We start from the raw sequence: 72,089 nt of genomic DNA, 5'->3' as shown, positions 1-72,089 counted from the left end.
GATGTCTCTGGCTGTGCTGATGGACGGATTAGATAGATTCATTCATGCCGGCCGAACAGCTGCAGATTCAGATTCATTCATGACATCGCCTCGATTCTCATGAACGCGCGCCATGAAGCTCTATGACTTAAATGAAAGGCCAATTGGGGCAAGCCTGGGGCAGATAATAATGGACTAAAGAAAACTGGAGGTAAAAAATAAGGATCGGAGCCTAAATTATAAATTTTCTCCAGGTATCTCTGTCTCTCTCTCTCATTCAAATGGGCAGTTTGGGCGGCCATACCGGGCGAGTCGGTCGCAAATATGGCGGCGTTCTATTTGTAGTGACGTAGGTGGCATCTATGAATTGTTGTTTTGCAACATTATTTCATTTGCCTTTTTGTTTATTTCATTTATTAGCATTATTGTCGTTTTGCAATGTTATTTTATTGCCCTTTTGTTTGTTTATTTCATTGATTAGCATTACTGTTGCTTTGTAACATTATTTCATTTTCTTTGTTGTTTGTTTACTTACTTTATCAGTACTGCTGTTGTTGGTAAAGTTATTTTGTATTTGTCATTGTGGTGTTAGTCTGATTTCTGGTGTGAAATTAGGACCTGTAGTTAATTTTGTTTATTCTGTCCTTGTTATATGTTGAGGAGCTTAGTGCTGACGGTGGGGACGGCGTGCTCGAGGTGGTGGGCCCTCTTTGGTGTGTAGTGTGGGTACCTTCACAGTGTGATCGTTGCTGTGCTGGTTGTGTGGTTGCGCACGTGCGTTGGGGTGGATTATTTGGATACTCATCCCCGAGTCGCTGGACGCCCACCAGTAAGCCTCAAGCTCAGTCTCGTGAGTGTGCGTGTGTGAGAGACTCCATGTCAGTACACTGATTCACACATCCTTGTGTGCTATTTATTATTGTGTTTTATTGATGATGATGAATTGTTCAATCTCCATTGGATTGCTGTGAATTTAGATAGATTGTGATATGGTATTGACTCTACCCAGAGTGCAGTGTTTTAGGAATATGCTGACGTCAGCTTTCAGAGTGTTTACTATTTTTGCTGTGAATTTAATCAATAAAATTGTATTTTTTTTTGTATGGAACCACTTCTCTGTTTGTTCAGTGCCCGAACCTGATTGCCTAATTCTATAGAAGCCTTGGTGGTTACTTACAGTTCCCCGGGTTAGATCTCGGGGTGGCGTAGTCGAACTACATTACTGCCGCTGCTACACAAGGTCACTCACTGTCCAGGACCGCGATTGTTATTTGCAAAAGTTAATTTTAACGGACATCCCAGATTGGCTGACCCGTACACGCTCAGTCAATAGATGGACGATCTGACAGGATTAACGTTAACGCTACCTCCGGTTGAATGGCATGACTTCTACACCTACCCAATAGAGAAACTGAGTGTAAAGAGAAACTGAGGGCATATAACTCTTTAGATGCCTATAACTGTACTAAATGGTCACGCTATGTACAAGACTTGTGTGGTAGCCTACGATCCGCAGTTCTGCCTAGCCAGCGCCATAGCCAGACAAAAGACAACAATAAAGAGTGACATTACGGTGCAATTTTAACGGTGTGAAATTCCAGATACAGCATATTCATTTAACTATGTATTTGATTACCCTTTCTTACCAGGTTCTTCAAAAAGTATAGACACAATCAATCAAAACAATGTATAAAATCATAGATGAAACAAAAATAATCACAATCATTTAGAAAACATTATGCGATAATTTCAAATTGGAGCCTGTACTCCGTCGATTCTTGCACCCAACAACACAACAAGATGACATTTAATAACAATAATAATAATTTAAGCTCCTTATTATGTAGCCGAATATGTGCTGGTCTGTATTGGCCGCCTTTTCCCTTTGTTTGCCACCAGCTAACGCCGTGATGTAACTGTGACGTCGGCTCGAAATTGGTCTATTACATTCTGTGTAAGTTCTACATTCTTCTTAGGAGGCTGTTGAAAAGACTATTTGTTTATAGTGAGAGAGACTGTTTGAGTGGAGGCAGGGATGGTACTCCGTCTGTCTTTCTGTTATCGGCCTGCTAAAGCAAGCAGCAACAAAATAATGATAATGAACCAAAACAACCCAGCTGACTTTTCTAAAATCAAATGAATAATAATAAACAGAGCAATTCCAAGAGGGTCCTCACACCATCGGTGCTCGGGCCCTAATGAACAGACATGTTTTGAAACTGGTTAAGAGACTATATAAAATTAGGTAAAACCTGAAGAAAAATGTGAAGTAAATATTTTTAGAGCTAACTGCTATAAAGAACACCTTGACTACTGTATGAGCGGGTTATATTGATGTTCGTCTAGTATGAGTGTGTGTGATGTTGACAGCACTTTATGTCTTGTATGTGTTAGTTTGTGGTACTATTATTTCCTGGTCTTGTGAATATTGTGTCATTAGCCTCTGGAATTAGTGTTTTATAATTTTAAAAAATTATACAGAACATGGGACGAGCTTTAATTGGATTGGTTTTCCAGCTCTTGGTAATGGTAATTATGACTACTTTTGTCATGTATTATGTTGATTTGAATTACTCTCTGGATCAGAGTATTTATGTAAATTGGAATTGTGAAGTTGAAGATTGCCGTCCATAAAACAAGGTAACAACTCTTGTCTAAATTCAACTGAGGGTCTAAATTTAAATAGACAACTAGGTGGGATCATAACGGTAAACGTAAAAATTATAGACTTGACGGCAGAGAGACAAAGTGACACATTGGCTAAGTCTCTATCCAAATTATCCAGAGAATTCCCTCATTTTTATGAAAGGCTGGTGTGCGAACAAAGAAGGAGTGAATATAACTTCTAAAAAAGTTTTATTTCTCAATCCATTAAATGGATGTATGACATTAGATGTCTAAGAAAACTACAATTTAGGTAATAAAGGTTAAAGGAGAAAGCTATCTTAGGGGTTGAAATCTGAGTAACATAATATTTTGGTTTGTGAAAAAAAAAAAGTGGGACTGAGACAATACTGATAATATTTTTTTGGATCTTCAGACCAAAAAAACATTTGATAGAGGAATACTATGAGAAGAACTATAGTAGAAAAATATGAAAATAGAATTTCTGATAGAATTTATGGAAATATTTATGAACGCCTGTTAAGTCAAATTAAGTTGAAATGGTTTAAAAGTGAGTTTCAGATAAAAATAAAGCATTGAGTATGATTAACAGGGATTAACGTGATATAAATATAAGGAATAAACAAAAGTTTTATTAAGCAGAATGGGGAACAATTATATATTTTAGTGGTAAAATAATGATTGAAATGATGATGTGAATTTGTTTGATTTTATTTCTTTTTTTGAAAAAAAAAAAAAAAAGTATAAGATGTTATACAATTAAAATGGTAAATGCTATTTGACTGTAAACTGAAGGATGAATTCAGTAGAGACTTAAAGTACTTAGATGGCTTATTATGGGTCTTAATTATATTTTTGTTTTTGTTTAGTTTTAGTTTGACAACCATTGAACCTAAAGGGTCTATAATGGGGGTAGTGAAAAGAATGGATTAACCATCCATCTTTGTTTATTATAAAAGGAATTGTAAATCATAGTTTTATAAATACTAGTGTATATATCCTGGTATTTATGGTTATAGACAATGTCTATATTTAGTATCTGCGTAGTGACTGCCAGTCTAGCCCATGCAACAGTGCTTGCTTATTTAACACGGCTTCCAGAGAACAAATATGTACTTGTTTAGTAATCATGATGTCGATGATAATACCAGATTAGCCAAGACAAATAACAGCTGTGTAAGACATGGCAAGACAGCTATGTCCAAAGGTTCTGGAAATAAATAATGTACTATGTGCTATGTGGGAAATTTTGTTGATATTAACCCTCTGATGGTCCGTGGGGTCTTTTTGACCCGCAAATGACTTTTACTCAAATTAAAAAAAATGTTCCCTTTGTCCAAATGGTATGAAACCTTCTACGGCTCTTAACACTTTCTAGATCTACAAAAAAAAAAAATAAAGTGGAATGATATCTGTTTTTATGTTAGCGTGACAAAATTTGTGACACTCGTGGTCTTCGGGGTCTCTGGAGACCCCGCAATCAAAATAGACAAAATTCATCATCAAAATCAGAAACAACGCAGAACACATCGACAGAAATGACAGAAATAAAGTGGCACACTTCCACCAATTCAAAAAGCATCCACAATGCTGAATTATTTTGCTCACAACAAGCGCACACACACACACACACACACACACACACACATATAGAGGAATACATTTTTGAGACTATAAAAACTGTTCTCTTATCATTTGTAAAATAAAATCATCCAAAATGCAGTACCACCACAAAAATAAATTGGTGACACTGACAGATTGAAAAATGTACACACACACACACACACACACACACGCACACACACGCACACACACACACACACACACACACACACACACACACACACACACAGGAACATTTGTAAGGCTATAATTTGTCAAATAAAATCATCCAAAATGCAGTACCACCACAAAAATAAATTGGTGATACTGACACATTGAAAATGTAAACACACACACACACACACACACACACACACACACACACACACACACACACACACACACACACACACACACACACACACACACACACACACACACACACACACAGGAACATTTGTAAGGCTATAATGTGTCAAATAAAATCATCCAAAATGCAGTACCACCACAAAAATAAATTGGTGACACTGACACATTGAAAAATGTACACACACACACACACACACACACACACACACACACACACACACACATACACGCACACACACGCATACACACACAGGAACATTTGTAAGGCTATAGTGTGTCAAATAAAATCATCCAAAATGCAGTACCACCACAAAAATAAATTGGTGACACTGACACATTGAAAAATGTGCACACACACACACATGCATACACACACACACACGCATACACACACACACACACACACGCATACACACACAGGAACATTTGTAAGGCTATAGTGTGTCAAATAAAATCATCCAAAATGCAGTACCACCACAAAAATAAATTGGTGACACTGACACATTGAAAAATGTGCACACACACACACACACACACGCATACACACACACACACACACACACACACACACACACACACACACACACAGGAACATTTGTAAGGCTATAATGTGTCAAATAAAATCATCCAAAATGCGGACCCACTACAAATATAAAGTGGTGACACTGACACATTGAAAAATGTGCACACACACACACACACACACGCATACACACACACACACACACACACACACACACACACACAGGAACATTTGTAAGGCTATAATGTGTCAAATAAAATCATCCAAAATGCGGACCCACTACAAATATAAAGTGGTGTGGTGACACTGGCTCATCGACAATGTGTACTCACACACTCTCTCTTTATCTCTCAGACACACACACATACACCCACAATTGTGTGTGTCTACAATCTAGAATTAGATTAAAAATAAATGATTGAAATAAATGATAAAATCTTAAGACTCCAACATTTCTCTTTATAACATTTTGTTCAGGTTTGGTTCTAATCATAATGTAACATTATTGAAAAACTGGGGGGGGTTTTGGTACAAAAAATGCTAAACTTTGACAAAAATATTTTATTTTTGTTATAATTGTGATTTTATAATATTTAGATATGAATCCAACTGAATCCAACTTGTGAAAATATATCTTTCAGGTAGTCTAATAGCAAATAGCATATACTGGAGCTCTATAGCCATCTAGTGGTTAAAATTATTATTTTTTATTTTAAAACTGCATTTTCCAAAAAATGGGCATAAATGTTACATTAAACCATTTAAAATCATCCATGTTATCCCCATGAATGAAAGTTAGAAATCTGGGTCTTTTATAAAGTGAATTTTACATCAAATGCTGTTTTTTTGTAAAAAGGCTATTTAAATATTTATTTATTTATTTATTTATAGAAATTTAAAAAATATCATAAATTCTCCAAAAACTGCACAAATGTTGAGTAAAAACATTAACAAACAGAATAAAATTACATTTGTAAAAAAAAAAACTATTATCTTGTTACAAAATTAAATGTTATTGTCTGGGGTCTCTAGAGACCCCAAAGGACTCGAGTGTAGACATAAAAAAAGACCATCAGAGGGTTAAGTCATTGAAGGAAAAAGATATTGTCTGTTTTATCAAAATTATAACCTGACAGGGGAGCATGGGTCATTAATCTAATATTTGAAGCAGCCTCTATGGAAAGACCAGATGTGGCGTTTAGGACCCCACATAGAGACAGAGCGCATTTAGGCCACGCCCACACCCAGGGGGAAAAACAAACCAACCGTCCCCATTGACTTTGCATTGCGAGAGGCTGCCTCCTTGTCATTTCTTGCTTCTAACAAAAGACAGAAAAATGCCTAAAAGCTGCTGTGTGACAAGGTGTACAGAAAACAAGCTAAAAAACCCAGAGATAAGTTTTTATAGCTCTCGACCCCAGAAAACGGGTGTTTAGGACATAAAAGTGGATACAGGCAGTTGAGACAGAGCGTCACGTGTCTCATTACTCTGAGAACGCCTCGGTTACGACTGTAATCGTTCCCTCTTCAGGGAACCGAGGTTACAGTCGTAACCGAGGCGTTCCCTTTCAAGGGAACTCGCGTTGCGTCGAGTTTGACGCTATGGGAACGTCTATACCAACGCCTCCATAGCTACAAATGTCTGTCCTGTGTGAAATCTGGTGAGCAGCACTAGGAAGACAAAACGTGAGACCCTGGAGCAGAGTCTAGATCCAGAGAGTAGAACCTGACGAAAGTGTGCGGTGAGGACCAGCCTGCCGCATCACAAACGTCCTGTAACGGTACTCCTGAAATAAGGGCCTTAGAGGCCGCCATACTCCTCGTGGAATGCGACCGGACAGCCAAAGGAGAAGGCTGCCCAGCCGCCTCATAAGCAAGTGAGATATCCTCGACCACCCACTTGCTCATCCTTTGCTTAGACACCGGACCTCCCTTGTTAGGAGACCCAAAGCATACAAATAACTGATCACTTTTACGCCACAGGGCAGCTCTGTGGACATAAGCATCTAACGCCCGAACTGGGCAAAGCAAATTATTAGCCTCCTGGTCCGCATTCTGAAAGGGAGGAGGACAAAAGGCCTGCAGAACAATAGGTCTGACCACATTAGTGGGGACCTTGGGGATATAACCCGGTCTTGGATGAAGAAAGGCTTTAACCATACCCGGAGCAAACTCTAAGCATGACGGAGCGACCGACAATGCTTGCAGATCCCCTATTCTCTTAAGAGAAGAAATAGCCAGAAGGAAAAGAGCTTTCAGAGTTAGAAACTTCTCAGGAACCTCCTCAATGGGCTCAAAGGGGGCCAGGGACAGGCCTTGTAGAGCAATGGACAAGTCCCATGGTCAAGTCAAGTCAAGTCATCTTCATTTATATAGCGCTTTTAACAATGTAGATTGTCTCAAAGCAGCTTTACAGAGACAAACGTATAATTTAAGGTAACAGAGATTGTTTCGGCTTTACAGCAGAGTTAAGTTATTTCCATCTAAAGTTAGTTTTAATTGATTTGGTTCCGTCGCAACGATCATTTGTCACCAAATTAGGGGCCGCTAAGACGACACCATTCTCTCTACACAGACTTTAAACGCGAACCTGTGAGAAACACTGATGGCGTTCACATGCGCATTTAGAATGGGTTCTATAGTTATGTGCGTTAGAATATACGCAGGTTTGGAATTCCCTACAAGCCAAGCCTAAACAAAATACTTGTCTTTCCTTATAAATTTTGATAAGGAATTTTATTTTATTTGTTGCTTTGGGGTAGGACCGCGAGACGAATTTTCCCGACAACGCCTTATCTGTAGAGTGGTAGTGGGATCCTCCATAGGGAGAGACTAGTTGGCACTTCAGCACTGCGTTGTCATCGGTCCAGGGGAAGGTCCTTCGTCAGATCTGGATACGGCCTGGATCCGGCAGGCTGCAGGAAAAACCTTGGGATAAACACAGACACTAAAATTAGCGTAGATGCCATTCTTCTCATGATGTAACGAGTACATCAGGATTTTTGGGAAGTGTTCCCGGTTCCGGCTGACCTAATCTATGCAGCATAACATTAAATTATAGAAGTCTATAATGTATTATGTGTATGCTAGGTCAAAGAGATGTGTCTTTAATCTGGCTTTGAACTGACAGAGTGTGTCTGCTTCCCGGACAATGGTAGGAAGACTGTTCCAGAGTTTTGGTGCTAAATAGGAAAAGGATCTACCGCCAGCAGTCGACTTTGATATTCTAGGTATAATCAACTGGCCGGAATTTTGAGATCGTAATAGACGTGACGGACTATAATGCGTTAAGAGCTCGCTCAAGTACTGCGGAGCTAAACCATTCAGTGCTTTGTAAGTAATCAGCAATATTTTAAAATTTATGCGATGTTTAATAGGGAGCCAATGCAGTTTTGACAGAACCGGGCTAATATGGTCAAACTTCCTGGTTCTGGTAAGAACTCGAGCTGCTGCGTTTTGAACCAGCTGTAGTTTGTTTATTAAGCGTGCAGGGCAACCACCTAGTAGAGCATTACAATAATCTAGCCTTGATGTCATGAACGCATGAACTAATTGTTCCGCATTTGTCAATGAGAGCATATGACGTAATTTAGATATATTTTTAAGATGGAAAAATGCAGTTTTACAGATACTAGACACGTGACTTTCAAATGAAAGATTGATATCAAAGAGCACACCCAGGTTCCTAACCGACGACGAAGACTTAACAGAGCGGCCATCAAGTGTTAGACAGTATTCTAGGTTATTACGTGAGGAAGTTTTTTGTCCAATAATTAGAAACTCTGTTTTTTCAGAATTTATAAGTAGGAAATTACAAGTCATCCAATATTTTATATCCGCTATGCATTCCGTTAATTTTGTGAATTGATAAGTTTCGTTAGGTTTTGAAGAAATATAGAGCTGAGTATCATCGGCATAACAGTGAAAGCTAATGCCATGTTTCCTAATGATATCTCCTAAGGGTAGCATGTACAGAGTGAACAGCAGCGGTCCTAGTACTGAGCCTTGTGGTACGCCATACTGAACTTGTGATCGATGAGACATCTCATCATTTAATGCTACAAACTGATAACGGTCAGATAAGTATGATTTAAACCATGCTAGTGCATTTCCCGTAATGCCAACATAATGTTCTAATCTATTTAAAAGAACGTTGTGGTCGATGGTGTCAAATGCAGCGCTAAGATCGAGTAACACTAATAGAGAGATACAACCACGATCGGATGATAAGAGCAAATCATTTGTGACTCTAACGAGAGCTGTTTCGGTACTATGGTACGGTCTAAATCCGGACTGGAAATCCTCGCAGATATCATTTCTTTCAAGAAAGGAACACAGTTGTGAGGATACTGCCTTTTCTAATATCTTTGACAGAAAAGGTAGATTCGAGATCGGCCTGTAATTGACTAATTCTGAAGGATCAAGTTGCGTTTTTTTAACAAGCGGTTTAATCATAGCCAGCTTAAAGTTTTTTGGTACGTATCCCAGAGACAAAGATGAATTAATGATATTAAGAAGAGGATCTATGACCTCTGGAAGTATTTCTTTCAGTAGCCTAGTCGGTATAGGGTCTAACATACATGTTGTCGATTTAGATGATTTAATGAGTTTAGTAAATTCTTCCTCTCCTATAGCAACGAATGAATCAAATTTTTCCTCAGGGAGACTACAATACACTGCCTGATGCGATACTGTAGTAGACGGTTGCATAGTTATAATTTTGTCCCTGATATTATCAATCTTATAAGTGAAGAAGTTCATAAAGTCATTACTGCTGTGTTGCTTGGAAACTTCGGTGCTTGAAGCTTTATTTTTCGTTAGTTTAGCCACCGTTTCAAATAAATACCTAGGATTATGTTTATTTTCTTCTAATAGGGTTGAAAAATAAGCAGATCGAGCAGCTTTTAAAGCCTCTCTGTAAGTAATAGAGCTCTCCTTCCATGAAATGCGAAATACCTCTAGTTTTGTTTTCTTCCAGTTGCGCTCCATTTTTCTGGCTGCTCTCTTAAGGGCCCGAGTGTGCTCGTTGTACCACGGCGTTGGACTATTTTCTTTAATCTTCTTTAAGCGCAACGGAGCAACTGTGTCTAAAGTGCTGGAAAAGAGAGAGTTAAACGTTTCTGTTGTAATATCTAGTTCTTCTAAGCTATCTGAGATGCTGAGATGATGAAACTGATTAGGAAGATTATTAATAAAGCAATCTTTAGTAGCAGAAGTGATCGGTCTCACATATTTGAAACACGGAGTCGGCTTTGCAGCCTTGGCTAAATGCAAATTACACGAGACTAGATAATGATCTGAGATGTCATCGCTCTGCTGCAGAATTTCAACGGCATCCACATCTATTCCGTGTGATAATATTAGATCTAGAGTATGATTACGACGATGAGTAGGTCCTGACACGTGTTGTCTAACTCCAATTGAATTTACAATGTCTTTAAATGCCAATCCCGATGCATCTTTTTCATTATCGATGTGTATATTAAAATCACCAACAATTAGTACTTTATCTGCAGTCAATATTAATTCTGATAGAAAGTCCGCAAATTCTTTGATAAAGTCTGTATGGTGCCCTGGTGGCCTGTATACAGTAGCCAGCACAAATCTCAAACGTGATTTATCATTTATATTATATATTTTTACATTAAGCACCAATGCTTCAAAAGAATTATATTTAAAACTTGATTTCTTAGTGGTTTTGAAACTATTACTATAAATTACAGCAACACCACCCCCTTTGCGTTTCAGACGAGGCTCATGTTTATAACAGTAATCTTGCGGGGTTGATTCATTTAAAGTAATGTAATCGTTTGGTTTTAGCCAGGTTTCTGTCAAACACAGCACATCTAGGTTATTATCTGAAATCATATCGTTAACAACGAGTGCTTTTGAAGTAAGCGATCGAATATTCAGCAACCCAAGCTTTAGCATTTGCTCATCTGTATTATAGCTGTTTTTTATTTGTTGAACATCAATTAAATTTTTAACCTTAGTTGGGTTTAAACGTTTTTTGGATTTCCAAATTCGGGGAACAGACACAGTCTCTATATGATGATAGCTAGGTGAAAGAGGCTCTATGTGATGGGATTTATCTGACCTTGGTGACGCGAGGCCGCTAGCAGACAGTCGGTTAAGCCAGTCTGTCTGCTTCCTGACCTGAGCCCCAGATTGTCATGTTTGAGCTCTAAGACTATGAGCCATATTACTAGAGAGAAGAGCAGCACCATCCCAGGAGGGATGAATACCATCTCTTTTCAACAGGTCAGGTTTGCCCCAAAAACTTTTCCAATTGTCTATGAATTCTATATTATTAAGCGGACACCACTTCGACAGCCAACCGTTAAGCGAACACAATCTACTAACTATCTCATCACTCCTGCGAACAGGAAGGGGGCCAGAGCAAATTACAGTCCTTGACATCGTACTTGCAAGTTCACACACCTCTTTAATATTAATTTTGGTGATCTCCGACTGGCGGAGTCGAACATCATTAGTGCCGACATGAATAATGATCTTAGAGAATTTACGATTAGCATTAGCCAGCACTTTTAAATTTGCTTTGATGTCAGGCGCTCTGGCTCCCGGCAAACATGTGACTATGGTGGTTGGTGTCTCTATTTTCACGTTCCGTGTAATAGAATCGCCAATAACTAGGGCACAATCATTCTCAGTGGGTGTTTCACTGAGCGGGGCAAATCGATTTGTTATGGTAATCGGAACGGAAGAGTGGTTTTTAGATCCGCGACTAGAGCGATCCCTCACTGTCACCCATTTGCCCGGCTGCACGGGCTCTACTTCAGCCAGAACCGACTCATGTAAAGTGTGCACTATTCTATGCGCATCCAAAACATCTAAAGCACTAACACTCTTACTATCCTCAATTAAAGTTTGGATGCGTGTTTCTAATTCTGAAATCTTCTCTGTCAACCTAACTGTCTCCTTACATTTATCACATATAAATCCTATATTGTCGACAGAGAAGCCTATACTAAACATGTGACATGAAGTGCAAGTGACAATAACAGGACAAGACATTACTCACCGTGTTTGTTGAGTGATTCTTACTCACCTGAGCTTTTTATGAACTCAAAGGCGCGGACGCGCGAGAGAAAAATAAATAAATAAAATAGCTGAGCGCACGGGTGGCGCGTTAACAGGCTAGCGAATTACTAGCGTTTTGTGCTAGTAGTACTAATAACAAAAGCTAGCGATGTCAGGTTAATCTGAGATGTTGGGTAAAATGTAGTAGTATAAACAACTAGAAATGGTAGTAAAATGATGGTTCAAAACAAAGAAATATATGGCTAAGACGGAGCTTATCGCACCGAATCAAACAAACACACTCACAGCAGGCAGCGAGGCAGACAGGAGCAATCGATCAGACAGCAGAGCAATCAATGTGGTCAATGCAAAATGATGGTGGCACCCTAGAGCGAACTGCAGGCCTCAGCCTCCAAGTGCCACGAAGGAAACGAGATATTAAAGGGTCTTTCCCCACAGACATTCCACCCAAAGGAATGTGGTAAGCACCTATGGCCGCCACATAAACCTTTAAAGTGGACGGGGTCAGACCTGCCGTGAACCGGTCCTGCAGGAACTCCAGCACTGTACCAACTTGGCAGTTAACTGGGTCCAACCGACGGTCACTACACCAAGAAGTGAAGACTCTCCACTTCAGGGCATAAATTTTCCTCGATGAGGGAGCTCTGGACTGTAGAATGGTCTCAACAACCTCAGTTGAGAGACCTGACTCTATGAGCTGGGCCCCCTCAGAGGCCAAGCCCACAGGTTCCACAGTTCTGGGCGGGGGTGAAATATTGAACCCCCTGCTTGGGACAGAAGGTCCCTCCTGACAGGAAGCTCCAGAGGATGCCCGTCGAGGAGGGACACAAGATCGGGAAACCAAACTCTGCCCGGCCAGCGCGGGGCTATAAGAAGCAGGCAAACCCGGTCCCTGCGAACTCTCTCCAGAACTCCCGGGAGCAGAGCAACTGGGGGAAAGGCGTACAGACGTAGCCTCGGCCACGCCTGTACCATAGCATCCAGTCCCAGATGAGCTGGATGCGTGAGGGAGAACCAAAGTGGACAGTGGGACGTCTCTCGAGATGCAAACAGATCCACTTGTGCCTGGCCAAACTCCCTCCATAGCAGCTCCACCACCTCGAGGTGGAGCCTCCATTCCCCGGGCCTCGGCCCCTGTCTCGACAGAGTGTCTGCTCCTATATTCTGGACCCCGGGGATGTAAGCTGCCCTGAGTGACAGCAACTTCCCCTGGGACCACAAGAGGATATGGCGTGCCAAGTTGGATAATGGGCGCGAGCGCAAACCCCCTTGGTGGTTGATATAGGCGACTACCGACGTGTTGTCCGTATGCACTAACACATGGTGTCCCCTGAGATCTGTGATAAAGCTCCTCAGAGCCCGGAAGACAGCTAACATCTCTAGGCGATTGATATGCCAGGAACGATGATGGTCTTCCCACAGACCTTGAGACGAGCGACCCTCCAGGATCGCTCCCCAACCCGTGAGGTAAGCATCCGTCGTTAGCAGTTTGCGACGACAAGGAGCTCCCAACACTGGGCCCTGGGACAGGAACCAAGGTTTCTTCCACATAACCAGGGCACGTAAGCATCGCCGCGTGACCTTGATTGTGCGAAATGGGTTGCCCCTCGGGGAAAACCCCCTGGTCCTGAGCCACCACTGCAGGGGCCTCATGTGCAGCAGTCCAAAAGGTATCACGTCGGAAGCTGCTGCCATGAGACCCAACAGTCTCTGGAACTGTTTGACAGTGAGTAGCTGGCCTAGCTTTACACTTTTCACAGCTGCAAGGATGGACTCTATACGTGGCGGTGACAGGCGCGCCTGCATCGACACTGAGTCCCAAACCACGCCTAAAAAAGTGGTCCTCTGGAGTGGAGAAAGCACACTCTTCTTGGCGTTCAGCCGTAACCCCAACTCTTTCATGTGGGCGAGAACAACATCTCGATGTTGAACCGCCAACTGATGCGACTGAGCTAGAATCAACCAATCGTCGATGTAGTTCATGATGCGAATACCCTGGAGGCGCAGCGGCGCCAGAGCTGCATCCATGCATTTGGTGAAAGTGCGGGGTGATAAAGCTAGGCCAAATGGAAGAACTCGATATTGGTATGCTTTGCCCCCGAAAGCAAACCTCAGGAACTTCCAGTGACACGGACGGATGGAAATATGGAAATATGCGTCCTTGAGGTCTATCGTGACAAACCAGTCCTCGGATCTGATCTGTGGCACGATTTGTCTAAATTTTAACATTTTGAACTTGAGCTGCATGACTGACTCGTTCAGAACTCGAAGATCTAAAATGGGACGCAATCCTCCGTCCTTTTTTGGAACAATGTGATGTTTGTGCAGTATATACTCTATATGATACTGGTTTCCCCCACGATCTCAACACCTCGGTGTGGAGATCGGGGAAAAACGGAAGGCTTCTGCGCTGGGGCTGCGCACGAGATGGCAGGAAACGTTCGTCGAGCTTACTTTTCGAACGAGCGCCCTGCCTATCTTCTGGCCTCTCAACAGATAATCGCTCGACAGCTCTTGTAACAACATCAAGCAATTCCTCAAACGCATGAGACTGAGGTGGCGAATCCTCAGACTCAGCGTCAATACTAACAACGTCCAACTCCTCGGAGCTGGACAATTGCAGTATTGGTGCCTCCATCGGGGGGGAAGAAACCGCAGCGCGTGCTTCCACACCCTGATGAGAGGCACTGGATCTGTCAGAAAGAGGCTGAGATAAGGCAGAGCCCGTCTCAACATCCACTGACAGATCCATTTGCGAACCCCAGGTCTGAGATCGACGCCGTGCCTCGGCAGCGGCGGGACCAGAGCCCTGGGGAACGTGATCCTGGTTAAATCGAGCCAGGCGGGATCGGAGCGTACGCAATGGAAGCGCGTCGCAATGCACACAGTCACCACCCTCGAGTGCTGACTGGGCATGCTCCTCACCCAAACAAACAACACAAAGAGTGTGAGTATCACCTCCCGTTAAATAACGCGGGCAGGGATGGACACACACTCTAAACTGCTGCTTGCTCGCCATACTGAATATATATATATATATATATAATATAGACAGACAACACCAAATAACAGATTCAACACAGAGCGCAACTGAAGACTCAGAAAGCTTTCGTTTTCTGTTTCGGGCCAGCTTTTATAGCTTCCTGGTACGTGACGTCACCCACCTCTGATGTTCCGCCACACCATTGGACTGATTTTACATGTGCTTCAAGACGTCATCACGCAAAGCGTTCCCATAGCGTCAAACTCGACGCAACGCGAGTTCCCTTGAAAGGGAACTAACGTACGTCCGCTGGAGGAGAACGTAATCGGCGACACAGGATAGTTTATCTTACAGAAATATAATATATAAAACTGACATTTGGATATTTGACTCACCAGTGACCAAATGTTTAACTTACTGCACACGTAGTGTATTTTTAGTGCATACTGAGTGTCAGGATCCCACAATTTACCCATTCGTTCCAGCCTGTATCCACTTTTATGTCCTCAAACGCTCGTTTTTTGGGGTCGACAGCTTATGAAAACTTATTTCTGGGTTTCTTAGCTTGTTTTCTGTACAGATTATGAAGTTCGCGTTGCACTCTGTCTCTATTGGTCTAAAACGGGGGACTGAAGGGTGTGGATTTTGGAATAAACTGCTGCTTCAGTGTATATGTAATAAGTGATTATAATCAAGGTATTCATCAATATATTTTGATAAGTTGAATGACTTATCTAGGCTTGTGAGATTTTACTTTATTATAGAAGTTACCAGTATGATCACTGAAATGTTATTTTCGTGTATTCTCTAATGCAGTAACAGTGCTTGCTCATTTAGCCCAGCTTTCAAAAATGAAATATGGAAAAATGTTTTGTTTTGTTTCAAGTGTCCAAGTGTCAGCTGCATAATCAATGGAGACATGCTTCAATCTATCTGTATATCTGTGGAAAATTACTGTTTATCTATTTCTTGGCCAATCAGAAACTGCAACCTGAAGCAAGGACGTAGCTTAGACCTTAATGTAGGGTATAATTGCTCACACAAACTCCTGTGTGAGTCTTGAAGCTGACTTCTGCAGATGAAACTGCAAACTATCTTCACTAAATATTTTCTTTAATTTATTATAATTCTGACTCCGGGTCTTCTTTCAAACATATGGTCCTTGGGTCCTAAACTGTTACCCCCTAACAATTTAATTTGCATGCTGCTCTGAGCACGTGAAGCGTTTGTACAATAAAAGCCTGCAGCGCTTGAGTACTGAACTAAGTTATCTTTCGCGTCTTATTGGGTTTAAACTGGCAAATACACATGAAGTTGACATAGCCAATTAGCCACAGTCAGTTAAGTCTAAAGTTAAAGTAGACAATTGAGAGAAAATCGGATGCGTGTCTGTATCCATGCTGCATGAGCTCTTAAAGTGACAGCAACATAATAATAAACATGCTGCCGCTAGTCCTTAATGTTAATAAAACAACAAAAGAGCAAATCACTCACTGCTCTTCACTGAAGAATTACAGTTGCCTAAATAAGAATCAATGTATAATTTATACAGTGAAGTCTATGTAGTGTTTTATTTATTTTTTACATTTGTTTATTCAATTTCTTATTTGAATGGTGCTGTTTACTATGGGGCGCCGTTTGTAAAGCGGCTCACGCTGAAAATAACAGCAACATTTTGTCACATTTAGCTTCAAACAATGTTAAAAAAACTGGTATGAATTTTTGATGGTCACTTTTTACCACATTTACAACAATATTTGTCAACTTAGAGATATTTTAAATAGTTAAATCTAAATATTAAATGTTACACCTAAATGTTAAATATTAAATCTAAATGCTAAATCTAAATCTAAATGTTAAATCTAAATCTAAATGTTAAATCTAAATCTAAATGTTAAATCTAAATCTAAATGTTAAATCTAAATGTTAAATCTAAATCTAAATGTTAAATCTAAATATTAAATCTAAATCTAAATGTTAAATCTAAATGTTAAATCTAAATCTAAATGTTAAATATAAATATTAAATCTAAATCTAAATGTTAAATCTAAATCTAAATGTTAAATATAAATATTAAATCTAAATCTAAATGTTAAATATAAATGTTAAATCTAAATCTAAATGTTAAATATAAATGTTAAATCTAAATGTTGAATCTAAATCTAAATGTTGAATCTAAATGTTTTGGGTGAAACTAAATATTTAACTAATATGCAAATTCAAAATGCCGGAAGTGGCAAAATAAAAGCTCGAGGTGGTCAGTGTGTGTTTATAGCATGGTTTATAGTGTCAAATAATGAATAAAAACCATCTCATAATAATAACTATAATATAACGATAATAACTTCCTAAAATAATAAACACGTTTGGAGAAACTGTAGAGTATCGTGATGAGAGTAATGACATGACATTCAGTCAAAGTGAGCCCCCTAGTGGCTGGCTATTATGGCTACAGGTCATAAGTCCCGCACTTTTCATAAAAGTGACACTAGCCAACTCTTCAAATACAGTTTCTCCAAACGTGTTTATTATTTTAGGTAGTTATTATCACGATAATCTATGTCCAAGAGTCCATTTCCTCGGATGAGATGGTTTTTATTCGTTATTTGACACTAAACCATGCTATAAACACACACTGACCACCTCGAGCTTTTATTTTGGCACTTCCTGTTACCGGCATTTTGAATTTGCATATTAGTTAAATATTTAGTTTCAACCCAAACATTTAGATTCAACATTTAGATTTAGATTTAACATTTAGATTTAGATTCAACATTTAGATTTAGATTTAACATTTAGATTTAACATTTATATTTAGATTCAACATTTAGATTTAGATTTAGATTTAACATTTAGATTTAACATTTAGATTTAACATTTAGATTTAGATTTAACATTTAGATTTAACATTTAGATTTAGATTTAATATTTAGATTTAACATTTAGATTTAGATTTAACATTTAACATTTAGATTTAACATTTAGATTTATATTTATATTTAACATTTAGATTTAGATTTAACATTTAGATTTAGATTTAGCATTTAGATTTAACATTTAACATTTAGGTGTAACATTTAATATTTAGATTTAACTATTTAAAATATCTCTAAGTTGACAAATATTATTGTAAATGTGGTAAAAAGTGACCGTCAAAAATTCATACCAGTTTTTTAAACATTGTTTGAAGCTAAATGTGACAAAATGTTGCTGTTATTTTCAGCGTGAGCCTCTTTACAAACGGCGCCCCATAGTTTACACCTACTGTGGCTGAAAAAATAAAGCAAAATTTATTTAATTTGTAAATTATGTTGTGTACTTGTAATGTGCATCTTATTTTTAATAACAAAGATAAAATAATGAAATACAGATTTCTATTTTTGCCCACTATTGCCTACATAGTCTGTCTTTCTTTTTTATATTATTTCTGTTATATTTTGTTACCTCGTAAAGCTACGTTTTGTAAAATAGAGAAATTAGTTTGGCTGTATTGCTCAGTCACTTGCAAAATAATAACATAAACATGAAAAAAATTGTGCTAACATTTTCCTGAAAAAAATGGTGATATGATATTTTTGCCATATCGCTCAATCCTAAAAGAGGCTATAACAGAACAGCACTACACTACTAGTTAAAAAAATGATAAAATACTATGACAGAAGTACATGAGCACCCGTGACAAAATGCGTTGAAGTGGGGAGTCCACTGAAATTATGTATTCCTGTCCCTTCTACAACAACCTGGATGAAATTTTGGATGCAACTGTAGCCCCTCCAATTCGAACCGCCCGCTCTAAGCGAGACTCGAACCTGGGCCCGTCCACATGGGAGGCGGGCACTCTAACAAGGAGGCTAAAGACTGTAGCAGAAGAGCCTCTTCTCAATATTATTAACTTGTCTTTATCTCTAGGTCATGCCCCAAGACCGTTCAAGTTGGCAGTTATTAAGCCTCTCATTAAGAAACCACAGTTAGATCTAAATGAATTAGCAAATTGCAGACCCATTTCAAATCTTCCATTTATGTCTAAAATACTAGAAAATAATTGTGTCAGCTCAATTGTGCTCCTTCTTGCAAAAAAAAGGAAAATATATATCAATGCAAAATCTCAGTCTGGATTCAGACCCCATAAGCACAGAAACTGCGCTCGTTAAAATTACTAATGACTCACTTTTAGCTTCTGACCAAGGCTGCATCTCAATACTAGTTTTACTTCATCTTAGTGCTGCATTTGACACTATAGATAATAAAATACTCTTAGATCGACTTCAAAATTAAACTGGCATTCAGGGACAGGCATTAAAGTGGTTTAGATTGTTCCTATCAGGCCGTTACCATTTTGTCTTTTTAAATGGGGAAACATCTAAGATAATGTCAGTAAATTATGAAATGCCACAAGGATCTGTGTTAGGCCCTCAGCTATTTTCAATATATATGCTGCTGCTGCCACTTGGTAATATTATAAGAAAACATAGAATTAGTTTCCACAGTTATGCAGATGATCCTCAGTTAAATATTTCATCACAACCAGATGAATTCTCTAAATTATCCAAGTTTCTTCTATTAAATTCAGATAAGACTGAGGTATTACTTATTGGAACAAAAACCTGTACACAGAATCTCTTAGAATACAATTTGCATGTTGAAGGATGTAATGTAACTTCATCCTCTGCAGTTAAAGACCTAGGTGTCATTAGACAGCAATTTGTCTTTCAAAAATCAGATTTCATATGTTACAAAAATAGCTTTCTTCCACATCAGAAACATCGCTAAGCAATGGAACATGCTATCTGTTTCTGATGCAGAAAAGTTAGTTCATGCATTCATGACCTCTAGACTAGATTAATGTAATGCATTACTAGCTGGTTGTCCAGCATCATCAATAAACAAGCTACAATTAGCCCAAAATCCAGCTGCTAGACCAAGCAAATGTGATCATATAACAACAATTTTATCATCTCTTTAAGTTCCATATCAACCACAAATTATCGCTACTGACCTAAAAGGCCCTAAATGGAGTAGCTCCTGTGTATTTAACTTAACTTCTATCACCCTACAATCCGGAATAGAGAGAGAAATAATGCAAATTATTGTGTTGCCCCACTGAAATGCTGCAGTCAGACCTTTGTGTTTTGCCAGCTATATGTCTACTTTTAAATGATCAAAACAAATCAATTTCCATTTTGAATGAATTTTCTCTGTTGACTCCACAGTAATCTCTCAGTGACTGAATTGTTTGTATCCCCTGCAGTCTTCTTCAGCTTCTTTTATTCAACATGTTGGCAATAAAGAAAAAGAAAAGTTTGGATTATTATTATTATTTCAACATTTTTATTTATCATTTTTTGCAGTTACATTTAGTGTCACAAATGGTATAAGAAAAATGTGTTGATTATAGACTGATATAACTGGATTTTTAAACAATAATTAAAATGAATAATCTCAATTGACTTTTATTCCTGCTTTTTATTTTACACACATATCTATCTATCTATATATATATATATATATATATATATATATATATATATATATATATATATATATATATATATATATATATATATATAATGCGTATATTTGCATTATACATATACACAGGTTTAGACCTGTGTTTGGGCTATAAATGAATAAGATTTTTATTATTATTATTATTATTATTTATGTTGCCAGTATTAATATGTAAAACACAGAATTTGAGTTTCATTGCAGTGTTTAATGAATCCTGGTTTGGGTGTCTAGAGGAGCTTCAGAAGCTTTGGAGGTGGAGCTGTCGCTGTTACCCGATCCTATATATGTATCTGATGCAGCAGAGCCGCGTTCTTCATGGAGATCTTCAAACATCCTCCTCCAGCGCGAATAAACGGCTCTGGACTGAAATAAACAGACAGTCTTTGAAATTCTGAGTGGTGATAAGATTCAGCACAGACAACTCCTTCTCCAAACAAGTGAGTCAATTGCTGAACTTCAGCTTTGTCATTTCTATCTAGCCTAAATGTGTCTAAGGTGCGCTACGTCCCAACAAAACTTATGCAACATTATTCTGACAAATATCTTTTTTGTTCTTTCGTTGCACTGCGCTAAATATATTTACTCGCTCATTCGTTGTTTCTACAATGCCAAAAGCCTAAAGACGTCACCATCTCGTTTGGATAGAGCACCGGTAGATGCTGAATAGCCTATGTGTTTAGTTAGCTTGTAAATCTTGTGAATTGAGCATGGCGGGTTTACTACATCAAACTGTAGCCTATTTCATCCATCCATTCATTTACTGAATAAGTGACAATGATCAGATCGATCATTAATTCGGCGCTGTCCACCGACTAGTGCTGAAATCGAATTCATGTTCATTCATCAGGATTCACCCTATGCGCGTATAGTTTACTGTCATTTAATGACATAAAATACTATTTGTAACTTTTCAAACGTGGAAAACCCTGAAAGCACAACATTATGTCCTATACATGTATCATAAGAAGGAACCCTGCTATCATGTTGTTGTAAATGTTGAATGTAGTAGTTTACTGTTGTAAATGATAACTGTCCAACATGTAGCTTACATAAAATATTCTGTAATTGAACTAAACCGGCATTTTCTGCTGTTTGTTTAGTGATGTTGTGTAAAGCTTATGAACCGGATTGTTTTCATCTTGTTTTTTGGATTTAAGTGGGAATAGTGTTGCTAAAATTGAGGGTGTTGCTTCAGTTAGTCACGGCGTGGCTGTGGATTACAGCTATCTCAAATAGCGAGCAAGCTTCTTAAAGCAACATGTTCCGAGGCGCAACTTACTCAATTGGATCTTTTTGTAGTGAATCGCTGGATCTATTGCAGTGGCTAAATTCGAAATAGGATACTCTTAGGCTACTATGTCTTCCATTTGAAGATATGCCTGAAGTAGTACAGTAGGATTGGTATATGCAACTCTCGTCTGGTTCTCCTCACTTTTCTACATTGTCCGCACTGAATGACCAATGACGTTCACAGAGTTCACGCTTAAACCTGCTTATTCGTTAATTGGACTACTATAGGCTTACGATATTGATAAATACACAAATAAAACACGTAAATTGCCGAAAGACCTTATCAGTAGCCTAAAGACTAAAACAGAAAACGAATCGCGATTTAGGCCTATCAATAGGCTAATTGTATGCACATTATGTACAAACTGTAGCATTGTTCATGGCGTTTAGAATAATTTAAATATTTAAATTTAATTATACACTTGCTGATCTCGCTTCTCACCTCAGTCTTAGCGGCTTTGGGAGAGTTGACGATTAAAGCATGAGTTAAACAAAACAATTGTTTTAAATGAAAGAGTTGAATCGATTATCGCTAAAATCTCTGTTTGCGAGTAAATCAGTGATGTGACATTAAGTTTAAAATCGTTCAGTATTAAACTAGGCCTATATAGGCTTAGGTATACACACTTTCTTTTGTACAAGGTGTCCTTGTTAAATCGTTATTATACAATAAGTAGTATTAATTGACATCTAAAGGGTTAGGAGTAGTGTTTAGGGTTAGTTGCTAGATTATGTATATTACTGTTTTGACTGTAGTAAGTACTGAAGTAAGAGATGTGTAAAATAATGCATTACCTAATTGTTTAAAAAAAAAAAATAAAAAAAATAAAAAAAAAATGTACGGCCAGATGCTACGAATGAACATTGTACTATGTAACTTAGCCATAACAGCCATATAGTTCCTTAAATTATGAAAAAATAGCAATGAAAGTACTCTACTGTAAAAACTTTGAATGTAAAAGACTTGTTGGAACCATAATTTTGCTAAATATTTCAGTACAAAAATTACATGCAAAATGCTGCACATGGAATTCTGGGCTGATATGAACTGCTGAATTTACTTTTTTTATTTTTATATTTCAATTGATATTGACACAACAATGATCTCTCACTTGTCTTTTTTTTCTGCTAAAAGACAGCATTTTGCGCTATAGGTGCGATTTGAGTCAATTCAGCTATGTGTGTGTTTCTGTGTATAGTATATCTATTCTATTTATGGTGTTTTTTTGTTTTTTGTTGTTGTTGTTGTTGTTGTACTGTATTGTCTTTATACGTAGTGCATAATAGATTTTTAGAATGTGAGATTTACTGACTTGGAAAGCACCTCTGATGCCTAAAATGCAAGTAGGCAGATCAATAGGTTTTGGGACACATCCAGCGCTCGGCATTGCAGAGCGTGTTTGTGATTGAGTCAGAGCTGCGTGGGTGTGTGTGTGTGCATGGATCATGCCACGTCTCTCTCTGCGTGTGTGTGTGTGTGCCCACTGCAGTGGTGCATGGACACAAAACCAGAGCAGGAACATAAGTCTTGACTGAAGGTCAAAAGGATCCTCTGAGATTATTTAATAGAAAAAGCAATAAACACACACATAGCCGAAGTTGTTTATTTGGCGTGGGGTTTAAATCCACAGGCCTGGCTCAGACACTCCCTGCTTTAATGAGCCATGGGGAATGAACACAGATCCCACAAAAGTCTACAGATGACTGCATCAGAACGCTGATAAATGCCACACTACATTTAAAGACTCTGTGTTCCCTTAGTGTTGTGTAAGACAAATGGCCAGAATTAGTCTCCTTGACATTTTTAGGAGGATTGTGAGATGCTCAATTTGTTACCAAATAGCAAATATTTAGCACATTGCTGCAAATGTAGCTTGTGATATTCCATCTATTATTTTTCTACAAAAAAAACATTACAATTTTGTTTAAACTGTCTTTATATACCAATACATAATTAAAATGTAAGTACTCTGAAAAAGAGAGTATAAAAATCGAGTGTCTGTAGACCTCTCACGACAGTTGTAAACACAGCTCATTATTTCCATTCACTCCACCCCCTCCCTTCTGGGCTCCTTCCAAAGCCACGCCCCCAAAACACATGAACGCGCAAAGCCAAACGCTCAGGCTCAGCTGGAAGACGCATTTATTACCTGAGACGAGTGGAGAGGAAGGAGCAAGCAGTGACATCATGTCAAAATCACATGTAATAAAATACCTAACTTTATCATTATGAATATAAACAAATAAGATGCCTTTTATTATTCACTATCAAGCTAGCATATCGATACTGGTAAAGTTTAAAATATATTTTGTTTGATTCGGTAACGAGCTATATTTAGGCTATAGGTAATGAGCTATATTTATAAGGCAAAGCTAAAAACAGGTTGCATTTATACACGTTTTTCCATTACCATCAGTTAAACTGTGATGAAGGTGGATTTCGTGTAAGACTCATAACATATACAGTGTTTTGCATGTAAGAGTTTCCATGATGAAAACATTGTTGACTCTGATGAGGACTAACGTTACACTCCGGTGACAAGTACCGCATCGTCGGTTCGAGGACAGGTCCGGGGTCGAGGGCGAAGCAGAGGAGGTCGTTCAAGAGTGCGGGCAACCAGGGTCCGAGGAAGTAGTTTTTGCCTTGTTTGCCTTCGCTGACTGCATATGCAGGTGCTTTGAATTTTGAATGCTCTTTCTCTGCCATAATTTTACTCTTCGTAGGTTCCGCGCCTCCCTTGCACTCCTCAAACCAAACGGGTGTGCTCGCATATGGGCAGATCTTGTGTACCACATCAACAGTGGTGGTAGCCATGGTTGCGAGAGTGAGTGACAGTCGCCCAAACCAATCAATTGTTTCATCCCGAATGGAAATAATGAGCTGTGTTTATTGCAGATTAAAAGGTCTACAGTCACTCGATTTTTATACTCTCTTTTTCAGAGCACTTACATTTTAATTATCTATTGGTATATAAAGACCGTTTAAACAAATTTGAAAAAACGTTTTTTACAATAATCCTACCTACCCTACCTTTAAACAACCTTTTCTGTCTGTTTTGGCTTTCTGTCCACACTGAGATTTATGGAATTCCAAAGTTGACAAAATAAATGAATAAATAAATACATTAATAAATATACAAAGAAATGTAAAAAGAAAACCTAAAACAAAAAACAAATAAATATTTAAATAAATATACAAAGAAATGTAAAATAGATAAATAAATGAGCATTTATACATTTATTTCCTTATGTATTATTGCATTTTTTTCACATTTATTTATTTATATATTTATTAATGTATATACTTATTTATGTCTACATTTATTTACATAAAATTTCCATTTATTTATTTCTACATTTATTTATTTTAACATTTATTTATTTCTACATTTATTTATTTCCACATTTATACATTCATTTGTCTGTATGGTAATGAGGGGGCGTGTTTTACCTCAGACATAGGAATCGAGCTCAGAGTGGCAGTGCTGAAGCTTTGAGGCGTGACGAAACGCAAGAGGTTTGTGATTTGTGGACATGCCATTGCAAGTCACACAGGGAATGAATGACTTAGAGATGGGCAATATGGCCAAAATCTTATATCACAGTTTAAGTAATTTAATATCACCCAAAATGTATGTATATTGGCTGACCATATAAACTCTTTATTCTGTACATGGCCGTAAAACAGTAAATGCGCTGGGTGTGGTTGCTAAGAGCTTGCATTTATTGTCGATGAGACTCGCAGACCAGCTCAGAATGCGGAGAGAAGTCAACGCAAGCATATTGATCAATTCGTTTGAAACATGACTGCAAATAGTGTTCACGTTTGCGTTTCCTAATTTCGAATGCACAACATTTGACAGTTCAAATGCTTAAAATACAACGCATATTTCAAAGATGCTGCTCTTAGATACTGATTAATCACACGTCTAATTCTAGGCTAAATCCTCAATTGTAATTATTCTGTTTTCAATCAAACAAAAGGTGCTCATGTAAACGCATTTGGTGAAAAACACATCTTGCGCCATGCTATGTCTGAGGTAAAATGTCCCCTCATTACCATACAGACAAAGAAATCTATAAATAAATAAATGTGAAAATAAATAAATTGTCACCTTCCTAAAATAATTGCCCAAGTCATTTTTTCAGGTTTCTCAGAAAACACAAAAAACGGAACCTAACTTCAGAGGTTGAGTAGATGTTCGTTCTTCTTGATGCAGCTGCCATCTTGAAAAGCTTGTAAAATTGCCTAAGTCTCATTGTCTTTTGACTTAGGCAAAATAAAACGGCCTAAGTCACACTCTTGACATTGGCCATTATACTACAGGGGTACAATTGCATGATCTGTTCAACTGAGGACGTGGGCGATTTTACCAGAGGTGGCCGAGATGACTCCTCTTTAAAAATCATCTTTGTCAAAAAATGACTTAGGCAATTATTTTAGGAAGGTGACGAAAAGTAGACATAAATGCATACATAAATAAAAGTGGAAATACATACATTTATAAATAAATAAATAAAATTATAAATGTGAAAAAATGCCATTTTACATAAATAAGGACGTACAAGTATAAATACTCTTTTTTTCTTTTCTTATGCTTTTTTTCTTTTCTTTTTTACATCGCATATTTATTTATCTGTTTATTTATCTATTTATTATTTTGGCAGCTTTGGAATTCCATACTACATTCCTGCAAAGATGACAGAAAATTTACTAGCAATTGCTGTCCTGCAGCAAAACATGATGACAATTGCATTTTAGACCATACGATTTTGAGTGCAACCTGGATGCTACAGTGAGTGGTGGGATATTTTGCTAATAAAATGTTTGTGCCAGAAGAATAGCACAATAACTTTATTATGCCTGTTCTCTTGGTATCATCTTGTGAGCTTTTATTACGTTTTACGCACGCACATTAAGACGATTTAAGCGTTTTCAGATGTTTCAGTGTGGATGCAGTGTGGATGAGCAACTTTGAGAAAACACTAGTATGGAAAGAGAGTGTTTTGAAATGAAATCGCCATTTTCAAATGAATGAATCAGATTAATGTAGACGTAGACGTGCCTTAAGTATACTTTTAAAAAGTGCACTTTGTAATAACATAACATTTTTTTTTTCATTATGACATTTCAAATCATTATGTTTTAATAATATTTTCTTGCTGAATTGTAGCGTTATTCAGTTTAATTTAAGGTTAATATATTTTAAATGTACTAAATTGCAACTTCATCATTACAAATATGTAATTACAAATACATTTAATTAAATTACACTCAAGTTTCCATAAAAAAGACATTCAGCAGTACACTTTAACCATATTACAGTGATTAATTAATTATGAAATTACACAAAGATGTACTAAATAATTATATTCTACATGAGACAGAAAAGTACTCTGAAATTCAGCTAATTGCAAACTTAATGTTTATAAGTGCAAACTCAATGTTATGTTTTTTGGTATACTTTTATAGCAATATTTTTTAAACAGAGCACTTATTAAAAACAGGCGGAACAAATTCAAATATAACACTGTCATTTTAGTTTGGAAAATACAGTCCAGATTTTTTATTCTTTATTTTATATAGTTAAATTGTAAAATATATGAATTTATACACACATGGACTATAATGACTAAACAAGACACACCTGAAAGCAATCAAAACAATGAACCAAAGGAACCACATGACAAGATCACATGAGGGGAAGATGAAATCACAAATCACAAAACATGAACATTAACCATAACCTAGAACAGACATGACATCAGTCATGCTGTGGCCCAACTCTGAAATCAAGTTTTCAGAAAACAGTTTAGTGAAAATAGTCTCTTGAATGTTTCTGTGTTTTACTTGCATTTCTTAGAAATAGCAGCATAACAGCAGCTATTTGTCTATTTCTGTTGCATGTTATTTGAAATTCAAGTGCGACTTGAAGGTGTATGTATTGCAGTTTCCATCAAAAACTCATGAGCACACCTCAAAGTGTTTTGGATAGAAATGTACCTTGATTACCATTTTTTTCATGCTTGTTCTAAAGACTTTCTTTTGATCATCTGTGTGATCCATCCATTCTATATGTCTGGCTTTTCCCTTTCTGTATTCAAAAGCAAAACCAGAGGGGTTAAGGATTGTGAAAAGAAACAAGACAACGGTTCATTATCCAACCACTCTGAAACGTGGTCTCAGCGTTATTAGATTGGAGGAGCACTAGGTGTTCCCTTCATCTTTTAATCATGAAGTGTCACACCAGGACATTTTGAAGCTCTCTTTAGAAAGCAAGCTGCTCTTATGGTTATCAACAACAAAAGACAACAGAAAGTAAATGAATTCATTATGAAATATTCTAAGGTTTCATCTAACAAACAAACAAACAAACATTGATCTTAAACAAGCTCAGAGTTTATGGCACCAGCACACCACAAGAATGAGGCATTAAATGTGAGGAGATCTCTGTGCTTTCATAACATGATGATCTGAAACCGATGACGCACAGAACGGTTATTATAGCTTCTCATATGACACATTCATGTACGTTGAGGTTAATTCAAGGTGAAACTGATAATGTTATCAAGCTAAAATAATTTAGTGGGGGCGGGAAAGTCTAAAACGCATCCTGAGGTCATGTTGTTTCTGTCCCATATGTGAGTGACATTAGTTTTGCTATATTTCATAAGATATGCTGTAGCTTGTAACAGGACAGTCATTGTTTGTCTGGAGCTGTGCTGGTGACTAACAACAAACTCATGTATACTCTTGTTGTGTACTGTATGTTCATTATGTTGCTTTGCTTCAGCTATAAATGCATCAGCTATGCATTTTGGGGGTCGGAGCAATGAAGGGAAGGGTGTGTTTGTTAGGGTTGATTTCATATATCAACTGTTTCTCAAAAATCACATTCTGCACCTTTAAGATCTGAAGTACACTTAAGTGCATAACCAATACAATTATTAAGCCCACTTCTTAATATAAAAATGTCAGGAAAAGTTTTATAAATGCTTTATTTCAATCCTTTTAGGCTCCATTTGAACTTTTAATTAGCATGTAAGTGTGTGAGCTTAAAGAGTTAGTTCACCCAAAAATGAAAATTATGTCATTAATGACTCACCCTCATGTCGTTCCAAGCCCGTAAGACCTCCGTTCATCTTCGGAACACAGTTTAAGATATTTTACAAAAATAACGACTTTATTCCACTATTCATTTCCTTCTCTCTAGGCCTTGAGTGAGTTCACGTAGTGTTTTTGCGTAGCGCGTCTGTGTTGTGCGTCACACGCATCACACATGACCAGCGTCGGCCAATAGTGAGCCTACGTGTGACGTACAACATAGACGCGCTGCGCAAAAACACTACGTGAAATAGCTCGAGGCCCAGAGTGAAGGAAATGAATAGTGGAATAAAGTCGTTATTTTTGTTTACTTTTTGCGCACAAAAAGGATTCTTGTCGCTTTATAAACTTAAGATTGAGCCACTGATGTCACATGGACTACTTTGATGATGTCTTTATTGCCTTTCTGGACATGGACAGTATGCCGTCCATTGACTTTCAATGGAGGAACAGTTACAGAAAGCTCTCGGACTAAATCTAAAATATTTTAAACTGTGTTCCGAAGATGAACGGAGGTCTTACGGGCTTGGAACGACATGAGGGTGAGTCATTAATGACATAATTTTCATTTTTTGGTGAACTAACTCTTTAAAAAGACTCTAACTAAAAGAAAGTGGCCCAGAGGATGCTTCTTTAACCACACATCATAAAAAAAATTACATAAATAAAACTAAAGAAAAACATAAGTGTTTGTCTACTTTGGAGGTCGTATGTCTCCAGCTAGTGACTCATCCTCCAGCACACTGCAGACAGCACGATCTCTGCCGTTGTCAGAATAAATGTGTGTTACAAGCTTTCTTAGAAGAAGGTTAATGTTTCATCCTTGAGAACAGGCCATGAGATCATAAAAGGAATCTATCTCTGAATTTCATTCATTGCATTGAGAAATTGTACAACACTGGCTGATCAATTGTAGTCTTTCTGTGGCGTCCCAGAGGCCCAACGCCTCCATGAATTAGATGTGCTTCATACGTTTTTATGGATTTTAACTTTTAGTTTTATTTAGTCATTTATGTTTAAAACAGTGGTTCTCAAACAATATGCAGAAAAATACTAAAACTATTTTAAAGTTATTTAATATTTGAACATTTAAGTTGTCTTTACATTTTTCTATTTTCATGTTTTATTTACAGTTTTAATATTGTGTGTCTAATAATGAAAGTCTAATGCTTAACCTACATGTAGTGCAATGAACAATTAACTGGGTACACCTGTGTTCGAACTAATGTTGTCTTAACAACATAAAAGCAACAGAAACCGCTTCTGAAGTGGTAGTTAGTATAAAAATATAGGACCTTTCTACTTTTTGATGCAGCACAGTGGTGCCATTATTTATATACAATCAGAGTTTCAGCAAGAAATGTATCATACCAATAATATTTGTCCGTCTTGATTATTATTTATTATTATATATAAATATAATAGTTGTTATTATATATTAATTGATTTCCATTAAGTGAGTAATCCAGAGGACTCATCATTAGAAGACCTTGTTGCACTAATTGTTAGAATTTTTTTAAACATTTGATCTAATAAATACATAGATAAAAAAATTAAGCTGCACAATTCTCTTTATGAAAGTGGAATTTATTTATTTATTTATTTAGCCTAATGTTTTAATAGTAAATAGATTTCTATAGGTTATACTTTTATAGCAGTCTAGGTTATACTTTTTAAGAGCATATTACACACTTTTCCACTCTGTATTTAGTAGTGCTTCAGATAAATCTAAGCAAACTATTTTTTTGAAAAAACATAAATCATTTTGATAATCAGCAAATTGATCTACACATAGCCAACATAGGTTTAGAGTTTGTTTTTCCATAATAGAGGGAGTAGGGTTGTCCAATGGGTTAAAAAAATAAAAGAAGGGAAGTCCATTTATCTTAATTGTGAAAAAGATTTATTTGACAACTAAATGTACACTATAAATGTGGCCTGAGGAATAGATGCTATCTATGCTTATCTCCATTCAGTGAATCTCTAATTTTACTGGTTTCTTCTACCATTCTAAAAAACCTTTCTAGTGTTATCTAGCCAAGATAATGATTTCCCTAAATTAAAGCGTGTCTTTGAGAACTAGAGGATGTCATCGCATGTCATGCTTTGAAATGAGAAATGAGATATTTACAGTGGATTTTCAAAGTTGTGCATCTGTGCATTTTTGTGCTAATATACACAACTATTAATTTCCAAATGTATGAATTTTAACGTAATGAATTTTGCTAGAATATAACATAGATATGTTAAAGCTGGATGCAATTTAATAGCATGCTCCAGTGCTTCTTTTTAAGGGGTCAAGATTTTGCTGGTCAGCATGGCCCTGTTATTCCCAGCTCGAAGATACTGTATCTACACCATCTGGCAGCATTGGCAGGCATAATTAATCATGTATTTTGACAGTATCTTTTGGAGAACTCATGAAAAAACATGAAATGGACTAGACATTTGACACTCTACACTCAAAAATAGTTGAAGTTTAATTCACTTAATAATTAAATTAAGGAAAACAAAAAAATCTCCACGCGGTTAGTTTAGGACCAGTGTTGGGGAAAGTGACCTTTTTTTAAAGTAATGCGTTACAATATTGTGTTACTCCCTAAAAAAAAATTAACTAATTGCATTACTTCATTTTTTTTTGTAAAGTATTTTGACAGATTAAATACTTAATATGTCTTTGTGCAAGTAAGAAGAGTAAATGCATGCTCACATTTAGTCTAGGACCACAATAACCATCATGTTTACACAGATTTCTCTCAACATTGGGACATATAGGAAAGTGTCAACACAGCAACTGCGTTACTTACTAAAAAATGTAACATAATCTGTTACTTTACTTGTTTGAAAACAGTAATCTGATTATGCCAGATGCATTACTTACCCCAACACTGTTTAGGAACATACAAAAAGAATAAAACAAGTTAATTTAAATACTCATGCTTTGTTGAACAAACTTAATAGATCCTATTAAGTTCATGTGTTAGAAAATAACTAAAAACATCATGTTATAGACAATTAAGCTCCACTCTTCAGCAAAATGGTATCCAGAACAACTTAGGAACTCTTCTATTGTTTTTACCAATTTAAGTGGATTAAACATAATGAAATGAAGTTGCAACCAAATGTTTAAAGCACTAAATGTTCAAAATAAAGCACTACACACTATAACACAACAATAACACTAGAGAAGGGACTAAAGAAAATAGCCCACTGCTATGGCTGTGTTCTGAAGCTGAAGCTCTGGAATACGGAAAAGACAGTAAGGAAGCCACTGCATCATGACTGAATCATGGTTGAAACTAAAATTAATACCCAAGCTTTGGATCTACAGTATGTATATAGGTCCTTGCATAAATGGGAGTTGGTGGGCTTTGCTTTTATCAATTCAAAGAAAAATCAAAGAAAAAAAATGCATTAAATCCTTTGAAATGTCAGATCTCGATATTACAGTGTTTTCACCAGGCTAGAATCTATCCCAGATTTTCTTTTGATTTGCCACCTGGGACCTGCGGGGATTTCTATTTCATTATTATTATTTTTTATGTGACATTGTTAAAGTTTGCAATGGAAGAATTCAAACAGAAACATTTCATTTTATTTGACATTATTTTACAGTTGTGAAATGGCGGCAAGTTATCATTTTAATTACCTCTGCCTCAACTTCAAAAATGTGTCAGATGTCCATCAGATTAGAATAAATTAAAATTACATTATGCCATATGCATTATAACTAGCTTTCAACAACTAAACCTGTTGAAAGACTTACTGTCAGCAAGACAGACATGGATCAACATCCTCTCCCTCTGATTGCAAGGGTACTTAATGAATGAACCTCCAGGAACAAGTCTTGTCAAAATCACATTCATTATGAACATGCATTTAATTCGATGTTTAGCAGTCACCTATTAAAATGAAATGAGCTACTTTGCACAATGAAGATGTTACAAGATGTACCGGGGGAAATTTTTGGTGGACTGAAACACTGTTGCTGTCTCACACTCAATCAAGTTCACCCAAGTTTATGAGCGCGAGTCACCATTGCAGTGCATTTTGCAGATGGCCTTAGGATATAGCCTTTAAAATATAACACTGTTATACACCATATTCTTTAATTGAATGCATTGTTCTAAGCCTTTTTAGGTTGCATTAGTATGCTGTTAGCTGTGGTTGCTTTTCACCTCCTCATAGATGTGTGTCCCATATCTGTCAACGTAAATCTATGGGATTTGCACCTATTTTCACCTCACCTCAACAAGCCACATAATTTGAGGCATTATTCATGCCTGCATACACACACACACACACACACACACACACACACACACACACACACACACACACACACACACACACACACACACACACACACACACACACACACACACACACACACACACACACACACGCGCACACACACACACACACACACACACACACACACACACCTACACACACACACACACACACACACACACACACACACACACACACACGTGACATTCGTGACATTGTAATAATATCAAATTAAACATTTTACTTTAAAGTAAATCATAAGTCATTAATAGGAAGCAAAGACCTGTAAAACGATTTTATCATTTCAGTATTTCTGTGTCCAACCCTGAACACTCATTATTTTCTGCTCTCCCACCATCAGCCCATCATTACATTCATTTGAGTAAGTTGTAAAACTGTGTAGTTCTTACTTTCTTGTTTTCATAAGCTCTTTAGTCTGTCCAGGCAATGACTCATTTGCGGTACAGTTATCAGCAGATAGTAGATGACTTCTGGCGCACACATTCAGATAGAAGACCCTTCATCCAGACACCTGACCGATGATCACCAGTAGGCACAATAAATCTTCTCTTTTACAGGAAGAGTAATTCACTGATACATTACTTGCAGGGCTGTTTTTATGAACAATGGGCTTGTTTCAAAAGCCTACTGGCCATCCGTCACGAAACAGATGATCATATGCTTTTGAGGATGTGTTTAGTGCTTAGATTTCATGTCGCGCAGTAGCTTGAAGACCTTGGAGCATGATCATGTTTTTTTCTACCTTTTAAAGTGTTATCTCAGAGAATAAAGCGAGAGATGACGAATTAGTGCAAGGCAAGAATTTATAACCGTAATTAGGCATCCTCAGGGTCTGGTTTTGAAAGGTCTGGTTATTTAAAAGGCCATATTTAGTCAATAGTTTCTGTTACTAGACACATGCATGCTTTTTGTTTTTCACCCTGAATGGATCCCTATTCTTTGTCATCTATATTCTCTTTAGTGAGGTTTGTTAAGGTAAGCTTCACTACTTTTATAAATTATATTTCAATAAGGATATAAACAAACCTCTCTAAGCGCTCCATTAACTAACACTCCATTTTGAAAGTCGTGCCGCATTCAAGACTTGAAAGTAAATGCCCACTGCTATGATTGGGTAACAGTTTTGCATATCAAAATAAGAAAGCACTTTGTTATTATTTGAAAAAGGATGACTTACAGTATAAACAGAATTATGAATGAATGTACCATTGTTTGTTACATTGTCGTTTTTATAGGCTATTCATCCTTTTCGATAAAGTGAAAAACGTATATATTGTCATTTGCAGTGTCATGTTTTAAATAAAATGAAACGTGTTTTAATATCTTACTTAGGTTGGTAACACTTTATAATTACGTTCAGTTGTAAGTAATTTATAAGTGATTAGTTAATGATGAACTAATCATTTACAAAACATTCATAAATGAGTAGCAAGTGACATACTAACATTTTATGTATGTTTTGTAAATTGTGTTACAAGTCATTTACAATTGATTAGTTAATGATTAACTAATCATTTAAAAAACATGACTAATCATTCATAAATGATTAATTAGTGATATGTTCATTATGTTTTGTAGATTCAGTTATAAGTCATTTACAATTGATTAGTTAATGATTAACTAATCATTTACTAAACATGACTGTGTTTCATAAATGTTTAATAAATGATGTTAAATTTTTTTTGTATGTTTTGCTCACATCAGGTGCACAGTGGTTAAAGACTCCATGTGTTTCAGAGAAGCTGTCTATACCCTCACCAGTCAGCACTTACACTGCAGTACACACTACAGTGTTCAACACCTGTTATAGATGTGTAAACGCATGAATAAATCATTTACAACACTTTCTGCATCGCCTTATCTAAAGTGTAAACTATTCATCACTTGTAAATGTCTTACACTTCATTTGTAGATTACCATTTCAAGAATCAAAAAGGCATAAGGTCTGCGAATGTTATCTACGAATGTATATGTAACACATTTACAAGTGATGAATAGTTTACACTTTAGATTAGGGGATGCAGAAAGTGTTGTAAATGATTTACAACACTTTCTGCATCCCCTAATCTAAAGTGTAAACTATTCATCACTTGTAAATGTGTTACATATACCTACAAATGATCTGTATGTGTATTCAAGACATTTACAACACTTTTTGCACCCTCTAATTGCTACAAATGTACAAAAAAACAAACATTTATTAAACATTTTTGAAACGCATATTCATGTTTTGTATATGACTAGTTAATCATTAACTAATCAATTGTAAATTACTTATAACTGAATCTACAAAACATATACAATAATTAACATATCACTTATTAATCATTTATGAACGCTTAGTCATGTTTCGTAAATAATTAGTTAATCATTAACTAATCACATGTAAATGACTTGTAACGGAATTTACAAAACATACATAAAATGTTAGTATATCACTTGCTACTCATTTATGAATGTTCTGTAAATGACTAGTTCATCATTAACTAACCACTTATAAATGACTTACAACTGAACGTTATTATAAAGTGTTACCAATTCTCTTAAGTTTGATATACATGTCAGTTATGTGGTCAATCAAAATCTAGTTTCTTTCATATAAGAGCACTTGCAAAGGTGAAGACTTTTTTTGTCCCTTAAACTTACAGTATGGAATCTTTTTAGCCGCTAGGGGTCGCTAACCTCTTACAATAACAAAGGCGTAGTTTGATGACGCAACATTTGCTAAGAATTATGGATCTTGTCGTCAACGTCAAGCCGACCGATCTAATAATGTTTATGGAAGACTGAATACATCGATGCTTTTAGCATGACTGTGATATGAAGCAGTTCGGGATTGCTAAGAGACAGCTATCAGCTCCACAAGCGATGCGAGTCCCGCGGATATAAAAGGAATATGGACATTTCATTCTACCGAACTACACGCAGAATTACTACTCACAGGTCAGTTTATTAGACAAATTAAACTTGTGAGGTAACGCAGTGCTGTTTCACTTGGTCTAACATTACACTAGCACACTAAACTGCATTTCAATGTGTTGAAATGTATGTGTTAGTTTGTCTGTATGAGACTAGCAGTAAGCTAACGTTAGATCAACATTAGAATAACATACAGATCCTATTATATCATTTTATCATTGTTGAACTATATAACATTGATTAGTTTTATGTAAATGTGCTCACCTGTTTAATAAAGTACATGTAGGAGCGGTCGAAGTCTCGGACGTGGAGCTCTCGTTTATACTGTCTGTGGGAGCTCTCGGCATCTCGAAAACACCGCGCTGATATTGATTCTCATTTTAGTTCTCCTTTTTTATCCAAAGTCTTCATTGCAAATGAAAAGACGTTTAATCTTAGTTAATGTTACCTGCTGCTCGTGTAGTTTGAAGACTCTCGGCGAACTGCTGCGTATGAAGCACTGCAAAGGAAACCCCGCCTACCACTTCACCTCCGCCAAATGCTTCCGCCAAAAAAATGTTTTATATAAATTTTTTTTGTATTATTATTGTTAGTGGCAATGGTGTATAAGTGTATTGTTATTTATTATAATATTTATAATAATAATAATTATTATTTAGATTTATCAGAGAGGGGCACAATACATTTTGAGACAAAAGGGGCAGGGGCTTGAGCCCATGACCAATCAGAATTAAGCCTTTCAGAGAGCCATGTAATTTAGGTTCTTCAAGGAACCATCAATGCCAATAAATAAATTATAATTTTAAGAGTTAACTCTTCCTAGATTAAACATTATTTGTTTAATTTTGTGCAGGTTAAAGATGCCCTACCCACCATCACAGTGACTCCAAGAAAAGTCTACAACATTCCCATTCAGTTCCTCAAGATGAACACTTCAGAGACCACCACTCTTTCCCTCTGGGCCATCCATGTCAATTCCAGTCCTGTTTCGTACCTCCTCAATGTTACCGAGACCTCATCCCATGCCAAGCCAAAAGCATGCGAGCAGCTCAACATCGCCACTGAGGTGTTCCTCATCCTTGGCATTGTCAGTCTACTGGAAAACATCCTGGTCATCTGCGCTATAGTGAAAAACAAAAACCTACACTCACCCATGTATTTCTTCGTCTGCAGCCTGGCCGTGGCCGACATGCTGGTGAGCGTCTCCAACGCCTGGGAGACCATAGTCATCTACTTGCTCACTAACCGCCAGTTGGTGGTGGAGGACCATTTCATCAGACAGATGGACAACGTTTTTGACTCTATGATCTGCATCTCTGTGGTAGCGTCCATGTGTAGTCTTCTAGCTATTGCTGTTGATCGCTACGTCACGATTTTCTACGCTCTACGATACCACAACATCATGACGGTTCGCCGGGCCGCGCTCATCATTGGGGGGATTTGGACCTTCTGCACTGGCTGTGGAATAGTCTTCATAATCTATTCTGACAACACGTCCGTCATTGTGTGTTTGGTCTCCATGTTCTTCATCATGCTAGCACTCATGGCCTCTCTTTACAGCCACATGTTCATGCTGGCGCGTTCTCATGTCAAACGCATTGCCGCCCTGCCGGGCTACAACTCCATCCACCAGAGAGCCAGCATGAAGGCGGCCGTCACACTGACCATTCTTCTCGGGATCTTCATCGTCTGCTGGGCTCCATTCTTTCTCCACCTCATCCTTATGATCTCCTGCCCCAGAAACCTCTACTGCATGTGCTTCATGTCTCATTTCAACATGTACCTCATCCTCATCATGTGCAACTCTGTCATCGACCCACTCATTTACGCTTTCAGGAGTCAGGAAATGCGGAAAACGCTTAAGGAAATCATCTGCTGCTATAGCCTGAGGAACATTTTTGGAATGTCAAGGTAGCGTCAAACCAAAAAATGATAAGTGGATTGTCATTTCACAAGAAGAAATCTTTCGATTCATAAAGTCTGAGAGCAAAATGTGCCAACCCCCTGTTGATCTAGATGAAAAATAAGATTTGTGTGATGATGTATACCATCTACTTACTCCTCATCCTCTATAATGCAAACACTCAGAAATTGAAACTTGAAAAAAGCTGGAATATTAATTAACTCTTCAGGGCACAAAGATGCAAAATAGAATTTCTAATGAGACAATTTTTGATATTATAAATATATGTAGATGTTGTAATATTGTTGGAGAATTAAGGAGGCCTTAGTTCTATATGGAACAATATAATCCTCGATGAACAATGTGATTTAATAACACAGTCTCTAGGGGCACGGAGGAGCTCTTGATCAAAGCCTATGGGAAAAACAAGTGCAATCATTTGTCAAATTAACAATGCAAAACAAAGCCTGTCTAGACATTAATGTTGTATAGGTAAAATTAAAATGTAATATAGCATGCAGTTTACATTGTTGCATGTGCTCTGTGGTTGGCAGTGAAGGTGAGAAAGAACGAGCAACACTATTGATTCCTAAGATGAAATTCAATGACAAAACTGCTGCAGCAGACTACGATTTTTAAAAACATGGCACAATTTATACACACATTAATACACAACATAAAGTACATAAAATAAAAGAATGGAACCAGACTGACTGTGACAAAAATAGATTCACAGTCCTTGAAATCTTAGATATTTGAAGTAGATATTTTACGAACAGCATGACAAAGAGGATGACAACATTTCTGGTATCATGTCACTAACACATTTTTCAGAGTCTTTAAAGGCATCAGGAGTTTTGTAATAGTTGTATTTGAATAGAAATTCTTCACATATGCCTGTATCATAATGTGTGTATATCTATAGCTGCAAAAACAAAAATACATTATGACTTATGCTGTATATTAACTCATACAATAAAACAACAGAAAAAAACAAGTTTAACTTCATTAAAATACGTATTGCAACTACTAAAATAAAAAACTTAAATAAATATTTCTGACTTGTCCTCACAATTTACATATTTTTGTAAGCACGAACATGTACTTGAATTTGGGGGTCTGCAGTTATTCTCATTTGAAGCATTTACCACTGCCCCTTTAAATTTAATGACATTAAATTCTATGGCTTTTTTATTTCTTGTATTTGCTGTACAATTTCAGGGTGAGAATCAATGTTTGTCACCTTGCTGCTTACTGTCTGCAGTCACTGCATAAGTTAATCATTTAGAAATTATAGGGGCATATTATAAATTATAAATTATAAAAGCAAGTGTTTTGTTGGTTTTTCTTCAGTTAATATTTCCCATGGGGGGCATTTTTAATAATAAAGTGCTACATTGATTATAAAATATGAAACAATTAGCAAAACAGCAAAAAAAAAAAAAAGTTAAATATAATATACAAAATTATGAAAATATAAAACACAACTCATCCTAATAAAATGAAAACTCAGAAATATTACCTCTATTTAAAAGGGTTTTAAATTAGATGTTATAGAGCTAAACAATGTTATAGGTATTTTGACTCAAAACCTTAAAGGTACTAAGATATAGTCCTTGTGACAAACTAGATGTACCGCATCGCGGTACAAAATATGACCGCCGCTCAGGCCTGCACTGGCTTTCCACAAAAATAAATGACGTGGAGTAATTTGGCTGTATTGCGTGTTTATGTATATACCTAAAAAAAGTAGTAGTAGTATGTGCATGTCTGTCTGTGTGTGTGTGTGTGTGTGTGTGTGTGTGTGTGTGTGTGTGTGTGTGTGTGTGTGTGTGTATGTGTGTGTGTTTGTGTGTGTGTGTGTGTGTCTGTGCGTGTATGTATGTGTGCGTACATGTGTGCGCGTGTGTGTTTGTGTGTGTGTGTCTGTGCATGTGGATTTGTATGTGTGTGTATGGGTGTGTGTCTGTGCGTGTGGATGTCAGTGTGAGTGCATGCTTGCGTTTGTTTGTATTCCTGCATGTGTGTGTGTGACAGTATCATGCTAAACCAGCAACCCTTCGCTCAACAGCACCATCTACAGGCCGATGAGTGTACAGTCACTAATTGTGCACATAAATTAATTTATTTTATACCCCCCCATGGATGAAATTCTACGAAACTTAGCAGAGGATACCCCCAGAAGATGTCAAGTTAATCATACACATGAAATATGGTGCAGTTCTGAACATCTCCACTGAAGATAGGGGCGATTAAAGCAGAATAATATTGCATTTTAATTTTTTATGGGAGGGGCGCAAATCACAAATGAGTGATTATGGGCTAGGTTGATGTGGGCCCTTAAGAGCAACATACCATAAAAATTTCTTCATCCTCAGTGCCACGGTTCAGGTAGTTATTTAGGAAAAACTGCATTTTTTTGGGTTTGGGGGGGGGGCCCAGCGCGGGGGGGGGGGGGGGGAGAGTGGCCCCCGGGGACCAAACGAAATTTTTCCGTAAAAGTCTAGTAGACCAACATACCATAAAAATTTCTTCATCCTCGGTGCCACGGTTCAGGTAGTTATTTAGGAAAAACTGCATTTTTTGGGGTTTGGGGGGGCCCAGCGCGGGGGGGGAGTGGCCCCCGGGGACCAAACGAAATTTTTCCGTAGAAGTCTAGTGGGGCTACATGCCCACCAAATTTCATGTTCCCCGGTGCTTCGGTGTCCCTGGTATCGTTGACGAAAAATTTACGGGGGCCCCAGCGCGGGGGGGGGGGGGGGGGAGTGGCCCCCGGGGGCCAAACGAAATTTTTCCGTAAAAGTCTAGTAGACCAACATACCATAAAAATTTCTTCATCCTCGGTGCCACGGTTCAGGTAGTTATTTAGGAAAAACTGCATTTTTTTGGGTTTGGGGGGGCCCAGCGCGGGGGGGGGGGGGAGTGGCCCCCGGGGACCAAATGAAATTTTTCCTTAGAAGTCTAGTGGGGCTACATGCCCACCAAATTTCATGTTCCCCGGTGCTTCGGTGTCCCTGGTATCATTGACGAAAAATTCAGTAAGGTGACGAAAAAAAAAAAAAAAAAACTTTGACAATCCCTATATGACCGCTTTCGCTAGCTACGCTAGTGACGGTCATAATAATAGCCCTGTTTCCCCTATGGTTAAAACACTTATCCAACAGCTTACATTTGAAGTATATGTAATCTAAATGTAAATCTGTTCATGCTATGTAAATTCGATGAAACGTTTACGTTATATATAATTTGCAGTAGGACTGCTGTAGTAGGCTAGTTGATTCTTGTCTTGTATTGACTTCTGATGGAGCCAGAATTTAAAAGTGTAAGTAGGTAATTGCTCAGACTGTGCAAATATGTTCAGTTAGGTTGTTTGTCAGCTTGATTTTTGCAAATTTATTATCCACTTCTCTTCACTTTGGTTCAAAGTGGTTCAGTTCATTTCAGTTCAAATCACCGTCCAGTCACTCAAGCATAATGTCAACCCTCCTTACATGTGCTCATGATGGTAATAATAGAATGTGCCTTCAATGTGTTTTGTGCTGTCAAAATGACCTAGAGGTCGTCTGATCTGTCCTCTCGGTCTCTCTGTGGTACATTAACTGCTCAGGTGCTCAGGTTTGCTGGCTCTCCATGACAGTGTATCTCTAAACCCTTCACTGTTTCAACAGAAAACAACTTGAATCCCACTCACAAAATAATTTGTGGTTACCTGGAGTGGTTTCACATTTTATTATTAGACAATTATCATTAATTCCAATCATCCAAAGTGCCACTCACTACAGATATATATATATATATATATATATATATATATATATATATATATATATATATATATATATATATATATACTGTATATTTATAAGTAATTTAGATTTGAGTGAACAGCAGTAATGCTCCTCACTGTGATAAATGTTCTGTGCATCTGTGTTATGCTGTACAATCTCTTATTTTCATGTATTTGGATGCATGTATAATTAAAATATAAGAATAAAGTTCATTCTTGTGACCATTTTTCATTGTTACATGTTTTTTTGCATCAATTTACAATATTAAAATAATAATAATAATTTGCATAACAAAGTACATGTGTATAAAGTAATCATGTAGTCTCATTTCTGTCATGACAACTCTTGGAGTGTTTGGCTTGGTAATGGATATGACAATGTTGCTATATTTGGGTTAATAGATGACATCCCAGTTGCAGCTACAACAGCTTCAACTCTCCTGGGAAGGCTTTCTACAAGGTTTAGGAGTGTGTTTATGAGAATTTTTTACCATTCTTCTAGAAGCGCATTTGTGGGGTCAGGCACTGATGTGGGATGAGAAGGCCAGGCTCGCAGTCTCCGCTCTAATTCATCCCAAAGGTGTTCTATCAGGTTGAGGTCTGGACTCTGTGCAGGCCAGTCAAGTTCCTCCACACCAAACTTGCTCATCCATGTCTTTATGGACCTTGCTTTGTGCACTGGTGCGCAGTCATGTTGGAACCGGAAGGGGCCACAAAGTTGGGAGCATGAAATTGTTTAAAATGTCTTGGTATGCAGAAGCATTAATAATAATAATTAATAATTCGTTACATTTATATAGCGCTTTATCTGAGACCTCAAAGCGCTTTACATAGAAGGGGGGAATCTCCTCAACCACCACCAATGTGCAGCATCCACCTGGATGATGCGACGGCAGCCATATTGCGCCAGAACGCCCACCACACACCAGCTTACTGGTGGAGAGGAGACAGTGATGAAGCCAATCAGTATATGGGGATGATTAGGAGGCCATGATGGATAGAGGCCAAGGGGCAAATTTGGCAAGGATGCCGGGGTTACACCCCTACTCTTTTTCGAAGGGCATCCTGGGATTTTTAATGACCACAGAGAGTCAGGACCTCGGTTTAACGTCTCATCCGAAGGACGGTGCTCTTTTGGCAGTATAGTTTCCCCGTCACTATACTGGGGCATTAGGACCCACACAGACCACAGGGTGAGCACCCCCTGCTGGCCTCACTAACACCTCTTCCAGCAGCAACCTGTTTTTTCCCAGGAGGTCTCCCATCCAGGTACTGACCAGGCTCAGCCCTGCTTAGCTTCAGTGGGCAACCAGTCTTGGGCTACAGGGTGATATGGCTGCTGGCAGCATTAACCCCTTCGCACGTACGTCCGAAATATTCAGACTGGCAGCCTGGTGTGAGTTTTTTTTTTCTGTGACCGTTATTATCATAGACATAATAATACATAGACGCCCTCAACGGCGCTGCCATATTGCGGAGGGCAACTTTCCCATAACTACAACACCACAGCGGGAATTGAGAAAAATGTTTCATGTGCTGCTTGGGGCTGAAGCCTACAAATCGCCGGACAATTGAAAACAGGTCTCTGGGAATTACCTTTCACAAGTGAGACTGAACATTTGTTTCTGGTTGTATTTGGTCATTATTTAATTAGTAATAGTAACGTTAGTTGGCCACCGGAGTCAGTCAGACTAAAATAGCTAGCGATAAATAAATGATTGTGTGACAGTGACAGAATGTCCATTTTTAGACATACGCCCAATGCATAGTAAGCCATACTCAGGGTATTTATTATTATTTTTTATTTTTTTAAACAAATAATGCATTATAATGTAGGACAATAGTATTTAATAGTGCACTGAATGTTGCCACAGGCTTGTATAAAATTATACAGTGATCCAGTGGGAAAATTAAACCATTCGTTTTTATATCTTACGTTTTCAATTAATTTTTAGTTAAAGTTTTATGATTTTTTGTATGTTTTTTTGTCATTTTAATTATTTTTGTCTATATTTATGTTATATATATATATATATATATATATATATATATATATATATATATATATATATATATATATATATATATATATATTAGTGCTGTCAAATCGATTAATAGTGAATTATTGTTGTTATAATATTATACCACTAATTACCAATCTATTATAGTTATGCTGTTAAATGGTTGCACTATTCACTAGTCACTATTTAACTTATTATTTTTTTATTGTCTACATTCTGTAATTTATATTTCATATGGTATTGTTATTATTATAGTATTATACATAAAACTATATGATATTATCAATATATTATTATTATATTATTGTACTTATGATATTATTTAATTATACTATTCATTACTATTTTATTTGCTTTGTACTGCTTGTTTATTTTATTGACTATTCACTAAACTATTTACTATTACTTCTCACTTTATCTTATTTACTATTTGCATTGAATGTTATCCGATCAGCGTGTCTTGGTTCGGAGGTAGTCGAGGATGCATTGTGATCGGATCTCAGTGTAATGTAAACACAACCCAGCCATCGTGTCTGCATATACTGATGTCAGATTATTGTGTCTGTGACTTTAAAGGGGTGATATAATGCCCTTTTCACAAGATGTAAAATAAGTCTTTGATGTCCCCAGAGTGTGTATATAAAGTTTTAGCTCGAAAATACCCCACAGATATTTTTATATAGCATGTTAAAATTGTCACTTTTTGAGGGTGAGCAAAAACGCAATGTTTTGTGTCTGTTCCTTTAAATGCAAATGAGCTGCTGCTCCCAGCACAGAGGGCGGAGCTTCAAGAGCTTGCACTCACACAGACATGCACTGAAAATTTCAAAAACCTTTAGCCTTTTATGTTCAAACCGGATTCAGACAATGATGGAGAGACTGAAGAAGAAGTGACAACATGTAGAATGCAACAGGACATTTCTGAATGGTTGGCTGATGAATTTATGTAGCTTATTTGTAGTTATCTTCTAGTCATTATTAGCATATTCTGTCTTGATAATCTATAAATCGTGTTCAGGGGGCAGGGTTTATGTAAATTCTAGGGTTGGTGATGTCACTAACCCTGGAGGAATGTCGTGTCCTTTTTGTTTTCCGATCTGTTATCCAGATACAGAAGCCACTTGATGTGGACAGGTGTAAACGCACCGTGTCCTGATTATGATCCGATCTGCTTGAGATGTGTAAACGCAGCCATATGTATTTATTATGTCTATGGTTATTATTATGCAATGAATCGCTTTCTAATTTCCATGGAGATGCACCAACCTTGTCACGTGACATTCGCAGTCACAATGGCGCACAGGAAGAATAACCGCCTGCAGGTGAGTAGTTTGAATGTTTCGCTTTATTTTTTATTCAAAACCTCAAATAATTTGTTAGCGTGAACAGACTATGGCTGATATGGTTATGTTTGTAATTTTTCCCCCACTGCTTTGAATTTCGCTTGCACACGGCACTTTGCATCTCCCCCACAACAGCCGTGTGACAATCGGTGAGTAGGCTAATGCCATAGAAATATACAGAGTGACCACAAAAACGGAAGTTCAAAGACAATATTCTAAAGATGGTGGTGCCCTCGTTTCTCTGGTGCATAAGGTCTATAGGTTACACATTGTTTTCCAAATATCAGTATTTCTCTGTAAGACCTTATGTAGCCCCGCCCCTTTTCAGCTCGTTGTCTTTTGACTTCCGGTCTGTATTTTCACAGCGATCTTGCGTATTTATGAATGAACGTCTCTTTTTAAAATCTTCCCGGTCTACTGACATTCGTTAAGTCATCTGCTTTAAACATTACAATCCTCATGATAACTTTCGTTAACTTTACATTAAGTAAATCCACTTCAAAAGCTAATTACTCCTGGACAGCAGCGCCATAGAAATATAGGATACAGAGTGACTGCAAAAACGGAAGTTCAAAGACAATATTCTAAAGATGGCTGCGCCCTTGTTTCTCTGGTGCATAAGGTCTATAGACTGAAGAAACTGGAAAATCCAAGATGGCAGATTGTTTCATGACAAACAGTTTCAAGGAGTTCATCACTACATTTCAAGGTTGATCTCACAAAAATGCCCACTCTCTTTAACTTCCCCCTTGCAGCAAACAGACATTTTCACTTGGCAATAGCCTAAATCTCATTCTGATCATTTAGAACTTTATAATGATCCTCTCAGGTTCAAGACGCTGTTCGATGGTTATTCACTGCCACTCACAAAAAGATAGATGATTTACACTTGGGCTTCAGTGCAGATAATTGGTCCGTTTAGTTCGTAGGCTAATGCCATAGAAATATACCGGAATGATTCTCCACAACGGATTGAAGCGCGCGTCCGAGTGAAGAGTGTGCGTGAGCCACAAGAGAACACAGTATCCGCGCCACTGATCGCAGCGGCAACGAGCACATTGATCACTTGATTTAAAAAACAACACATTTCAGCGCTAGATCGCCTCTTATTTAACAAACGAACTAAATGAATGCTCTGCTAGTTAACTGAAGATGTTTTATTTATTTGCATTGGAATATTAGTGCCGCGAAATGTTTCAAAAGTGGTGGGGACAATATCAACCTTAGCAAAAAGTGGTGGGGACATGTCCCGACTCCCACCCGCAAATTACGCCTATGTTAAAATAACACTTGCCTGATGGGTTATGCTACTGCTAGTGAGTTGAGAAAAGTCAGTAAAAGTCCTGGCAGAAAGCAAACCATAAGGATGTAGTGTGATGACGATCCGAGATCCCGCGAGATCCATGTGTTTGGGATCTTGTCCTATCTTTTTAAGTCATGCTACAGTAGTCTGAAGGAAATAGTGCTCTATTTGTAATTTAAAATAATGGTGCTGATGATTTTTAGAGACCCCCACAGGTGTATGATTTTACTGCTTTCATGGGAGCTCATCCTCTCTCCCCACATAATTCGAACCATGCGTTAAATGCTCTACATCAATTTTCATGTTTGTTTTAGTGTTAATATTGTTACTGAGTTTTATATCTCTCACTAGCAAAGTAGAGAAAAGCTACATGGAATGACATCGTTAAATTATACCCCAAATCTGTGTCGCTTAGATGGAATGAACTGACGAAATGCCAGCCTGCCTTTCCACTTCATCAGAGACTCATCCACACACAGATCCCTGTATGGCACAAAAATGCAATGAAAGGAGGAGGTGAGAGCAGTGAATATGTTTCTAATTTTTTTTCAGCGGGTCATTGAAAACTGTCAAAATTGCCTGGGCCAGGAGGATTAAAAAGGTTGGTTGCCTTCCATGACGATGAATTGACCTCGTCTGCCTCATTTAACATGGGTAAAACATGGACTGGTGTTGTCTCTTCACCTTCGATGTTGTCAAGAGCTTCAAGGTTTGGGGGAAGGTCTTCATCGCTGTCACTCTCTGCCTCGCGGTCAAAAAAGTTCCTCATCAGAATATTTCTTTTTTTTCACAATTTCCTCATTTGTCAATTGTCTTCTTTTATATACATTTTCTGTCATTTTCTCTGAAGAAGTTAAAAACTGGTGGATTTACTAAAGTTGTGTCTCAAATTAGAACAAACGGTGACGTCAGCTCTACATCACTTGTCGTCAGCGGGGAAAAAAAGACTTGCAATGCATGACAGTTACAATCTTTTTTATGCAAAATATTTACAAACTTGTTAACTACATTGTTAAATATATGTAAGGGAGCTCCTAATGTGGTTTTAATACTTGAAAAAAAAAAGACAATTTATGTTAGTTGATCGGTAAGTTATTATAGGCTATGGGCGCCGCCATTATTTGTTTACAACAGTGATGGAGTCGGACTCGGCCTGCTGGATTTAGAACATGCAAGATTATCCATGTCTCCTGAAATATATGACAGTAAGTGGATGTCAAACTCAAGCGGGAAGGAAGTCGACCGGAAGTTGAAGTCGACCGGGTGCCGCCATCTTGTAGCAGAACTTCACTTGCGTTAGCAATCCCATTGACTTCCATTCATTTTGGCGTCACTTTGACAGTGAATAACTTTACATCTGAGGCGTTTGAAGACTCCATTTGTCCATTTTTTATTTCTAAAGAAACACGACAATGTATAAAATGCTCCATTACCTTGTAGCTTATGTTATGGCCCCGTAGAAGCAGTTTTTGTAAAAGTAGGCTAACGATTGCGTCATAACCACGCGACTCTCTGTCGCACACTAGAGAGATTACCGTATGGACGGGAGGAGAAGCTCGCGGGCAATCGGGGAGACGTGGAGGCAAAATGACAATATAATTAATCAGAATACTTAGCAAAAGTTTCTCCTGCTCCAAGCTCATGGACAGCTCCTAATCACACTCTCCGTCTCTGCAAGATTCGGAAGGGAATGATTCAGATTTCTCTTGGCACAGCTACTAGAAGACAGACGGGTTGCTCACGTGGTCCGTGTAACGCTTTGCTCGGTTTGAGTCTGCGCGTCAGGAAAGGAAGTGCTAAGAAATCGCTGAAAACGGGCTTCACTTGTCTCAATTGAGTTCCAATGGGGTCGCTGTGTCCATTTCTTTTACTGTCTATGGTCAAACTGGGAGCAGAATAGAGTAATCTTTAGAGTTATCTACACGATGTGTGTTTGACTCGAATAAAATAATATTACATAATGTGTAAAAGGTTATCTTGCTGTTATAGATATTAGTGTGCAATAACAAACTGTATTTAGTTTTTACTAGTATACTCTGTGCAGGTGAAGGATGAACATGATGACTGGAGATCTGGATCGGGATGACAGACGGAAGACAGGACGACCTCAGATGAGTGTTCAGATAAGGAGTCTGATTGTTTACGTAGCAGTAACGTTGACGATACCAGACACTGACGTGAGGGTGATGCAGGTTGATTATAGGCTGTGTTGATGAGGGAGTGCAGGTGCAGGGAATCAGTATCTGGTGATGATCTGACTGAGTGCAGGTGGGGACCAGAAGGGATGCTGGGAGGTGTAGTGCAGACAGGTTACAGAGTTGGTGACTGAGCTGGTGACTGTGTATTAATAAAAATGTTGGTAACACTTTATTTTGATAGTCCGTTTGTTGAGACTTTACTAGTTATTAGTAGCCATTCAGTAGCTTGTCAACAGTGCATCAGTTGACATTCAACAACACTGTTTCAACAGACAAGTAACATACGTTCAACTGACTGCCTATAGACTATAAGGTACAATTCAAGTGTTAATCTACAGATTTTACAACAAAGTGCCTGTTGACTGTCAATATTATTTTGCAACAGGCTATTAACCAATTGTCGACTAACTTTCAATTGTCAACTAACTTTCTGTAGATTGAGTACCAACAACTCAAGATCAATCTGTCAGTTAAATGTCAACAGTCATGTCAGCATATGAAGTATATGATACTGTATATCCTACTCAAGGGGTCTCATGTGCATCAAATGAATGATTATTTTAGCTGATTTAAAACTGTTTTTATTTATTTATCATTTGATTTTTATAAAGCTTTTGACACCATCGAGCATAACTTTATATTAAAATCTATTTCCTTTTTTGGTTTTGGTAATTATTTTCACAAGGCAATTCAAACCTTATATAATGGGTGTTCTAGTTCTGTTAAACTGAAAACAGGCACATCAGAAAGATTTAGTATATCACGTGGTATTAGACAAGGCTGCCCGGTGTCTCCATTTTTGTTTCTCTTAGTTGCTCAGACAATGGCCACACACATAAAAATGTCTCCCTTTTTAGGAATTAATGCTGTTGGTAAAAAGTTTAAAATTTGCCAACTTGCAGATGACACAGCCATCTTTTTAAGTGACCGGAACCAAATTGGGACTGCAGTAAATAGTATCAAAACATTTAGTAATGTATCAGGATTGGTAATGAACATTAATAAATCAGTGTTGTTCCCCCTGAAAAATTGCTATCTGGCCAGTCTTGATGGAATACCAATTAATGAAAAAGTGACATATCTTGGAATTGTAATTTGTAAAAATAAAGAGGAACATCATAAGTTAAATTTTGATCCAATTGTTAAAAAAATACAATCTAAACTAAATTCATGGTTAATGAGAGACTTTATTTGGCAGGGTCTTAATATCAAAGGCAGAAGGTATATCACGCTCTGTTTATGTTGCCTTATCGCTGGATATCCCAAAAAATACAATTAAAGAATTGGATAAAATACTGTATGATTATATTTGGAGGAAAAAAACCATTATCTCAAAAAAGATGTTATCACAGGATGTAGAGACCAAGGTGGTCTGGAAGTGTTGGATTTCCATACTATAAATAATACTTTTAAAATTAAATGGATTATAGAATTTTTGAAAAGCCCTGACAGCATCTGGAACGCTTTTCCATCATATTTGTTTAATACTCTTGGTGGCATACATTTTCTACTGAAATGTAATTTTTCTATTGATAAAATTCCCTTGAAATTAGCTGACTTCCACAAACAAGCCCTTCTATCTTGGATATTGATCTATAAACACAACTTTAGTCCACATAGATACTTTATTTGGAATAACAAGGAAATCCTTTATAAAAAGAAGTCTCTGTTTTGTCGGCCATGGTTTGATAGAGGAATTCTGTTGGTAGGACAGTTACTGAACAAAGATGGTTTTCTCATGTCATATTCAGAATTTCTTCAAAATTTTAACTTTCCAGTGACACCAAAAGAATATGCAGTTGTATTTGATGCAATCCCTACAGGTTCGCTTCAAATTCTAAAACACATATCATTCACAGATATTAGTGTTGAATTTAATAGAATTTTTATCGGAGATACAGACATTACAAAAAAAGAATACACCAATAAATATATTAGAAATCAAATTTCGTGCTCGGTTCCTCCTGCTGCAAAGTTTTTTTGGTATTCAACCATGGGTGATTTAAATTGGAAAAAGGCAAATACTACTATTTATAAATACTGTATTAATAACAAAATAAAGAAAGTTTCATTTAAAATTTTACATCAAATTTATCAAGATTTAAAATAAACATAGAAGAGTCTTATGTTTTTTGCCAATCAAATAAGGAGACTATTTTTCATTTATTTTATCACTGTATGTACACAAAAAAATTTTGGTCTGATTTGGAAGAATATATAATCAGAAAATTGAATGTAAACATCAGAATCAATATTTTTGATGTCATGTTATATTTTGATTTATGTGGTTTGTCCAAAAAATTTATTTTTGTTATTTAGCCTGTTTATTATTCTTGGAAAATACCATATTCACAAATGTAAATGGTCTAATTCACAACCTTGTTTTAAGGCATTTCATCTGGACTTTAAATCATATTAAAAAACATTAGAAAACATGCAAAATATGAAGGCTACCAAAACATTTCATCTCCTGAAGGATCTGCATAATTTTTAATTTTCCCCTTCTATATATTAATTAATATGTTATTATCCTCTGGTCGGTACTGTACATTTAATTTTGCTGAGCAGGTTGCACAGTATTTAGTGTTCTCTGTACCTATTGTACTGTGTATTGCTCTTAATAAAGTTCGTAAAAAAAAAAAAAAAAAGTTGAAACAACATTGAAATGCAGAAGCGTGTGCGCGCGCGCCGTCTTCATGCAGAGGGAAGCTGGGTTAACATTTTCATGGATTAATAACTTAAATTCTGCTCTGTCTCTTATACAAAACTATTATATACTGCCAGAGAGGACTGCAACACATCGTCATTTGAGCGACTTTTGGTACCGATTTACATTTTCGCAATAAATTATTATGATTACTCATCTGTTGTTTTTCTTCATAATTTTAGCCTGCATAGTTTTAAGAAATGGTTATGGGTAGGTTTAGGGGCAGGGGTAGGATTAATGTTAGTGGCTCAAAATATATTTTAATGCTATTAATAAAACTGGCATTTCCCTACACATCTCTGTCCATAAAGTGTTTTATTCTTTTTATATTCTGTATAAAATGAGTAATTTATATTTAGGTTTGGGAGTAGGGTTAAGGGAACTTACATTTATCTATAAAACAGTATAAGGGAAATGATACAGATATCTTTATGATTCGTAAACGTTTTGTAGCTGTGAATTCGTAATAATTCTACGTTGCAGACACGTCTGTATCATATGTTTCAGCATCTATCCAAACGTACAAAAAAAGTATGTTTACAATCTGTTGACAGGTTATAGACTTTCTACTGATATCAACTGTTTTTCACTTTAATTAGATAGTCCTAAAAGATATCTACTAACACTTAGTGGATAATATCTATTAATAGTCAACTGATCATAAACAATATATTAATCTGTTGATAGGTTATAGACTTTCTACTGATATAAACTGTTTTTCACTTTAATTAGATAGTCCTAAAATATATCTACTAACGCTTAGTTGAGAATGTCTATTAATAGTCTACTGATCATAAACAATTTATTGTTGACAAGCAACAGATCTAATCTTTAGTTGACTATCAACAGATTATCTACAAATGGTTAAAACATTTTTAAATCAGCTAAAATAATCATTAATTTGATGCATATGAGACCCCTTGAGTAGGATATACAGTATCATATACTTCATATGCTGACATGACTGTTGACATTTAACTGACAGATTGATCTTGAGTTGTTGGTACTCAATCTACAGAAAGTTAGTAGACAATTGAAAGTTAGTCGACAATTGGTTAATAACCTGTTGCAAAATAATATTGACAGTCAACAGGCACTTTGTTGTAAAATCTGTAGATTAACACTTGAATTGTACCTTATAGTCTATAGGCAGTCAGTTGAATGTAAGTTACTTGTCTGTTGAAACAGTGTTGTTGAATGTCAACTGATGCACTGTTGACAAGCTACTGAATGGCTACTAATAACTAGTAAAGTCTCAACAAACGGACTATCAAAATAAAGTGTTACCAAAATGTTTTAATATACCATGTGTTATATTGATAAAGTCCTGTATTTACAGTATATCACACATAAAATATATTCCTATACCTGACCAACATAACTGAAATGACTGGTCAGACTACATATATATACACTGCTCAAAAAAATAAAGGGAACACTTGTTAATCAGAGAATAGCATCAAGTCAGTTAAACTCCTGGGATATTGATCTGGTCAGTTAAGTAACAGAGGGGGTTGGTAATCAGTTTCAGCTGCTTTAATGAAATTAACAGCAGGTGCACTAGAAGGGCAACAGTAAGACAACCCCCAAAACAGGAATGGTTTTACAGGTGGAGGCCACTGACATTTTTTCCCTACTCATCTTTTCGGACTGTTTTTCACCAGTTTTGCATTTGGCTAGGGTCAGTGTCACTACTGGTAGCATTAGGCGATACCTGGACCCTACAGAGGTTGCGCAGGCAGTCCAGCTCCTTCAGAATGGCTCATCAATACGTGCCATTGCCAGAAGGTTTGCTGTGTCTCCCAGCACAGTCTCAAGAGCATGGAGGAGATTCCAGGAAGACAGACAGCTACTCTAGGAGAGCTGGACAGGGCCGTAGAAGGTCCTTAGCCCATCAGCAGGACCGGTATCTGCTCTTTTGTGCGAGGTGGAACATGATGAGCACTGCCAGAGCCCTACAAAATGACCTCCAGCAGGCCACTGGTGTGAATGTCTCTGACCAAACAATCAGAAACAGACTTCATGAGGGTGGCCTGAGGGCCCGACGTCCTCTAGTGGGCCCTGTGCTCACTGCCCAGCACCAGGGAGCTCGATTGGCATTTCCCATTGAACACCAGAATTGGCAGGTCCGCCACTGGTGCCCTGTGGTTTTCACAAATGAGAGCAGGTTCACCCTGAGCACGTGACAGACAGGAAAGGGTCTGGAGAAGCCGTGGAGAATGTTATGCTGCCTGTAACATCGTTCAGCATGACCGGTTTGGTGGTGGGTCAGTGATGGTCTGGGGAGGCATATCCATGGATATGGAACGTTGTTAGGCATGCATACAAGCACGTGGGGGCCATACAAACTACTGAGTACCATTTTGAGTTGCTGCAATGAAATTTCAGCAAAATTGACAAGCCTGCTGCATCATTTTTTCACTTAGATTTCCGGGGTGTTTTTGAATTCAGTCCTCTGTAGGTTGATCATTTTCATTTCCATCAGACGATGTGGCATCCTTTCGTTCATAACACATTACCCAGTCCATATTAGTATAGATATCCAGCATGATATTTTTCCCCATTGAGATCTGATGTGTTTTCAAAGTGTTCCTTTAATTTTTTTTGAGCAGTGTATATACGGATGCAGTGCATTTTAAATGAATGTTCTTCTTGTCCATGAAGCATCAGCTGATTTAAATCACTGAAAACCATGTAAGAAGTGTGTAAAAACATTAGTTAGGCTTTTTAAATCAAATGCTTTTGTGCTATTTAGGCAAGATTATTATTTTTTTAAATAGAGGTCCTTGGTTTAAATCCTAATGGTGTCAGAGCTTGACCAATTATATGTTCAGAGCATGAATATGATTTTGCTAGAACATATTCTCATCATTATGATATCAGAAACATGTATTATTACTCATGAACAACACCAGGGCTTTACATTGTACAGAAAGGTTGCTCTTGGTTACTCCATTAGGGGGTTCAGACTCTTGCTGGTACAGTAATAAAGCCATGAAATGAACTGAATAATCTTTTTCCATTTTGGAGATGACATGATAATAAGAAAAAGGAGTCTTTCATGATAAAATAACCAGTGTAAGATGGTGCCAGAGGAATCACGCTGCAAAAAACACATCAGTGCAGACAATAATTTGTTTTGTTTTTTCATTTGATGTTCAAGGTATTGGTGCACTTCAGATTCAACTTTCAAGAATTCAACGGTCTGGTAAACTTGATGAACTTGCAGCTGCTTCTCTTAACAGAGCAGAATCTCATTTAAGACTAATGAAATTGTTTATTGCATCATTTTTTAGGTTCCTACTGAGCATTACAATCAAATCACGGCCTCTCCTGCACTTTTCAGATCTTTCTAGACATTGCAACACCTTTTAGACTGCTTATATTAAGAAGGTGATTACATTTCACAGAAATGCCTCTTTTCTCTGTTCCTGGGCATCAGATAAGCACTCTCCTGAGAAGACATCATGTGAGTTATGTCAACATAATAAAGAGTAAACATCCCCCTTTCATTTCATGACGTCTCCGTGTGTGTTCTTTCCCTGTGGACTCTTCCTTTGATGTATCTTACTGTAGACGAGAGCCATCATCATTTCTGCACGTCGTTCGTGCTTCAGGGCGTGAGGTCTACAAAGCACTATTTGAAAGCTCTGCAATGACCTTCAATATGAAGTGATAGCAGCCTGAAGCATGTGACTCTTCATCACACATTGCCTCAAGATCATTTGTGTGGGAATAATTCTACCTAGATCTAATGTGAACCACAAATGTTTGTTAAAGTAACGTTTTCATATTTGAGAGGTATGAGGTATCTACATTAATATTATTTATCTGTATTTTTGTACTCCAAAATGCATGCAATAAGCATACAATAATAATAATGAATGTAGAGTATATATATATATATATATATACAGTATATATATAAAAATCTGTGTTAAAAAAGTCAAAGTGACACATGCCAACACGCTAGCAAGAGGACTTTATCAATATAAAACATGGATATTTTAAACATTTACATTAATACAACGTTTAATACAATATATATAAATAGCATGTAATGAGTTTGTCATGTCACTGGTTCATCTGAAAGTGAACATTTTGTATGAGGGGCCGTACAAGCCAAAATCCATTCTTCGACTCTCACACACATACATTCTCCTTTCACATACATTTCTACTGTCACACACATACATACTCCTTTCACATACATACATTTCTATACGCACACACATACATTCTCCTTTCACATACATATATTTCTACTCTCACACACATACATACTCCTTTCACATACATACATTTCTATACGCACACACATACATTCTCCTTTCACATACATACTCTCACACACATACATACTCCTTTCAAATACATTCATTTCTACACGCACACACACATACATTCTCCTTTCACATACATACATTTCTATATGCACACACACATACATTCTCCTTTCAAGTACATACATTTATACTGTCACACACATACATACTCCTTTCACATACATTCATTTCTATACGCACACCCACATACATTCTCCTTTCACATACATACATTTCTACTCTCACACACACATACATTCTCATTTCATATATATATATATATATATATATATATATATATATATATATATATATATATATATATATATATATATATATATATATATATATACAGTGCTATGCATAAGTTTAGACACCCATGCTAAAGTTGACTAAAAAGAGGAATAAAAAATCATCTTTTGGAAATTGAACTTAATGCCTTAATTTAAAAAATTAGGAAAAATCCAACCTTTAAGGACACCAATTTTCTTTGTGAATGAATAATGTATCGTAAATAAATAAATGTTCTTCCTTAAAATACAGGGTGCATAAGTTTGGACACCCCTATGTTAAATTCCCATAGAGGCAGGCAGATTTTTATTTTTAAGTATTTTTTAGGGGCCAAGCACCGAAGGTGCGGAGGCACCTATTGTTTTCGTTCCCGTTCTTATTATTATTATTATTATTAGGGGCCAAGCACCGAAGGTGCGGAGGCACCTATTGTATCCGTTCGCGTTCTTATTATTAGGGGCCAAGCACCGAAGGTGCGGAGGCACCTATTGTATCTGTTCCGTTTCTTATTATTAGGGGCCAAGCACCGAAGGTGCGGAGGCACCTATTGTATCTGTTCCGTTTCTTATTATTATTATTATTAGGGGCCAAGCACCGAAGGTGCGGAGGCACCTATTGTATCTGTTCCGTTTCTTATTATTATTATTATTATTATTATTATTATTAGGGGCCAAGCACCGAAGGTGCGGAGGCACCTATTGTATCTGTTCCGTTTCTTATTATTATTATTAGGGGCCAAGCACCGAAGGTGCGGAGGCACCTATTGTATCTGTTCCGTTTCTTATTATTATTATTATTAGGGGCCAAGCACCGAAGGTGCGGAGGCACCTATTGTATCTGTTCCGTTTCTTATTATTATTATTATTATTATTATTATTATTATTATTATTATTCTTCCGCCATGGGAGTCTATGGCAGCCCATAGAACCGATTGCGGGAAAGTTGTTTTGGTTTGACATTCTGATAGAGGACCGTCTCAACATTAAATACACCAATTTTGGTGTTTCTAAGTCATTCCCTCTAGCGCCACCACCTGTCCAAAGTTTCACTTTTATTTTGCTAATAACTTTTGAACCGTAAGGCCAATCAGCGAAATTCTTTTTTCCTCTGATTCCTGAGCTCATGGCGATTCGATTGCACCCTATGACGTCATTTGCCGTCATAAAAATATGGCCGCCATCTTGAATTTTCAAAAAAAGCTACTTTTTCGAACTCGTCCTAGACGGTTTGTCCGATTTGCACGAAAATTGAACCAGATCATCTTCAGGTAGTGCTGACAAAAAGTTATGGAATTCAAATGGATTCGTCAAACCGTTTTCAATAAACGCACAAATACATTTTACGTAGCGCTAGCAAAAACAGTCGTAAGGCCGTATCTCCGCAACGGTTTATCATATTCAGACCAAACTTGGTACTTGTACTCACAAGCATGACCTGAGGCTACATGCTGTGTTTCGGCGCAGCGCCACCTACTGGTCCGGAGTTATGAAAAATGGCTATTTTTGCTTATAACTTCTGAACAGTTTGTCCAAAAATCATACAATTGGTCTCGTTAGATTCAGGGCAACATGCCGAGTCGACTGATATCCAATTTGACCATATCGGTCATTTTGGCTGTCGGCCATTTTGAATTTTGTGCTAAAATTCTGTATTTTATGAACGCATGAACAGATTGTTACGAAACGTGGTATGGGTCATCAGCACAATGCCCTGAATGAGCCTGAGAAGTTTCGAAACAGCGCCACCTAGTGGTGAATTTTTTTTTTCAAATGCTTATAACTTTGGGTGTGGTCGACTTATTTTCACGAAACTCATCTTTTTAGACTCCTGAATCGTTGCCGAGTCCTACGATACCAAACATGCTAGGTTTTGCCTTACGGTTTGTGTAGCGTTGTGATTTAGCGCTTAAAAAACATTTGGCTATATCTTTGAAACCGCTAGTCCGATCGAGACGAAACCACCGTCAGAAGTTTGGAAACATAGGTCGATAGCTATACGCCAATGCCCAAATGCGAAAATATTGATGTTTAGGGGTACTAATTTCCAATCAAAGTCATGTGTCAGTCATTTTTTTCGTGTTTTTTCATATAAATGTCTATAACTCCGAAGCGAATTGAGATATTTTCACCAAAATTGACACACATATGTATGGGCTCACTCTGAGGACACGTAAAAAAAATTGTGGGACTGAGCCTCTTGGTGGCGCTATAATTGAACAAAATATGAAATTCCCATTGACTTCAATACAGTTTTGTGAAATAAAATGCTATACTAAACAAATGCATTGGTGTAATATTACGAAACTCAGATTGTGTCATCAGCACCATCCCCTGAAGGCAACCAAAATATTTTAAGACAGCGCCACCTAGTGGTCAAAAGTTATAACAAAATTTCCAAAAAGGCTAATAACTTTTGAATAAATCTGGCTATTGAAATGCCACGGGTCTTAATAGATTCCTTGGGTCAAGCCGAGAACATAGATACCAAGTTTTCCTTATTTGGCCAAACTTCCTGTCCGCCATCTTGATTTTCATTCAAAACCTACTTTTTCGAACTCCTCCTAGACCGTTTGTCCGATTTTCACCAAAATCGAATCGTATCATCTCCAGACTGTGCCGACAAAAAGTTATGGATTTCGTGTCGATTGATGAAACCGTTTTCGTATAGCACAGCAGCAAAGTTGAGGCATGATGCCAAAATGACTATTCAGGCTTTATATCTGCAATGCCTCGACATATTGACACAAAACTTTGTATGTGTCACTGTCTCCTTACTCTGACCACACCACATCAATTTCGTAACAGCGCCACCTTTTGGTCAAAAGTGACAATCCATTAAATCATATTTTGAATCACTTTTTACATGATTTTTCAGCCATTTCGCCTAAAATCCTCTTTAAATGTCTTTAATTGCTCATTGTTGCAGTTGGTCTGACACTTTCAGACATGTTGGCATGTCTTGTCGTCTTATTCTGCTTGGCCCCGGTAATTGCTGCTTGCAGCTATATTTATTATTATTATTATTATTCTTCCGCCATGGGAGTCTATGGCAGCCCATAGAACCGATTGCGGGAAAGTTGTTTTGGTTTGACATTCTGATAGAGGACCGTCTCAACATTAAATACACCAATTTTGGTGTTTCTAAGTCATTCCCTCTAGCGCCACCACCTGTCCAAAGTTTCACTTTTATTTTGCTAATAACTTTTGAACCGTAAGGCCAATCAGCGAAATTCTTTTTTCCTCTGATTCCTGAGCTCATGGCGATTCGATTGCACCCTATGACGTCATTTGCCGTCATAAAAATATGGCCGCCATCTTGAATTTTCAAAAAAAGCTACTTTTTCGAACTCGTCCTAGACGGTTTGTCCGATTTGCACGAAAATTGAACCAGATCATCTTCAGGTAGTGCTGACAAAAAGTTATGGAATTCAAATGGATTCGTCAAACCGTTTTTGATAAACGCACGAATACATTTTACATAGCGCTAGCAAAATCAGTCGTAAGGCCGTATCTCCACAACGGTTTATCGTATTCAGACCAAACTTGGTACTTGTACTCACAAGCATGACCTGAGGCAACATGCTGTGTTTCAGCGCAGCGCCACCTACTGGTCCGGAGATATGAAAAATGGCTATTTTTGCTTATAACTTCTGAACAGTTTGTCCAAAAATCATAAAATTGGTCTCGTTAGATTCAGGGCAACATGCCGAGTCGACTGATATCCAATTTGACCATATCGGTCATTTTGGCTGTCGGCCATTTTGAATTTTGTGCTAAAATTCTGTATTTTATGAACGCATGAACGGATTGTTACGAAACGTGGTATGGGTCATCAGCACAATGCCCTGAATGAGCCTGAGAAGTTTCGAAACAGCGCCACCTAGTGGTGAATTTTTTTTTTCAAATGCTTATAACTTTGGGTGTGGTCAACTTATTTTCAGGAAACTCATCTTTTTAGACTCCTGAATCGTTGCCGAGTCCTACGATACCAAACATGCTAGGTTTCGCCTTACGGTTTGTGTAGCGTTGTGATTTAGCGCTTAAAAAACATTTGGCTATATCTTTGAAACCGCTAGTCCGATCGAGACGAAACCACCGTCAGAAGTTTGGAAACATAGGTCGATAGCTATACGCCAATGCCCAAATGCGAAAATATTGATGTTTAGGGGTACTAATTTCCAATCAAAGTCATGTGTCAGTCATTTTTTTCGTGTTTTTTCATATAAATGTCTATAACTCCGAAGCGAATTGAGATATTTTCACCAAAATTGACACACATATGTATGGGCTCACTCTGAGGACACGTAAAAAAAATTGTGGGACTGAGCCTCTTGGTGGCGCTATAATTGAACAAAATATGAAATTCCCATTGACTTCAATACAGTTTTGTGAAATAAAATGCTATACTAAACAAATGCATTGGTGTAATATTACGAAACTCAGATTGTGTCATCAGCACCATCCCCTGAAGGCAACCAAAATATTTCAAGACAGCGCCACCTAGTGGTCAAAAGTTATAACAACATTTCCAAAAAGGCTAATAACTTTTGAATAAATCTGGCTATTGAAATGCCACGGGTCTTAATAGATTCCTTGGGTCAAGCCGAGAACATAGATACCAAGTTTTCCTTATTTGGCCAAACTTCCTGTCCGCCATCTTGATTTTCATTCAAAACCTACTTTTTCGAACTCCTCCTAGACCGTTTGTCCGATTTTCACCAAAATCGAATCGTATCATCTCCAGACTGTGCCGACAAAAAGTTATGGATTTCGTGTCGATTGATGAAACCGTTTTCGTATAGCACAGCAGCAAAGCTGAGGCATGATGCCAAAATGACTATTCAGGCTTTATCTCTGCAATGCCTTGACATATTAACACCAAACTTTGTATGTGTCATTGTCACTTCACTCTGACCACATCACATCAGTTTTGTAACTGCGCCACCTATTGGTCGAAAGTGATAGTCCATTAAATCATATTTTTCTTCACTGTTTCTATGATTTTTCAGGCATTTTGCCTAAAATCCTCTTTAATGTCTTTAATTGCTCATTGGTCTGACACTTTCAGCAATGTTGGCATGTCTGGTCATCTGATTGTGCTTGGCCCCGGTAATTGCTGCTTGCAGCTATATTTATTATTATTATTATTATTATTATTATTATTCTTCCGCCATGGGAGTCTATGGCAGCCCATAGAACCGATTGCGGGAAAGTTGTTTTGGTTTGACATTCTGATAGAGGACCGTCTCAACATTAAATACACCAATTTTGGTGTTTCTAAGTCATTCCCTCTAGCGCCACCACCTGTCCAAAGTTTCACTTTTATTTTGCTAATAACTTTTGAACCATAAGGCCAATCAGCGAAATTCTTTTTTCCTCTGATTCCTGAGCTCATGGCGATTCGATTGCATCCTATGACGTCATTTGCCGTCATAAAAATATGGCCACCATCTTGAATTTTCAAAAAAAGCTACTTTTTCGAACTCGTCCTAGACGGTTTGTCCGATTTGCACGAAAATTGAACCAGATCATCTTCAGGTAGTGCTGACAAAAAGTTATGGAATTCAAATGGATTCGTCAAACCGTTTTCGATAAACGCACAAATACATTTTACGTAGCGCTAGCAAAAACAGTCGTAAGGCCGTATCTCCGCATCGGTTTATCGTATTCAGACCAAACTTGGTACTTGTACTCACAATCATGACCTGAGGCTACATGCTGTGTTTCGGCGCAGCGCCACCTACTGGTCCGGAGATATGAAAAATGGCTATTTTTGCTTATAACTTCTGAACAGTTTGTCCAAAAATCATACAATTGGTCTCGTTAGATTCAGGGCAACATGCTGAGTCGACTGATATCCAATTTGACCATATCGGTCATTTTGGCTGTCGGCCATTTTGAATTTTGTGCTAAAATTCTGTATTTTATGAACGCATGAACGGATTGTTACGAAACGTGGTATGGGTCATCAGCACAATGCCCTGAATGAGCCTGAGAAGTTTCGAAACAGCGCCACCTAGTGGTGAATTTTTTTTTTCAAATGCTTATAACTTTGGGTGTGGTCGACTTATTTTCACGAAACTCATCTTTTTAGACTCCTGAATCGTTGCCGAGTCCTACGATACCAAACATGCTAGGTTTCGCCTTACGGTTTGTGTAGCGTTGTGATTTAGCGCTTAAAAAACATTTGGCTATATCTTTGAAACCGCTAGTCCAATCGAGACGAAACCACCGTCAGAAGTTTGGAAACATAGGTCGATAGCTATACGCCAATGCCCAAATGCGAAAATATTGATGTTTAGGGGTACTAATTTCCAATCAAAGTCATGTGTCAGTCATTTTTTTCGTGTTTTTTCATATAAATGTCTATAACTCCGAAGCGAATTGAGATATTTTCACCAAAATTGACACACATATGTATGGGCTCACTCTGAGGACACGTAAAAAAAATTGTGGGACTGAGCCTCTTGGTGGCGCTATAATTGAACAAAATATGAAATTCCCATTGACTTCAATACAGTTTTGTGAAATACAATGCTATACTAAACAAATGCATTGGTGTAATATTACGAAACTCAGATTGTGTCATCAGCACCATCCCCTGAAGGCAACCAAAATATTTCAAGACAGCGCCACCTAGTGGTCAAAAGTTATAACAAAATTTCCAAAAAGGCTAATAACTTTTGAATAAATCTGGCTATTGAAATTCCACGGTTCTTAATAGATTCCTTGGGTCAAGCCGAGAACATAGATACCAAGTTTTCCTTATTTGGCCAAACTTCCTGTCCGCCATCTTGATTTTCATTCAAAACCTACTTTTTCGAACTCCTCCTAGACCGTTTGTCCGATTTTCACCAAAATCGAATCGTATCATCTCCAGACTGTGCCGACAAAAAGTTATGGATTTCGTGTCGATTGATGAAACCGTTTTCGTATAGCACAGCAGCAAAGTTGAGGCATGATGCCAAAATGACTATTCAGGCTTTATATCTGCAATGCCTCGACATATTGACACAAAACTTTGTATGTGTCACTGTCTCCTTACTCTGACCACACCACATCAATTTCGTAACAGCGCCACCTTTTGGTCAAAAGTAACAATCCATTAAATCATATTTTGAATGACAATTTATGTGATTTTTCAGCCATTTCGCCTAAAATCCTCTTTAAATGTCTTTAATTGCTCATTGTTGCAGTTGGTCTGACACTTTCAGACATGTTGGCATGTCTTGTCGTCTTATTCTGCTTGGCCCCGGTAATTGCTGCTTGCAGCTATATTTATTATTATTATTCTTCCGCCATGGGAGTCTATGGCAGCCCATAGAACCGATTGCGGGAAAGTTGTTTTGGTTTGACATTCTGATAGAGGACCGTCTCAACATTAAATACACCAATTTTGGTGTTTCTAAGTCATTCCCTCTAGCGCCACCACCTGTCCAAAGTTTCACTTTTATTTTGCTAATAACTTTTGAACCGTAAGGCCAATCAGCGAAATTCTTTTCTCCTCTGATTCCTGAGCTCATGGCGATTCGATAGCACCCTATGACGTCATTTGCCGTCATAAAAATATGGCCGCCATCTTGAATTTTCAAAAAAAGCTACTTTTTCGAACTCGTCCTAGACGGTTTGTCCGATTTGCACGAAAATTGAACCAGATCATCTTCAGGTAGTGCTGACAAAAAGTTATGGAATTCAAATGGATTCGTCAAACCGTTTTCAATAAACGCACAAATATATTTTACGTAGCGCTAGCAAAAACAGTCGTAAGGCCGTATCTCCGCAACGGTTTATCGTATTCAGACCAAACTTGGTACATGTACTCACAAGCATGACCTGAGGCTACATGCTGTGTTTCGGCGCAGCGCCACCTACTGGTCCGGAGATATGAAAAATGGCTATTTTTGCTTATTACTTCTGAACAGTTTGTCCAAAAATCATACAATTGGTCTCGTTAGATTCAGGGCAACATGCCGAGTCGACTGATATCCAATTTGACCATATCGGTCATTTTGGCTGTCGGCCATTTTGAATTTTGTGCTAAAATTCTGTATTTTATGAACGCATGAACGGATTGTTACGAAACGTGGTATGGGTCATCAGCACAATGCCCTGAATGAGCCTGAGAAGTTTCGAAACAGCGCCACCTAGTGGTGAATTTTTTTTTTCAAATGCTTATAACTTTGGGTGTGGTCGACTTATTTTCACGAAACTCATCTTTTTAGACTCCTGAATCGTTGCCGAGTCCTACGATACCAAACATGCTAGGTTTTGCCTTACGGTTTGTGTAGCGTTGTGATTTAGCGCTTAAAAAACATTTGGCTATATCTTCGAAACCGCTAGTCCGATCGAGACGAAACCACCGTCAGAAGTTTGGAAACATAGGTCGATAGCTATACGCCAATGCCCAAATGCGAAAATATTGATGTTTAGGGGTACTAATTTCCAATCAAAGTCATGTGTCAGTCATTTTTTTCGTGTTTTTTCATATAAATGTCTATAACTCCGAAGCGAATTGAGATATTTTCACCAAAATTGACACACATATGTATGGGCTCACTCTGAGGACACGTAAAAAAAATGGTGGGACTGAGCCTCTTGGTGGCGCTATAATTGAACAAAATATGAAATTCCCATTGACTTCAATACAGTTTTGTGAAATAAAATGCTATACTAAACAAATGCATTGGTGTAATATTACGAAACTCAGATTGTGTCATCAGCACCATCCCCTGAAGGCAACCAAAATATTTCAAGACAGCGCCACCTAGTGGTCAAAAGTTATAACAAAATTTCCAAAAAGGCTAATAACTTTTGAATAAATCTGGCTATTGAAATGCCACGGGTCTTAATAGATTCCTTGGGTCAAGCCGAGAACATAGATACCAAGTTTTCCTTATTTGGCCAAACTTCCTGTCCGCCATCTTGATTTTCATTCAAAACCTACTTTTTCGAACTCCTCCTAGACCGTTTGTCCGATTTTCACCAAAATCGAATCGTATCATCTCCAGATTGTGCCGACAAAAAGTTATGGATTTCGTGTTGATTGATGAAACCGTTTTCGTATAGCACAGCAGCAAAGTTGAGGCATGATGCCAAAATGACTATTCAGGCTTTATATCTGCAATGCCTCGACATATTGACACAAAACTTTGTATGTGTCACTGTCTCCTTACTCTGACCACACCACATCAATTTCGTAACAGCGCCACCTTTTGGTCAAAAGTGACAATCCATTAAATCATATTTTGAATCACTTTTTACATGATTTTTCAGCCATTTCGCCTAAAATCCTCTTTAAATGTCTTTAATTGCTCATTGTTGCAGTTGGTCTGACACTTTCAGACATGTCGGCATGTCTTGTCGTCTTATTCAGCTTGGCCCCGGTAATGGCTGCTTGCAGCTATATTTATTATTATTATTATTCTTCCGCCATGGGAGTCTATGGCAGCCCATAGAACCGATTGCGGGAAAGTTGTTTTGGTTTGACATTCTGATAGAGGACCGTCTCAACATTAAATACACCAATTTTGGTGTTTCTAAGTCATTCCCTCTAGCGCCACCACCTGTCCAAAATTTCACTTTTATTTTGCTAATAACTTTTGAACCGTAAGGCCAATCAGCGAAATTCTTTTTTCCACTGATTCCTGAGCTCATGGCGATTCGATTGCACCCTATGACGTCATTTGCCGTCATAAAAATATGGCCGCCATCTTGAATTTTCAAAAAAAGCTACTTTTTCGAACTCGTCCTAGACGGTTTGTCCGATTTGCACGAAAATTGAACCAGATCATCTTCAGGTAGTGCTGACAAAAAGTTATGGAATTCAAATGGATTCGTCAAACCGTTTTCAATAAACGCACAAATATATTTTACGTAGCGCTAGCAAAAACAGTCGTAAGGCCGTATCTCCGCAACGGTTTATCGTATTCAGACCAAACTTGGTACTTGTACTCACAAGCATGACCTGAGGCTACATGCTGTGTTTCGGCGCAGCGCCACCTACTGGTCCGGAGATATGAAAAATGGCTATTTTTGCTTATTACTTCTGAACAGTTTGTCCAAAAATCATACAATTGGTCTCGTTAGATTCAGGGCAACATGCCGAGTCGACTGATATCCAATTTGACCATATCGGTCATTTTGGCTGTCGGCCATTTTGAATTTTGTGCTAAAATTCTGTATTTTATGAACGCATGAACGGATTGTTACGAAACGTGGTATGGGTCATCAGCACAATGCCCTGAATGAGCCTGAGAAGTTTCGAAACAGCGCCACCTAGTGGTGAATTTTTTTTTTCAAATGCTTATAACTTTGGGTGTGGTCGACTTATTTTCACGAAACTCATCTTTTTAGACTCCTGAATCATTGCCGAGTCCTACGATACCAAACATGCTAGGTTTTGCCTTACGGTTTGTGTAGCGTTGTGATTTAGCGCTTAAAAAACATTTGGCTATATCTTTGAAACCGCTAGTCCGATCGAGACGAAACCACCGTCAGAAGTTTGGAAACATAGGTCGATAGCTATACGCCAATGCCCAAATGCGAAAATATTGATGTTTAGGGGTACTAATTTCCAATCAAAGTCATGTGTCAGTCATTTTTTTCGTGTTTTTTCATATAAATGTCTATAACTCCGAAGCAAATTGAGATTTTTGCACCAAAATCGACACATATATGTATGGGCTCACTCTGAGGACACATAAAAAAAATGGTGGGACTGAGCCTCTTGGTGGCGCTATAATAGAACAAAACATGAAATTCCCATTGACTTCAATGCAGTTTTGTGAAATAAAATGCTATACTAAACAAATGCATTGGTGTAATATTACGAAACTCAGAATGTGCCATCAGCACCATCCCCTGAAGGTACCCAAAATATTTAGAGACAGCGCCACCTAGTGGTCAAAAGTTATAACAACATTTCCAAAACTGCTAATAACTTTTGAATACATCGGCCTATGTAAATGCCACTGGTCTTAATAGATTCCTTGGGTCAAGCCGAGAACATAGATACCAAATTTTCCTTATTTGGTCAAACTTCTTGTCCGCCATCTTGATTTTCATTCAAAACCTACTTTTTCGAACTCCTCCTAGACCGTTTGTCCAATTTTCACCAAAATCGAATCGTATCATCTCCAGACTGTGCTGACTAAAAGTTATGGATTTCGTGTCTATAGACGAAACCGTTTTCGTATAGCGTAGCAGCAAACTTGAGGCATGATGCTAAAAGCACTATTCAGGCTTTATCTCTGCAATGCCTTGACATATTGACACCAAACTTTGTATGTGTCATTGTCACTTCACTCTGACCACATCACATCACATTTGTAACTGCGCCACCTATTGGTCGAAAGTGATAATCCATTAAATCATATTTTGAATGACTTTTTATATGATTTTTCAGCCATTTCGCCTAAAATCCTCTTTAAATGTATTTAATTGCTCATTGTTGCAGATGGTCTGACACCTTCAGCCATGTTGGCATATCCTGTCATCTGCTTGCGCTTGGCCCCGATAATTGCTGCTTGCAGCTATATTTAGGGGCCAAGCACCGAAGGTGCGGAGGCACCTATTGTATCTGTTCCGTTTCTTATTATTATTATTATTATTATTATTATTATTATTATTATTATTCTTCCGCCATGGGAGTCTATGGCAGCCCATAGAACCGATTGCGGGAAAGTTGTTTTGGTTTGACATTCTGATAGAGGACCGTCTCAACATTAAATACACCAATTTTGGTGTTTCTAAGTCATTCCCTCTAGCGCCACCACCTGTCCAAAGTTTCACTTTTATTTTGCTAATAACTTTTGAACCGTAAGGCCAATCAGCGAAATTCTTTTTTCCTCTGATTCCTGAGCTCATGGCGATTCGATTGCACCCTATGACGTCATTTGCCGTCATAAAAATATGGCCGCCATCTTGAATTTTCAAAAAAAGCTACTTTTTCGAACTCGTCCTAGACGGTTTGTCCGATTTGCACGAAAATTGAACCAGATCATCTTCAGGTAGTGCTGACAAAAAGTTATGGAATTCAAATGGATTCGTCAAACCGTTTTCAATAAACGCACAAATACATTTTACGTAGCGCTAGCAAAAACAGTCGTAAGGCCGTATCTCCGCAACGGTTTATCGTATTCAGACCAAACTTGGTACTTGTACTCACAAGCATGACCTGAGGCTACATGCTGTGTTTCGGCGCAGCGCCACCTACTGGTCCGGAGATATGAAAAATGGCTATTTTTGCTTATAACTTCTGAACAGTTTGTCCAAAAATCATACAATTGGTCTCGTTAGATTCAGGGCAACATGCCGAGTCGACTGATATCCAATTTTGCCATATCGGTCATTTTGGCTGTCGGCCATTTTGAATTTTGTGCTAAAATTCTGTATTTTATGAACGCATGAACGGATTGTTACGAAACGTGGTATGGGTCATCAGCACGATGCCCTGAATGAGCCTGAGAAGTTTCGAAACAGCGCCACCTAGTGGTGAATTTTTTTTTCCAAATGCTTATAACTTTGGGTGTGGTCGACTTATTTTCACGAAACTCATCTTTTTAGACTCCTGAATCGTTGCCGAGTCCTACGATACCAAACATGCTAGGTTTCGCCTTACGGTTTGTGTAGCGTTGTGATTTAGCGCTTAAAAAACATTTGGCTATATCTTTGAAACCGCTAGTCCGATCGAGACGAAACCACCGTCAGAAGTTTGGAAACATAGGTCGATAGCTATACGCCAATGCCCAAATGCGAAAATATTGATGTTTAGGGGTACTAATTTCCAATCAAAGTCATGTGTCAGTCATTTTTTCGTGTTTTTTCATATAAATGTCTATAACTCCGAAGCGAATTGAGATATTTTCACCAAAATTGACACACATATGTATGGGCTCACTCTGAGGACACGTAAAAAAAATTGTGGGACTGAGCCTCTTGGTGGCGCTATAATTGAACAAAATATGAAATTCCCATTGACTTCAATACAGTTTTGTGAAATAAAATGCTATACTAAACAAATGCATTGGTGTAATATTACGAAACTCAGATTGTGTCATCAGCACCATCCCCTGAAGGCAACCAAAATATTTCAAGACAGCGCCACCTAGTGGTCAAAAGTTATAACAAAATTTCCAAAAAGGCTAATAACTTTTGAATACATCTGGCTATTGAAATGCCACTGGTCTTAATAGATTCCTTGGGTCAAGCCGAGAACATAGATACCAAGTTTTCCTTATTTGGCCAAACTTCCTGTCCGCCATCTTGATTTTCATTCAAAACCTACTTTTTCGAACTCCTCCTAGACCGTTTGTCCGATTTTCACCAAAATCGAATCGTATCATCTCCAGACTGTGCCGACAAAAAGTTATGGATTTCGTGTCGATTGATGAAACCGTTTTCGTATAGCACAGCAGCAAAGTTGAGGCATGATGCCAAAATGACTATTCAGGCTTTATATCTGCAATGCCTCGACATATTGACACAAAACTTTGTATGTGTCACTGTCTCCTTACTCTGACCACACCACATCAATTTCGTAACAGCGCCACCTTTTGGTCAAAAGTGACAATCCATTAAATCATATTTTGAATGACAATTTATGTGATTTTTCAGCCATTTCGCCTAAAATCCTCTTTAAATGTCTTTAATTGCTCATTGTTGCAGTTGGTCTGACACTTTCAGACATGTTGGCATGTCTTGTCGTCTTATTCTGCTTGGCCCCGGTAATTGCTGCTTGCAGCTATATTTATTCTTCTTTTTCTTCCGACTTGGCGTCTATGGCAGCCCATAGAGCCGATTGCGGGAAAGTTGTTTTGATTTGACATTCTGATAGAGGAGAGTGCCAACATTAAATACACCAATTTTGGTGTTTCTAAGTCATTCCCTCTAGCGCCACCACCTGTCCAAAATTTCACTTTCATTTTGCTAATAACTTTTGAACCGTAAGGCCAATCAGTAAAATCCTTTTTTACTCTTATTCCTGAGCTCATGACGATTCGATTGCACCCTATGAAGTCATTTTCCGTCATAAAAATATGGCTGCCATTTTGAAGTTTTCGAAAAACCTACTTTTTCGAACTCGTCCTAGACGGTTTGTCCGATTTGCATGAAAATTGAACCAGATCATCTTCAGGCCGTGCTGACCAAAAGTTATGGAATTCAAGTTGATTCGCTTAACCATTTTCAATAAACGCACAAACAAATTTTACGTAGCGCTAGGAAAAACAGTTGTAAGGCTGTATCTCCGCAACGGTTTATCGTATTCAGACCAAACTTGGTACATGTACTCACAAGCATGACCTGAGGCAACATGCTGCGTTTTGGCGCAGCGCCACCTACTGGTCCGGAGATATGAAAAATGGCTATTTTTGCTTATAACTTCTGAATGGTTTGTCCAAAAATCATAAAATTGGTCTCGTTAGATTCAGGGCGACATGCCGAGTTGACTGATATCCAATTTTAACATATCGGCCATTTTGACTGTCGGCCATTTTGAATTTTGTGCTAAAATGCTGTATTTTAAGAACGCATGAACGGATTTTTATGAAACTTGGTATGGGTCATCAGCACAATGTCCTGAAGGAGCGTGAGAAGTTTCGAAACAGCGCCACCTAGTGGTAATTTTTTTTTTTTAAATGCTTATAACTTTGGGTGTGATCGACTTATTTTCACGAAACTCATCTTTTTAGACTCCTGAATCGTTGCCGAGTCCTACGATACCAAACATGCTAGGTTTTGCCTTACGGTTTGTGTAGCGTTGTGATTTAGCGCTTAAAAAACATTTGGCTATATCTTTGAAACCGCTAGTCCGATCGAGACGAAACCACCGTCAGAAGTTTGGAAACATAGGTCGATAGCTATACGCCAATGCCCAAATGCGAAAATATTGATGTTTAGGGGTACTAATTTCCAATCAAAGTCATGTGTCAGTCATTTTTTTCATGTTTATTCATATAAATGTCTATAACTCCGAAGCGAATTGAGATATTTTCACCAAAATTGACACACATATGTATGGGCTCACTCTGAGGACACGTAAAAAAAATTGTGGGACTGAGCCTCTTGGTGGCGCTATAATTGAACAAAATATGAAATTCCCATTGACTTCAATACAGTTTTGTGAAATAAAATGCTATACTAAACAAATGCATTGGTGTAATATTACGAAACTCAGATTGTGTCATCAGCACCATCCCCTGAAGGCAACCAAAATATTTCAAGACAGCGCCACCTAGTGGTCAAAAGTTATAACAAAATTTCCAAAAAGGCTAATAACTTTTGAATAAATCTGGCTATTGAAATGGCACGGGTCTTAATAGATTCCTTGGGTCAAGCCGAGAACATAGATACCAAGTTTTCCTTATTTGGCCAAACTTCCTGTCCGCCATCTTGATTTTCATTCAAAACCTACTTTTTCGAACTCCTCCTAGACCGTTTGTCCGATTTTCACCAAAATCGAATCGTATCATCTCCAGACTGTGCTGACAAAAAGTTATGGATTTCGTGTCGATTGATGAAACCGTTTTCGTATAGCACAGCAGCAAAGTTGAGGCATGATGCCAAAATGACTATTCAGGCTTTATATCTGCAATGCCTCGACATATTGACACAAAACTTTGTATGTGTCACTGTCTCCTTACTCTGACCACACCACATCAATTTCGTAACAGCGCCACCTTTTGGTCAAAAGTGACAATCCATTAAATCATATTTTGAATCACTTTTTACATGATTTTTCAGCCATTTCGCCTAAAATCCTCTTTAAATGTCTTTAATTGCTCATTGTTGCAGTTGGTCTGACACTTTCAGACATGTTGGCATGTCTTGTCGTCTTATTCTGCTTGGCCCCGGTAATTGCTGCTTGCAGCTATATTTATTATTATTATTCTTCCTTCTTCCGACTGGGAGTCTATGGCAGCCCATAGAACCGAT

General features: G+C 37.7%; 1 protein-coding gene across 1 annotated transcript; it reads left to right on the top strand.

Moving 5' to 3' along the window:
- Positions 1-20,962: 20,962 nt before the first annotated feature.
- On the top strand, positions 20,963-39,799 carry mc5ra (melanocortin 5a receptor). The gene is made up of 2 exons (XM_081376169.1): positions 20,963-21,088; positions 37,133-39,799. The coding sequence occupies exon 2, from the start codon at positions 37,205-37,207 to the stop codon at positions 38,192-38,194; it is 990 nt and encodes a 329-aa protein (XP_081232295.1). The 5' UTR covers positions 20,963-21,088; positions 37,133-37,204; the 3' UTR covers positions 38,195-39,799.
- The last annotated feature ends 32,290 nt before the right edge of the window (positions 39,800-72,089 follow it).

The sequence above is a fragment of the Scardinius erythrophthalmus genome, assembly GCF_964197995.2.
Source record: "Scardinius erythrophthalmus genome assembly, chromosome: 10".
NCBI classification, from domain to species: Eukaryota; Metazoa; Chordata; class Actinopteri; order Cypriniformes; family Leuciscidae; genus Scardinius; species Scardinius erythrophthalmus.
This window is presented reverse-complemented; position numbering and strand designations above follow the sequence as displayed.

Coding starts and splice junctions, on each gene's coding strand:
- mc5ra (XM_081376169.1), top strand. CDS start 37,205: ATGAACACTTCAGAGACCACCACTCTTTCCCTCTGGGCCATCCATGTC.